Source organism: Tyto alba, unplaced genomic scaffold, assembly GCF_018691265.1.
Source record: "Tyto alba isolate M040663 unplaced genomic scaffold, T.alba_DEE_v4.0 Super-Scaffold_10, whole genome shotgun sequence".
NCBI lineage: Eukaryota > Metazoa > Chordata > Aves > Strigiformes > Tytonidae > Tyto > Tyto alba.
Window position 1 is genome coordinate 22,238,654 of NW_024881262.1, and position 53,749 is coordinate 22,292,402.

At 39.0% G+C, this 53,749-nt stretch overlaps 1 protein-coding gene across 1 annotated transcript; it reads left to right on the forward strand.

Moving 5' to 3' along the window:
* Positions 1–16,927: 16,927 nt before the first annotated feature.
* Positions 16,928–52,811, forward strand: SLC25A36 (solute carrier family 25 member 36). The gene is made up of 7 exons (XM_042796305.1): positions 16,928–17,112; positions 27,208–27,378; positions 31,914–31,991; positions 34,784–34,884; positions 42,366–42,432; positions 44,910–45,199; positions 45,917–52,811. Exons 1-7 carry the CDS (start codon positions 17,072–17,074, stop codon positions 46,108–46,110), a joined length of 942 nt encoding a protein of 313 aa, XP_042652239.1. The 5' UTR covers positions 16,928–17,071; the 3' UTR covers positions 46,111–52,811.
* Positions 52,812–53,749: the final 938 nt, after the last annotated feature.

A 53,749-nucleotide genomic window follows, 5' to 3' on the forward strand; every position in this document is an offset into this window, starting at 1 on the left:
TTCATTTGGGTACTCCGCAGGAAAGAGTTCCATCTTCTGCTATAATATGTTAATATAAATGGATGTATCAGACGTTAAACATAATCTGCGCACTTGCCATAGGCAGTTCCACTCGCAGGGCTCTAACAGAAATGCTATTACAATGGGACTCCATTTGCTCCAAACCTTGCCTCCATCACTGACCAGACACAGGAACAAGAAGCCTTCTTGCTTTGCATACTTGTGAGTTTGGTGGAACAGACAGGCAGGAAGAGAAGAAACATCAGTGCAGAGACAGGAAGGCTTTTATTGGCCTAGCACTTACAAAAATGCAGCCTGTCTCTGCTCCTGTCAGGAAGCTGGAAGAAGAGCTTCTGCCAATCTCTGAACAATCAGTACGTTTCCACTCTCTAGCAGCATGAATGTGCATTTTTTCCTCCAGGAAGAATGTGAGAGCATTATGTGAATAGGAGTGGTACAGAGTCCAAAGGGCTCCAGCAGACAAAGATATTTATGATAGCAACATACCTTGGTAAGTTGAAAACATCAATGAAAGGAAAAGGATTTTGCTTATCAATACAAATACAAGAAAGGGAACTGTTGTCAATTATAACTGCTCCACCTCCAGGTCATGAAAGAACTCAGCACTGAACCACTTTCTTGATTCTAGCTGGTTTTATCTGAGAGTAAATGCCAAGGAAGGAGGACAGACAGTGTGTCAGGCCTCAGCTTAGCTGTCCCACCTCTCCCTGAATATTCTGTAAATTTAGAACCTCCTAAAAGCTGTCCCTCTCCTCCTATATAAGATTTAGTAACTTCTTTGCTCTTCTGTATGGCAAAACTGGAAGTTAACTGGTTAAATCCCTGCATAAAGTCTAATTCTCAGTACCATGTTCTCATTTTTTTTACGTTACAAAAACCAAAATTATATGAAATGGTTATGGCTGCCACTGTATTCTGTCTTGTACCAGCTATAGCTTTTTAATTTCCTACACTGCGTTTCCTGTTACACTAATGCTGTAACTAACTTGACTGTGGTGAATGTCATTGCACTTGACTGATGACACTCCTGCTTTTAAAGACCACAGGGTTAAGCTGCTGAGCAAGACTTTTGTGGCAATGCCAAAAGTTTCATGTAGGTCCCTCTAACTGAATATAGATGGGTTAGCATCTCACCAGCACGTTAGGACAGGCAGAAAAGTAGCTAAGGTTCAGCTCAGTTGAGATGGAGGCACATTATTTGGTATAATGAAAGCTCTAGCAAGCATCAAAAGGGTGTTCCCTCAGCTACTAGAGTTTACTAACTATCCACAGTGCCTCTTTCCCTCCATATATAACATGAGGGCTGCAAAGGTCTGTTTCTGTTCTAGGCCTTGCACTAGTTATCTGTGATTAAAAAATGAAGAGCTACCTCACACTTTATGTGGGATGATAGTGTATATATTAGAAGCTGGGGGTGGCAACAAACTAAGCCGCCAGTCTATGGAGAGGTGTTATGCAGGAGCATGCTACACTGGTGTGGTCTGCTGTCAGCATCTGCACACTCACAAAAGGACAGAGTAATATCCAGAGTAAAGATATAGTTTCTCCCGCTGCCCCTTACTTGGCCTTCAGAGTATAGTTCTGTCAAACATGTTTCTGTTGAAGCATTCCAAGAGTACCGCAGATGCCATAACTGCTGACTGCAAATCTCCAACTTGCTTGAATTCAACTACATCCTTAAGCACAATTAAAAACGCCCATGACATTGTGGCTAATCTATTGCAATACATTTAGGATGAAATATATTGCTCGGTACTTTTCTTACTCTGCATCTAGTAGCTCTAGTTGCTCTGCCTTTCCCATCCTTCTGGGCAGGCTCCAAGCAGGGGGACTTGCTGCTGGTGCAGCAGCTACTCACCTCGGCTACCGGGAAGGCCAATTGGGAACAAATGTGACAGCTCTTCTAGCTCCTACTGTTACCACAGGACCACAGCAGTAACGAAAAGGCAGCCAAAAGTGTAGAAAGCAAGAATAGAGATAGGTGCCAAAATATCAGGTGTTTAGCCCCCTATTTTTCTGTTACAGGCTGGAGTAAAGGAAATTGTATCTTTCGGGTAAGTACCTTTCTGCCCAGCTCTTCCTGAAGCGTAGGCAGAACTTCACGTATCTAGAGAACCTGTAGTAGAGTATCTATCTAATATTAGGTAATTTAAACAGTGCTTGACACATCCAGATTAGCAATCAAGTGAGTGAAACTACCACAGGGGTACTGCAGCATTGTATCTGTTATCTTATTCTCAGAAGTATGTAATAAATCATGTTACACGATTCAGTGAAAAAAACACAATCTGGCTGGCTTTTTCTCTAGGACAACACTGGAAAAGAAGGAAAGACCCCTAGACTTCCCAAATCATCTAACGCACCCAGTGTGTTGCATAGAAGAATCTGTATTCTCGTATTTGTTCATTGGTTGTTTTTTCTAGTAGGGTTGTGGCTGGAAGGAATTACACAGCTAAACTGGGACACCAGTACCTAGTTGGTCTTCCTGAGTTGTCCCTCCACTTTCAACAGCAGCTCACTAATAAGCTAGGTATATTAATATTTACAGCACACCTTAAATAATTTTTGACCTCTTATCTGGCCAGTAAGTTTTCCAAAGATGTTCTACAATACAAGCAGAAACCCTCAGCCTGCAGGATCCCTACTTTCAAGAATTACTTTTGTTGATAGCATTAATATCTACCCCTTGCAGAGTAGTCTTAGCCAAGATATTATGGCCTGCTTTTTAGCAGTGCCAGTTATCCGCAGCTCCTCTATTTCAGCTTAAATTGAAGATATGTTTCGTATTTCTAAAGACTAACATCTCTTCAAGGAAATGCATGTAATACATAATAGAGAAATAAAAATAAACTATAGATCATAATGCATGTGACTTGTTCTAGGATGAATTAGAAAAGATATAAAACATCTGTCCTCAAATGTTATATTACTTTTAAAAGTCACTTTGGAAATGACTGAATAGCCTAGGAATGGAAGATTCACAATTATGACTACTGACAACATTTGGCTTTGTAAACTTCACTGTCTTCTCCCCCATCTGAAATTCTCTGTGCTTGCTTTAATCCCAGCAGTGATTTTTCTTACTTACTAAAGAAAGAAATAGTAGTCCGGTACCTTAGACTGACTGTAACAGGGGCGGGAGTTTTGTTAGGAAGATCCAGATATTTATCTGCAAATTATCTTTAGTGCATTCACTCAGCCCTCAACAGTCCCTAGCTGTATGCACTCTGGGAGCTCAGTTCTCCACAGCACTGTTCTAATTTTATGTCGGCTTAAGAGACTTTTAATAAGGCTGAAACATGGACAAATATTTTTAGTCCCACTGTCTCCAAAAAGGCAAAAGATTAAATGAGGAAGTTAGAGAATAAGAATCTGAACATTTAGTCTACTTTAACTCTCACTGAAGACAGCAATCCTTTTACACACATTGGCAATGAGACGGCATGTACGCTAGCTGCCCTGGGGAATACTGGCACTCTCTCATCTCCCTGCTTACAGCCCTGACCAGCACCCAAGGGCACTGCTGACTGGAATCAGAGCACAGCTGAATAAAATTTCTTCCCTCTACCTGAGGCTACAGCAAGCAAGCAGGAGCCTGGCTGGTGACTGTTCTCTGTTTTCCTACCTCTGCGAATCTTCTGTGCTCTGACTGATCTAAGAGAGAAAAGGAGGCCCCACAAATTAACAATGAATTCATCCCCACATTCAGATGATCCTGAAAACTCTGCACAGCAGCATCTCTAATCTAATTTTGCAGAGATTTTCAGTGCTGCAGCAAATGAGAGAGGAAAAGAGTGTGGCATCTCTTTTCACAATAGACTTTTCTAGGTGGTGGTGGTGGTGGCAAGGTGCCATTGGTTTTGGGGAGAAGGAGGAAGGTGGCACAGCAACCCCAGTTTGGGAAAGAGACCACATGAACAAGTCATACAATATTCTTGAATTCAGACTGCTGACTGGAAAAAACTCCAAGTACTTCTTCATTATTTACTACTTTATAGACTTCAGTGCAAGAAAAAAATATCTTTTATAGTCAGAAAGTTAACACAAAACAACCAATCACCCATATAATCCAAGTGAATTTATCTACAAATCCAGACATCTCTGTATGAACAACCTTTGGTATCATTCACTCTGCCTTATTCCTGACTGTAGCTCTGTACACAAACCTCCCTCTTGGGTGTAGAGACATATGTGGCTCCATCTGTTTCACAGCTGGCCATGCCTTCCTGCATAATAATTGTGCAGTATCAAAAACAATGTAAGAATCACCATTAACTACCACAGAGTGTTGCATTTTGGCTCACTTTTCTGAGATTTCTGTCAATTTTCTGAGCTACAGCCAAGTGACCGCATCTGTTGTAGAGCAGAACACAACCCCATAAAGCCCCTCATGTACTTCTCTGTTCTCGGCAAGCCCAAGACTACAGGCCCTTAGAATTAGAACAGCCAACCTACTTTCTAGATCTGAGGACAAACTCACTGCCAAACCACTTCTCAGTGGACGTTCTGATTCAGCATGTATTTTACCTGTTAAACAACAGCAACAGTGATGGCACCTCTGATTACTGGAGGCATCATTGTTTGAGGCCTATAAAAAAAGTCTGAATCAAATATCCACCTTGCCCTGAAAAAAAGATACACACAACAAAACCACATCTGAGGAAGATGAAAGCATGGTATTTACCGAGTCTATTGGATTACAAGGCAGTAGAGGAAAAAAGGATATTTACATGAAACAGCCTGAATAGTAAAGGTCAGTGGATAAATATTGTCTTTTCACCCCACAGAAGAAATTATCATTGTTGATAAAGACACTTAGGAGACAGCAGGCTTAGGTTCCATTTAGAGCCTGAAGAAGTGGCACGTGGTTTGAGATTTGCTCAGTTTTTTCCAAATTGAAGTATTTCCTTCACACAACCAATTTCATTCTGAACGTTGAAGTCATGCTGATATCATTGGAACAAACACTGGAAAGTGAATGAGGTTGAAAAAACACTGCTTTCTGTAAAGCAGGTTTAAACATTGATTATTTTCACTCAAAATCTATACTCTGCTTTCTATAAAACAAGTTTGAACAACGAAGTTTTCACTGGCCATGACTGTGGTATATTGGATATAAACATAACTAATGATTTGGCAGCTTGCTCTAAAGCTAAATTCACACTCCTTTTTAAGAAAGGAAGAGGTTATTGCACTGGAAGAAGCCTGATGTTTATCCTGCTTTTAATTGATGTCTCCATTATTTGAACTCTCAAAAAGACTACAAAAGCAAACATCACAGTACATGTTTCTGACTTGCCTAATCTCTCCCTGTCCAGGCTGATTTATTGATTTTTGTTGAAGATTAGCCAACACTGAACTGTAACTGATTACATGCAGTGTGAATTAGGTTTCATATAGAGTCTGAGGAACTGGAAGGGTCACGTCATTTGAGGATTGCTCAATTTTATTCAAACTGAAGGATTTCCTTCATACACGCGCATCACCTCCAATGCAGTGTGAGAAGTCATTTGGCATAGCCAAAATCTGTGGTGTTTAATACCTGCCCAAAGATCATTGAAGTCAGTGAAGTCAAGTCTCTATTGAGATTGCAAGCCAAATGCCAACTATTGAAGTTCTCAGAAACTGTAGTCAAAACAGCGGATATGCTTATCTGAATCGGTGAAACATAAGCCTGTCTTCTGATCACCTAACAGCTTTTTTTACAGACTGCTGTCTAACTTCATATTGTTGACATCATGGTACATGGTCTTTGCAGCATTATACACCAATGTTGTTTAAAGACATGAGCAATTATTGCTTAAGCAACATTTTTGTTTCTTCTAAGCAGTGATAAAAATGAGGAAAAAATTTGATCTATATTTCTAAGTAATTCTTCTATCTATTTCTTTCCAGAACTAGGCTGAGATTGAAAACTGATTTCCATGACAATCTCTTCTGAAATCACAAGCAAAACTGAGTATGTTCCTGAAATGACACCAGCAGCTGGCAATGCTGGAAAAGTCTCTGTATATAAAGGTTTCAGGATATATTTGTCATCTGATTTTGCAAACACATTTCCTCCTTTTAGAAAATCTCACCAATAAGTACAAGCAAGAGAAGTAAAAAAGTGCAGAAAAGAACAGTTTTCAATAAGTATATGTTAATATTGGTGATGATGTATCAGCAACCCTTTGTTATTTCTTCTATATGCTGCCTTCTAAAAGAAACAGAATAAGTCACATCTATTATCTTCCTTTACTGGCAATCCAACAGTTTTCTTTATTTATTTTCTATAGTTTTTCATTATGTTTATAGAATAAAGTTACACATGCATAGCACAATTTATTTGCTGTTCTATGAAATTCTTACAGGAAAAGTATCAGCATATCCTTGAATCTCCAGGCCTTTCTAATATGTGACTCCCAGGAAGAAGAAAAAAAAAAAAAAGTGTCTTGGACTCACTCTAGGATGGAATTCTTAAAGGCAACTCACAGAATTTGAAAACAAAAATCCCATCTGTTCACACTAAATATAAGTTAGATGAAATTGAAAGTCTCATTTTAACATTTAACATATGTTCAGATGTCAGGATTCCCACCCTCCACACCCCCAAACAATTTAAATATATCACTGTAATTAGTTTCAGTAACTGTCTTGCATAATATGGAATGACTGTTTTCTATAAATGATACATACCTTTTTTCATCTAATGCTTACTAATATATTTTGTTCTGCTTTTCACACGTATTTCAAAGGTTGTTTGGACATGCTCTTTATGAGGGTTACATCAATAGCTCTTCTATAGGGTCTCAGTCTGATAATCATAGAGGAGCTGGATTATAACCTAGAGGGTTTGTTTTGTTGGCTTTTTTTAAACAACAGGCAATTAGTGTTCTTACAGGGATAAATCCTTGTTACTTGCCAAGCTCTGAGAATAACACATTCCTAAATTAAGTGTATGTTTACCTTAGGGAAGCAGCAGATATCATAATCTTAGATCAAACTCACCATTAGCTTACTGTTCTGGAAATAATGGTTGCAGAACAGACAATAACTTTTCCCCTAAACACTATGAACACAGTTTTGTAAGAAGAAAGCCAACTACTTAGGTACTGTCATTCAGTGCTTGTTCCTTAAAAAAAAAATAACTAGAACATAAAGCCATTCAAAAGAGACCTTTACACACTGCTAAAATACATCCTGTCATTTTATTAACATTTATCTCAAAACAAAGTCAAAATGAGAATCCACTGTTAATATCTCCAAGATCCAAAAGAATCAGGGTCTACATATAAACCTGACAGTTACTCGAACAAAGTTGTATGCTTCCCCCCTCCATTCTCTACACATCAGAATAGACCATAATCAGTTCTGAGGATGATCCTAACATCTAGAATGATGACTTTCATTATTTCAGTATTATTATTCGCACCTTAAAAAAACGTAAAAGACTGTGAAGGACAACAGGATGGAGCAGTAAGAGCTGGGCTGCTTCCTAAGGGAAGGCTAGGGGGAGCTGAGGATGGTCACAACACTGGCTGGGCAGCAAGCTCACCCACAGGGCACAGTCCCACAGCACCCAAGGTGGGTGATGACAACAGGTCCTGTCAGTGGTCCAGTGATCGTCAGGCAAAAGCAAGGTAACAAGTCAGGTCCAAGGTTAAACTGGGAAATACAAACAATAATTCATGAATGTGACTGGGAACAGGTACAACATCTGTGATATAGCTCAGGCCAGGGTTGAAGGCCCAAGTCTAAGCTTAGATAAGTCTTTTGGACCTATGGGTAGGTGGTGGGTATACTCTATAGCTGGATCCATGCAATCTTTCCTAGGACCTGCTACTGGAAACTCCAACTTGTACTGGCTTATCCACACTTCAGCCTTTTCTTTCTGACATTTTTTTCCCACCTCTAAAGGAGGGTCCTCTCACCCACTCTCTTCATTAAGCCTGTGCCAATATTACCGTGGGGCTGCCTCTTCCTTTCTTTGTCATGACAGGTGGTGGTTAGTTGCTAGAGCTTTATAGTAACTGTTAGTAACTTATAAAAAAAATATTTTAAAACATCTACTCTAATGGAAGGAAGACATAAGGCTCAAGTTACACAGCAAACTTCCCATCAGACTCCACTTCATGTAAAAACGTGGCAAAATCTCTCAGAACTTCAACCTTGTGCTCTAGTCTGGATAAAACACAGTAACAGACAAGGAATAAAACTTCTTCTGATCTGTACTCAAACTTGAAGGGCAAGAAGAAACAAAGTCAGTAATGTACTACACAGCTGAATTTAGGAACTTTTGAATTCTGTTTGGAGATACTCGAAACACATGTGTATTACATAATGATTCACAGACTTGGCTTTGTGAACACATAATAGACTGCTGCTTTGCTCAAATGGAAAACTAAGATTAGATAAGATTCAAATACAACTAGAAGAAGAGTATACTATTAGCCAGAAATTCTTGTCTTTTGAGAGATGGAAATTGAAAAGATTCTTTTTAAAAAGAGAGATAGAAAATTTCATAGTGTGGTTAAAAACAAGGGGTTTGAAATGCAGGTCACCAGTCGTGCTGTGTTATACAGAATTTCTATTTAATTTATGGGGAGAAATACATCTTGTTATACATAAGTTTTATCACGAAATCAAGATAATCAATGATGTTTTCTCATCACTTTATGTCATAGATAAAATTAAATATAGTTCTTCCCACCACAATTACCAACAACCTAACTCCAAATCCAGTCAAGATTTGAAAGATTAATTTGTCAATACTATCTCCATCAGATCTCACTGGTATCATATCACAAAAACCACTGATGTTTCCACAAGGCTGATAAGACCAAATTCTTCCAAGCTGAAATTTCACCAAGGCTAAGGGACATACCGCATAATATGAATGCAACTACTTGAGGTTCATTGTGTCTAAGCTTACAAAAAATGTGCAAAAGATTTTCCAGAGTATTTTCAAAGAACTAGGAGAAGATAACACATTTGATTGGATTGTGTTTGATTAGAGAGCAGGTTAAAAAAAAATTAGTCTGTGCTCCACAGGAGAGGAAATCACTGCTCTGTGAAAGGAAGAGTTATTGGGGCTTTGTATCTGGGCTTTGTAGCTGTGATGTATCCTCAGAACTTACATGATCTTGTGTGTGCTATATAATCTCCAGAACAAGTGAATATTTCAGCTGTTTGACCTGATGCCCTGTCACAGAGTTACCATTAATTGATCATCATAATCTTATTAAGATGTTCTCACAGGTCAATTAAATCAGTATTCCATAAAGCTTTCAATAAAATAGATCGAGTTTTAAGATTCTTTTTTTTTGCACTGTTAAACATCTTTTAAACTGGCATTGCTTACATTGTACGTAGGTTCTCTCCATTTCTTGTAAGTGCCTCTTCTAGGTAAAGGAATCACTCCCACGGGTTGTTCAGGGACAGAAAAGCAACTACAATCTAACAACCTATCAACATTTTTAAAAACAAACAAACAAACAAACTTTGCTCCCCTCCCATTTCTGGAAGTAAATGAACAGACTGTCAGAATAATCTAGAACATGACAAGCCATTTGCATAGCCTACTGAAAATAATGAAGACTTCACATATTGAAAATAAAATTTGAAACAATATTTGCCTCATTAGGATAAACAACCTATTAACAATGCTCAACACATCCTCCATTTGTAGAATCAGCTAAACTAACAGTTTTCATTTTAGTTATGCTTGCTACACTTCAAAATTGAGGCTCTGAGCTTCATGTCATATGCATAACATCCAGGGTACAACCCAGAAAACACAAACTATACTGCACAGCTACGTACCAAAACTTCAAATGCATTATCTCTTGAAAAAAGCAGAGCCTCCTTACAATAGTTCTCTAATTGGTTCATTAGCAATAATGAAGCTTAGCTCCCTAATGTACACCTGAGTCAGCAAATTCCTTGTCCAGGCTTAGACAAGCTAGAGAAGTAACATCTCCTCCAGATGGAAATTAATTATTAAGCCACATCTATCAAGTGAGAGCAGCAAGGTGGCTGACTCCCTAGACAACTGCTAGTGGCCTGAAAACACTTGTATAGCCTTTCCGCACATCTAAGGTTGTTGGATTTGCTCAGTTGTTCAAATCAGGCTGCTTACATTAAACGCTAAAGGCCATCACACCACAGAGACCAACCTGTGCTGCTGTGATCCTCCTCTCCGCTCACACCAAGACTCTTCCAATAAACACAACAGTGAGGTGCAGTTACTGACTACATTAATACTAAGCTACCTGGTTCTGTTTAATCTAGCTGTGCAAAACCTGTGCAGTCACACATTCACCTTTTCTAAATGAGTTACTCTTCCTCCTACCTTTCGATTAAAAACTGCAGAGGTTCTGCTTCATTCTATTTAGGAGTGAGTAAATTTCTAAAATCTTTGTAAATTTTCACATCAGGAGGCTCATTTCCAATCTACGGGACATTGTTTACTCACCACTCTCGGATTAAGCTAAGGACAGAAGTCCATGCTTTAGAGATGGGCTGAAACAGAATTGCATGATGGATTCACATCTTTCAAAAGAGGGATGCCTTAACAGGCAACCCTATCCATCTTCTCCCAGTTTGAGACTCATCTGAGCACAGGGTGAATACAATACTTTAAATCTTCCATTTTAGACTCCAGGTGCTGTAGAAAACCACACCACAGACTCTCACTTGTTTTTCTCAGTCTGAATTTATTCATGACCTCTGGTAACCTTGCTAATATTGTCTTCTACTTATGTAGTATTTTACTTTTCTGGTCCCTGTAGTTTATACCTTTGACGTATTTATAGGCAGCAATCATATCTTGTCTTAGCCTTTATTTACCCAGTCTAAACAAACCAACTCTTTTAAGTGTTCTCTGATATGATAAGCCATCCATTTTCCAGATAACCTGAATGGCTCTTCTGTACACACACCTGATTCAGCCTGAATACACCTGTCTTGAAAACTGACAGCTTAAGTCATGCAAAGTGTTCCCCACAGCTCTCACAAGGGCCAAGTATAATAGAATTAACTACTTCTTTGTCTCTCCAGTAAGTATCTGTATAGTCCCAACTCTAAAATCCAATTTTCAACACATGGGGCTTATACCCTCCCTAACAAGTACCTCCAGGTATTGATATGACCTATCCTGTCTTCACTCTTTGTTTGCAAATCATCCTGCCTTTTGTTTTTTCTCAGTCTTACATATACTACTCTCGCAGTCCTCATTTTCACGCTATCCCCACCCCTTTTTTAAAAGATCAGCTGCTCCTCTCTTCTTCTTTCCCTACTTGTTATCCTTTTTCTCTGTTTTCTTCTGCTTTATCTTCTGGATATTTCCAAAGAGATTCTGTAAGCTACAAACTTCAGATAAACAAGCCACAGAGCAATAGACATACAAATGTATGTGTCTTGAAGGCACAAAGGCTGCTCCAGTCACAAGAAAAAGAAGGTCTAGACAAAGGATAGAGCAAGTTGTTCACCACAGTCTCCCTGCTGGCCTTCTTGCTCAAAAGGTTATTTCTAAATCCACTGGTGATCTGTCCAATGGTTTTAGTTAAACATCTGACTTGTCTCATTCTGCTTCATTATTTGCAAAATAGAGTTAAAAATAGATTAATACACAGATTGATAGAATATTATTAATGAAATCACAGTGGTCAGCTTTTGCTAGGATGGATTAGATGTCCTCCAACTATAGCACTTTACACCATTACACAAATTCACATCTACCATTTCAAAAGAGAAATACAAACACTCATTTTATTCACTTTCGGAATCAGTACACTCCATGAGCTAAAAACCACTCCTTCTAATGTCTTGAAATAATTCCAAATTCACAACTTAAAATATGCCCAACTCCTGACAGCAAAGCAACTAATCTTGACATTTATGCTGATGGTATCTATCACTCCGGTCTGAGTTGCACAAATCAGAAAACGAGTTATTTGTAGGGGTTTTTAAATAATTATTTTTGGGCAATGGGTTTATTTATTTATTTATGTTGGATTTTATATGTCTAGTTCTTTTCCCTTCATTGAAAACTCTAAACACATTAGTAGAGAGAAAAAGAACACTGTATGTGAAAGCACAACCATCATCTCCCCCCCATTTTCAACAGTTTATGTAAGCAAACTGTATAAAACATGAGGAAAAATGTATTTAAAAGAAAAAAAGCAAACTCTGGATCTTATATACCACATGATAAAGAAACCCATCCAGTTTCTTCCCAGAGGCTTACTTTACATCTAAATTTAACACTTTTGCCAGATCTTCATTAGCAGTAATGAAGCAGTTCAATTTCTTAGTGTCATTAATAAACACTAGGTCAAGACTCATTTCTCAGCCAGACATATAGGGAAATTAATGCTGGCTGTTTAATGAGCTGTACTTCATTCACAAATGTTGAATCAAATGACTTTTAAAAACACGCTTCATCATAGAACACAGTAAAGGATATGAAAACAGGAAGCCTTAGTTGCCCACTACTCCTTTTCCAAAGCACAAAAGTTGTAATCTAAAGTCTCATTTCGTGAGAGCAGCTCACTGTTCTCCCCCTTGGAGTAACACCCCACTCACACTTTGCTGCTGCCAAGCCCCTGGGCTTTATCTCACTTAGTGTACTTGTAGCAAAGTCTCATCTAAGGTGCAGCTAACCCTCCAGTAGCAGCTACCTTTAGCCATTCCCACTCTTGTTTCCTCATTAGCCCATATCACCAGTTTCCTCATTAGCCTCTTAGATAACTTCTGATGTTTTGCATTTTACCACACAGAACCATTTACAGTCTCTGATACCTTACTTGCTAAACTGTCTCCTGCATCTCCCTCTTCTCTTAGAACTAGGAGTCTTGCACTCTAAGCCTCCAAGTTTACACTTAGCTTAGGGTGAACCCTTCCTCCACAAAGGAACTACTCAGTATTTAAGTTCTGATATAAAACTGATAATCCTTTGTAGAAGTTGATGAAAACATGCCTACTGCTCAAAAAAAAACCTCAGCAGAAAACTCTTGAACACAATTTTGTCTTTCATCTTGTAATTAATCTAGCTTGCAATCCTTACCCTGTGGTTTGCAATTCTTCACTTCACAGCTGACTACTATTCACTGTAAATGAGTTCACACTAAAGCAGAAAGGTAGCTGCTAAACATGAAGGAACCCCGTCTGCTCAAGGGACCACTGGAAACTGTCTGGATAGAAAAATCTGTTCTTAACTTTCACAAAGGTTGTGCAAGATGACAAGTTCTCTGTTATTTTCACCAACAGGGCAGTGAAAATAGATTTGAATGTATAATAAACCTTCAAGTCCACCTTAGTTCTCACAGATACATACTCTCATCCTACAAGATCCTACAATCAGCTTTGCCCAGCTGATTTAAAGAGTAATTTGAGAAGGCAAGTAGGTAAGAAAGGTGCTGCGGAATACCTTCTGGACATGCCTGCTCTGTGCTACATATGTTATAGTGAAAGGAAGAGTAGCAACTCTGGGCCCAGAAATGCCATACATGACTGACTGAAATGAAAATGTTGAATTCAGAGGAATAACGAATACATCCGAAATAATATTCCTAATATTACTGCTGAAAGCAGTGGAAATCTCAGTCACAGCCTTCTTCTGTAACGACATACATGAGAAGGGAAAATTACAGAAGTTCAAATGCGAGGATTCCCTAACGGGAAGTTGGTTTCTTCCATCTCACTACTCAGCACCTCAAGGTCAGCAAGTTGATAACATACATTGTGCTTTGTGAGACCTTGAAAGTATGGCTGGCCTCTGCTCTGGCCCGTGGTAGCACCCCAGCCCATACACAGCATGCTTTATTCACATGGTACTCCCTGAGCCAGGGTCCTAGTTGAGCTCTATGTCCCTGTCTTCTGTTCCTCAACTTTAGTTCTCCATTCACCAACATGAAAGCTGGTTTTGCCTTTTTTTTTTTTTTTCATTCACACCAACTTGAGGAATTTGTCAGAGACTGAAGGATCCTACCTACTTTTGAATCCCCTGGGGATACAAGTTTCCCTCTCTCCACATCAGCATGTCATATATACATCCATTAAAGCATAATATCAATAAATAATCTTTTCCCACATCAGGAGAATTTCATAGAAAGAAGTGGATTAAAATGGTTCAGAATCAAAATTCTGAACTGAGTAAACCTTGTTTTCACATTTCTTGAAGGGAGAAAATATATTTCTGTGAGCTTGGTCAGAAAATGGAGTAATGTATCACTTAAATAGGCAGAGCATCTAAGAATGTTAAATATTTTAAAATAGGTTCCTTAGGACAAATATGCTTTCACATGGCAATTGTTTTCTATTGTTTTATGAGGGTTAACCTTGGCACTGACAAAAGATAGCAAATACTTCTTTAAAGAACACTAAAGTGTAAACAAAGCCATGGCTACACTAAATCTGTGTTCCACATGTGGAGTTATGATCTCATTGCCTGTACACTTTACATTTGTGAAATGTGGTCATATAAATATTAGAAAAATAGAGGGTCATAATAGCCATAATAAGAACAAAAATCCAACACAATAGTTCTGAATAGAAAGACAAATGCAATTTTTAGAAACCTAATTGAAAAACAGCAGCAGAAATTCAGAGCTAGAAAACACAGAAACAAGGGCTTAGTTTTTTGTCACACATTTTTCTCCTTACTGCAACCTTGTTGAGTCCTGTTACACACCTTAGTTACACTGAGCAGACAGGAAAAGTAAGTTCAAAACCCAACAAAACATTTTTTTAAATTTTAATTTCTAAAGAATCAACAGGTAAAAATGTCAGAGTATTCAGTAGAAGAGTTACTCAGGTTTTGCAATAAAACTTTGGAAAAAAAATAATCTTACAAAGACTTGGATAAGATCTTTTGAAAATGGGACCTCATAAAATTTGGATACTTTTATGTTCTGGGCTGTCAAGTGTGATCCCACGTGACATTTTCTCTCACGCTTACCTCTCACTGATGGATGAAAGGGGAAATGCACTGTAAGAATCCATATCCATCAGACATTACAGGGTAAGGAGTCCAGCCAGAAAGTCCAGCCTAGTAAGAAGAATAGAAGAAAAAGTAGCATTAGAGACAGCTCTCAAGAAATGCTGTAAAATCATTTTGAACCAGAGTGAATCAGACTCCTATTAAAAATTGAAAATATTTCAGATCAGGCCTTTAAAATGTTTGAACGGAACATCTAGACTTTGTATAAAAAGATTTTTTTTTATTTTAAATTACAAAGCATTTAACAATGTAAATAAAATGTTTCAATAGTTCTACTCATTCTTACTATTCAATAAATGCTCATAAAAATCATCACATTACAGTTTTTCATTTGTCCCACTGCAACCCATAAATGCCAGTTAATAGATCCCAGATTAGGAGTTCACCTATACAGAGACAGAATAAAGCAGAGTCTTTGTCTGGTATTTAATCTTCTTTTGAGTTTACTGGGACATGTGCTCACTGGATGGCATCACATGGCCTGCAGAAAACCCATCTTCTGTTCTCTCGTAAGCTACTGAGGGAATTTGAAAAAATTTGGACTCATGACTTCAAACTAAGTATCTGGCATATGATCCTTCATCTTTCATGCAGCATTTAATAAAATCACTGGTAGAGTTTTCCACTACTCCCAAAATAATTTGTCTATTTTAATTAACCTGAATATATTTACTTTTTCCTGTGTGACATCTTGTGCCAAGCTGCACGATTCTTTCTCACCTTCTGAATGTTAACATGTCTCATGTATATATACTACAGGCTTCTGAAAGTCTTGCCTGCCTTTCTCTTTTGGAACACTGCTCGCTCATTTGTTCACTGGTTTCAACTATGTGCTGCGGGGAACAGCAATGCAGAATACCAACTGCAAAATCCTTGCCCTACTTTCACTTGTCTCAGTTCAATGTAACTACTTTTTCCCCCAATCCTTCTCCCACCTAAACTCCTCCTCAACTCCCACCACTCTTGCAAAATTTCACATTTCCAGCTTGTGTCTTCCTCATCAGCTCACGTTCTCAGCGGAGGATATTTTTAAGAAATGGCTACTTCAGAATATATGCTTGTTTTAGTCATACTGAGATTAAAATTTGCTGTGCTATTATTAAATAGCTCCTCATGTTTTGGAAGAATTTTATAACTATGATGAGGACATTCATGAAGAGTTTAGTTAGTTATTTACTTGCTTTGAGGTGCTTGGATTTTCAAAATGTGGACTTTGACAACAATTTTACACATAACTTTATGAGTTCTCCTGTGTAGCATTATTTATAGTTCCTTACCCATATATTTTTGAAGAAAACCATGACAAAAGTCATCCCATGAGCCGCGATAATCACTTCAGAAATGCTCCTAAAGAACCAGCGTAGGGGCACCTTTGGGGTGGTGCGTTGCCTCAGGAGCAGAGGATATCTCCTATAATGCAAAACCAAGGCCACCACATGCCCTGCCAACACCCCTGCTCGGGGATGCTGAGAGCACAGGGCCCATTTCTCATGTCGCTCTTCCCCATGTTTTCTGTGGCTGCTGCGGGTGACCTTCCCTCAGGGCCAGCACGCGCCTCAGAAGGGCAGCCACAGCCCTCAGCGACCTGCGCGTCAAGCCCGCAAGGAGAGAGGGAAAAGAGACTCTTAAAAGCGGCACGGAGGGCCGGCAGCCCGCGGGGATGGGGGGGGGGGCCCGCGGGGATGGGAGCTCGCGGGGACCGGGACGGGTGGGGGAGCCCACAGGGAGCCTTTAACACAGCGCCGCGTCCCACCCCGTAAAACGGCTGGTACAGGCCTCCCCGCCTACCCTAGGAGGCGGAGCGTGGCGATGACGTCGCACCACCCCAACCAATAGCAGCCTCTATTTAACCCCGAGGGGGCTCGTTGTATATTCATGAGAGAGGCTCCGCGCTGACTGCAGCGGCGGCGGGGGGGGCGGAGCTTTCTCGCCACCGCCCCTCCCGCCGCAGGAAGCCGCACGGCCGCGGTGCGTATTTATGCGGAGCGCCGGCAGCAGCGGCCCGGCTGAGCGCGGGGCGGCGGCGCCCGGCACCGCTCCCTCCCGCCCGGGCGTCAGGCGGCGAGAATGAGCCAGAGAGACACCCTGGTGCATCTCTTCGCCGGCGGGTAGGTGAAGCCGCCGCCCGGGTTCCGATTCCGGCCCTTCCCTGCGGGCTGTCAGGCGGGGCCGCCCGCCCTCCTTCTTTCCTTCCTTCCTTCCTTCCCCCCACGTTCCGCCGCCCCGGCGGAGTGGCACGCGCGGGGGGAGTCGCCCTGTCGTTGTAACCCCGGAAATGGCTCCTGCGAGGTTTTCCCGTGTTCTGTCGTCCCTTTATTTCCACCGCCCCCCCCCCCACACACACACCCCCCACACACTCCCCCTCCATGGCGGCTGTGGGGGTGCTGCCCCGTCACTGAGCGCGCCCGCCGCGGCCTGGCCCGCCGCGGGAGGCGGTGGCCGCGGCCTGGAGGGGCCGCCCGGGGCGGGCGGGCCCCACGGCCGCTCCCGCACCGCTGCGAGCCGCCCAACCCCGCTTCCCTGTGCCCGAGGGGGTCCCCACAGCGGAGCGGGGGACGGTGCTGGGGCGCTCCCGGCGCGCCACTTCCCACCCACTGCCCTGAGGGCCCTTCCGGGCCTGGCCCGGGCGGGTTGTGCGCGCTTGGGCCCGGCCCGGGGCGGAGGCTCCCGCCGTGGGAGCCCGGGCACGCCGCGGGCGGGTGGTGGCGGCCAGGCCCGGCCCCGGGTGTTGCGTTTTGTTACGGGCAACCCGGGTGGTACGTGAGGCCTTGGGGAAGCGGGGTGAAAGTTTCCCGTGAAAATCGCTCTCATCGTCATTCCAGGAGTTTGTCCCTTATCTGGCGTTTCCGTGGAGAAACACAGGCAGCCCTCTGTTCATGGGCTCCCCCACCGCTCCGGAGAGGCTGCCCAAGCATGCCTGTCAGCTCGGCAGTCTAGAAATGAGTAACTGGTAACGCCAGTGTCAAAGGGCCACTGTATCACTTGAACGCATTTCAACACTCTGGTGTGTACTGCTTTTAGGTGTAGGGCTTGATCATGGTCGTGCAGTTTTTCACCTATGAACATAGAAGAAATTGGAGGGAAGAACGTAGCTAGAAGTACCGATGTGGCCCTTGTAGTCTTGGTTAGGTTTGAGGTAACTCCTGTACTTTTGCAGTTAATATCTCTTCATCTTTTTAAACTTTGTAATGCTTGGGATATATGTGGTTACACAGCTTGTGGTGTCTCAAGGGATAGAATGGGAAGAGCACCTAGCTTAAAAGAGGAAACTGGGAATCCTGTTTGCCTTAACTATAAATGTGTATTTGGGTAGTGAAAATGGCAGTGCAGAAGGGGAAGTGACAGGCTGATAACATACTTGCCCTCCCGTGAGGGATCTTCAGGCTTGGACTTCTGTTTGTGCTTCTCCTTGACAAAATGAACTCAGTGCCTCTGGACTGGGGTGTTTGGGGTGGAAGAGCAATGTAGTGTTTACTCTGAGCAAGTCTGGGTGAGTTGAGTGCACAAGAGCACTCTCTTCGCTTCTGGTATGCTTTGCAGGTTCCCAGTGTTATGCACTTGATTCAGTGCTTATGTGGGTTGTTTTTCACCCCCCTAGTTTCTGGAACTCTGTTTAAGAGGAGAAAGCTTATGCAGCAGGAGACCCAAGATGTAGTAGCACGTACTTAGGTGGGTTTTTTTAGGACTTAACATCCTTGTAAATATTGAGAAAAGCAGTAGGACTACAGCCTAATTGTAGCATTTTACCTTCATAGGTCTGCACAAGGGTGATTACTAGGCAGAATCGTGCATAATGATAGAAACAGGTTTATAAACCTGGAACTGAAGACTGGATGAAGATTGCTCAGGTCAACTTGTTCGTTCCTGTTTTTTTGCTGAGAAGTCTGGTCTGTGGGTAGCTTCTGGCCAGTTGGGTCAAGGGTTATACTGTGAGGAAAAGGCTAAATGCCCGTTCCTCATGTGCCAACCACATGTTTCCTATAACCTTAGTTCAGCAAAGCTAACTGTATATTTGGTCACATTTAGCAGTGGAAAAGTTATTCAGGGCCACCTCATGATTTCTTTGTGAGCTTAGTGGACTACAGATCACCTGAGAATTATCTAAATCACCTGGCCTGTTTTTTGTTTTTCTTTTTTTTTTTTTTTTATAATGTTTAAGTTCAGTCTTCAATTCCTGCTTTTGGTAATGAAACTGTAACTGATGACATTGCTGTTTTAGTACTGTAGGTGGGGCCATCCTGGGATTTTTCTGTAACTGACTGTTTCATGACCAATTCAAATAACTATCAAAGCCGCAGTATTTATGGGCCATTACAGAATGTTTATGTTGGGAGTTAGTTTCATATTTATAATAATTCTATTCCCGTCATGCCTTTTTTCCTATCTCTGTGTCCTTACCCTTCCCAGCAGATTTGCTAGGCTCTTTCAGCAGTGCAGGCCACTGAGACAGGGATGGTGAGGGAATTACTCAGCAATTACTACTTGCTTTGTTTTTCTAAAGTAGTTCGTACTCACGTAGTTTCATTTTTAAGAATCCCATCTCTGTTTCATAACTGCATGTTAATTGTAAATACAACCAATGTTTTGTGATAGAAATATTAAGTCTAAAAATAAATAATTTCAGAATGGCTTTAATGTATTTTTCTAGCACCATCATTGAAGTGGTACATTTTTTTTTCCTAGAAAAGGAAAATCTAAATGATGTTGCTGAACTAGTTCATGCATTAGCTGATACGTCAATAAAGTATTACTTGATTTACATACAATCCTCCCATATGTATTACTTAGACCTTCTTGACTTTTTTTAAAATAGGATATTCTCTGTTACATAAAAATAGCAGCAGTCACAATTAGAAGTAGAAAATACATAGCATAAGAGTATCACACTCACAGGAAATAATATAAGGTAGGAAAAAAAAAAGAATTCTTTTTTTAATAAAAAAGTTATTCAATTTTAAGAACACATTCCTTAAACGCAGTTTTAACTGATAGAATTTGTAAGCAATTGGTTGCATGCACTAACTCTGCTGTCACCTAAAGACACTTACGCGTGATTTTCTAGGCTATATTTCAAACTGCCATTGTCTACTCTATACTGAAGAGTAATTGCAGGGAACACGCCTGAATGGATCAATAGTATACCTAGAGTTCAGTTTCATGCTGTGACACATTTGAAATCGCTTAGCTCATGTTTTGTCATGATGCCCCAATTTGTCAGGTTCTGTTTCTGCGAACCATGTAGTTTCCACAGCTCCATTTCTTGCCCTTGTGGGAGCAGGAACTAGCTGGACACCTGTAGTGTTGGATGGAGATAGAAAATTGTACTTCAGAAGAAACTTAGTGTTTTTGTTTGTTTTTTTTTTTTCTTCTGATCTACTCAGTTGCATTGCTCAGAACTCTTAAGTTTCAGGAATCAAACTGTAGATTTTTTTTTTTTGCATACCTTCTATTTTTTCCATATCTTAGTCAAGCAGCAATTGTTGTTACTGGAGACAGCATGTTGACAGCATAAACTCAGGTGTTTTTATTCCAAACCAAGACAAAAATCAATTGAACATTCTGCATCTTTAAATTACAGTGTCTTGTGATGGAATGTAGTCTTTAGATGAACATTCAAGTATGTAAGCTACATAGCTACATGCTTTTTCTAGTTATTAGGGTACTTAAACAACAATAAAAGTAGTAGAAAGACCTTAATCTTTTGCTTTATAGGGAAGATTAGTATGTTTTGGATGTACCTGCTTGCAATCGTAATTGGTACATAGAATGAAAATTCAGGGATTGGCTACAAAAATAAATCCCAGGTTTTAATGATTTAAGCTTTCTGGAAATGAAGAATATGACAGTAATTCAGTATCCTACAAACTTCTGTCAGGGCATGGGAACTTGCCTGGGCTTTGTATCCTCAGCAAAAGGAGGGACTGGCTTGGGTTCAGAGGTGGACAACTGTTTTTCTGAGTTCAGGGTTGGACCATCTCAGGTCGACTTGTTAATTCTTTCTTTACTCCTTGGGTTTCTTGTGGAAAGTTGTCTGGTTTATAATTCAATATGTGAGGGACAATAGGGAGGAGTCTGTTTATTTGTCCTGATTAGAGAACTGACTCAAATTGATCTGTAATTTAAAACGCTTATTGTCTGACAGAGGTTCTTAGTAAAACCCTGCAGTGGCTGAAATAGTGCAGACTCTGAAAATATATTTAAGAGGAATGTTTGAAATCTTCAGGAAGGTGAGACACTGTTGAAATGTATGAAATGAAGCTGAAAGACCCTTGGTGGTTTTTGATATAAGATGATGTTAGTTAGTGTAGCAGGTAGTGTGAGGGTAGGGGCTTTTCTACTCCCTTTCAGAAAATAGCCACTTGAGCCATAAATGAGCTGCCAGGCACTTGGGCTCCCCTCTACACTAAAATACATTCCTGGCATAACCCTTGATGTCTTTCAGAATGAGTTCTTCCTGTTGCAAGGCATAGGAAAAGGTTAGTACCTTCCTGTCCAAACCTCAGGTTATTCTGGGGTTCAGATACTCCTCTGTGGGGTTTAAGAGAGTGCGTTTTTTAAAGCACTGAGTAGCTTGGGGTTTGTTCTGTGAGGTTACCACATGGCATGAAAATTGCTGTCAGTACTTGAGAAACTGTGAAGCTGGTGTGTTTCTCATATTGCCTTCTAGGTGACTCATTTTTAGCTGTTTTTACTGAATACGAATGTTATTGTAAATATTTATTTATGCTGGTTCCTACTAGAAGCTACACTGTACATGTTGATGTTTGTTTTGGGTAATGGAACCCAGTGATGCTTGTTCCCCTTGTGGTGTTTACCCTGCTTTCACTTGTAGGCTTCTATATGTCATTATATCAGGGGAATGTTATTTTTATGCTGGTAATTAGAAGTAGCAAGTTTGATTAGTATTTTTACTGTAAGGATGTTAGCTTAATTTACACTTTCGAAGTGACAGCAAAGAAACATTATAGGTGAATAAGAGATTTAAGAGCTTCTGTCTACCAGTACTCCCTAGTTGTCATATTAATGCTAAAGATGGAAAGGTGTGTAATATACAAGTTTAGGAGTATAATAACAAGAAAACCTTGAAAGTTCAGGATTAATAAGATAAATTCTTGCTGTTTCTGAAAGTTGTACTTCCTACAACTAAAAGCCTGTAAATACCCTCAAAACAGGGATACTGTTAACTTAATAGCCAAACCTGCAACTTGATCTGTTGATGTAAAGTTAATTGTGTTGAAAGATAGCTCTATGAAATCGCTGATAGATTTAGGACCTGAATTTGCGGTAAGTGGTGAAGAGATTAGAAGGAGTTCTGTTTGCAAGTGGCTTGGGTTTTTTTTCTTTTGAGTTTAGATCTCAATTTTCTTGCTGTTTCTTTTGGCACCTGGTATTTGCGTGGAGCTTTCATTTTTATACAGGAAAGAGAAACAGCTGGTAAAATACATGAATGAATGTAGACCTAAGATAACAGGGTCAAGCGTTATCTTTGAGTCTTTGAGGCTGTGGTTACAACTACTGTGAAAGGTGAATCTGAGACTAGCACTATGCAGCCTTGTGTTTTATTTTTATAAAGTAGATAATTGTCTGAAGGAATAAAAAAATGTTTGCACTGTCAGCTTCAATTCTAGGTCAGCTGACACTGGCATTGGGAATATTAATCTGCTTTGGAGCATTCATAGACAATCCAATAGCTGAAGCTGAGACCCTCATCCATGCTGGAGCTGTCTTTGCTTTTACTTGCAGAGGCATAAGGTAACAGTAGAAGATACTCAACTCATCTGGACAAAGACATTGATTCCTTAGCACATCCCTGCAATTTGAAATTATAAAAGAAGGTTTTCTTGTGCAGCTATCTCTGGAAATGGAACCTGGGATTTGAATGCCAAACAGGATTAGGTTTTTGAAGCATGTGCATATTTTTTTCTTGCAGTCTCACAAATAATACAGGTTTATCTGGGGGAAGGTAGTTGTCAATACTGTGTAAGTGTTGAATTCCCAGCAGAGTTTAAAGCCCAGATAGTTCCAGGTTTGCTTCTGATAATCTGGTGAGGTGGTGGACTTCTAAGAGCACATTAGGGATCAAATTATTTTTTCTTTTTATCCGTGCTCTCTGGAATAAGCCTCAGTCTAGGAAAGCATTGACTTCTTAGATCCTTCTATTCAAGAGATGTCAAGTTAACAGCTCTTCTTGCACAGTTTAAGCTGCAGATTTAATTCTCTAACTTGACTGTGTTAATAGTAGTGGGATTTTCATCTTCTTTACCTCTGTGTTTGTTTTTGTGGATTTAACCACTGATCTTTGCTCTTCTGCCATTCAAATTACTTGAGACCTACAGGTGGAATCTTATGCCCCTGTGGGATTAGGTGCATCTGAAAGTCAGCTTTGCAAGTTTTGCTTCTACTCACTTGGCAAAGCTGAAATAGGCTTGCAGTAAACATTGATTAGAGGCAAATGTCAAAAGTTGGATAGGTAAGATGAGCAAGTGGTCTTCTGAACAGCATTCCCTATAAACCACTGTAAACATTCAGACACAGGAGTGTTGCAAGTTTTGCTCTTCTTCACTTCGAGTTTATACTGTCAGTAGGAGTTTATTTGCTTACCTACTCACTCTACCAGGTGAAACTCATGGAGTCCTGGAGAAAAAGTTAAACCTTGTGTTCTCACAAGTCAAGATGGTTGAGGCCTAGTGTATGACTGAAGATACTGAAGTGCACAGTGGTTTCAGGTAGTAGAAATTTCCTAAGTAGTTTACAAAATCCCACATGTATTATTGAGAAGAAGAAATCTAATAATTGTCTAACTCTTAAAAAATATTTTTCCAAACTGGCATACACCCTAAATTGTGTTAAGCCACAAACTAAAAAAACGCCCCTTATTCTGAGCTAGTGAGGAGGGTAGCAGGAATGGTGGTATCAGTTGGCCACCAATTTATAGAACACTTTTGCTGCACAGGAGCTGGTGATGGGCTGTTTATGGCCTGCTGGGACTTGGAGCACAAAGAAGTGGCTGTCACTTTCACAATATTTCTAGTAGTGAGTTAAATAAACAAGGGTGGAAATAGATTTCTGAATAAAATACACTGTCATTGCTGGTGACAGAACAGCTGGCATGCTTCTTATAAGTTGCTTATTTGTACAGGGTGCACAGTTATTGAATTGATTCTCTTTGTTTACCTACGAGCACTGTTTACAGACAGTTTTTCATAAACAGATTATTGTCAAGCCTTGCAGCGCTTATCCTAAAGTTCAAGTGAACTAGATAAATCCGTGTAGTTCCTGGATTATGCTTTCATTTAGTGGTTCTGTTCAAACTCAGTGAATCTTGTGACAACAGAGCAAGGTCTGGTTCCTCAACATTTGGGGACTCTTTATTTCACTCCTTGAATTCCAAATGCTTTCTCTATTATATGGAATTTTTTGAGGGCTGGGAGAGTGAGGTGTTGCATTTTGACAGAAGTAGAAATTGGTGATTTTGCAGACTTGTTTGTGAGAAATACAGAACCATGTTGCACTATAAAACTTCTCTGCCTTCTTATGATGTATGCAAAAACAGTGCTGGCTGCTGTTATATCAGCTAATTATCACTGAACAACACTTGTTGTAGGCAGACTTAAAAAGAAAAAGCATTGAGTAGCTGTGTCTGCTCTCTTCCCTCATAATCCACAGCTGAATGAAGTATTTCTAACACATCCACAGTGAATATCTGACAGAATTGCTGTTGCAGCCAGGCATCCCTTGTGGTGATTTAGGTGTGGTGCAGGGGAGCATGCATGATAAAAGCACCAGGTCAGTGTTAATCTTCAACTTTGGAAAACTTTTCCAGTGGGATGTAGCTGTGGAGCCAGTAGCATTAAAGGCTCCACATTCCAAGCCCCGTTGAAGAATGCAGGCCAAGCTTTTTCCTCCTCCTTTCTTCCCCCTTCCATAGTATTTATCTCATTAATATAAACCATACCACGTGCTTTCTTTTGCTATTACTGTTGCTTGATAACAAGTTCTTACATAACCTGTCCAAAATCAAATGCAGAAAGATCCTGAAGAGAGTAGGCTCGAGGGTATCAGAAACAGAGGGGTTGCAAGACAGGAAATAAACTCAAAAGCCAACTTCCTACATTGCCTGCCCATGTTTCAGTGTCAGCTGTTGATCTGCTGGCAATGCAGTAACTTGCTGTCTGTTTTGAAGAGGCTCAAACTCTAAAGCTCCATGTCAAGTTGTTTTCAGGTGTGGCCTACCTATGGTTCCCATGTGGTATTCATGTCATGAACCTTAACATGTTACAGGCTCCTACTGCTTCCAAGGCTGGTTAAAATAAATATTACCATATTTAGTCTGTCTCTTCCTACAACTCTTATTTTAAAAAGCCTATTTGTAGTTTACCATTAGAAGATTAAGCAAGGGAATTGCTTGTTCAGAGATGTTTGACTCGGATTTTACAGTAATATGTTTAAATCGGTTACCATGTGTGTACAGCACACAGTGGAAGATGGTCTTCCATCTTAATGTGAGAACACTTTTTTCCAAACTGACAAAGAAACCCGATTTCTTTCCTCAATTATAACTTGGACTAGAGTGGACTCGAGTCTAATGTTGGAGTTAGGGGTGGGACAAGATGCCTTTAGGCTTAGTAATGGGATGCCTCTAGGGCAATAGATTTAAATGGAGCATTAAGTGAACATCATCAAACATTATCCTACTTTGCAGCTGTTGGGTATTGTCAGTGCAGTTCATACAAACAGGTGAGTTTAGGGTGCGATGCTGTGGTAACAGTTACCATTATTTCTGGTATTCTCTGCCGTAGAAGAGTCAACAGACTAAAAGCTACCTAAAAGCTATTACTCCTTATTTGTACTGAACTCTCCTTTGCATTTTGAAAGGCACTATTTTAAAAATACTGTTGAACAAGTCTTGCAGCTTTTTAAAGGTTTTAGGGGTGTTTGAGCCTCTCCTGTTACAACAAAATAGCTGATAACTATTTTGTCAGAATCGAAACACCCACTCCAGTTACTCTATCAGAGGAGTGAATGCTGGGCCCTTTGAGTTTAGCACAAATTGTATTTGTATGTTAGTGGGTTTCAGACTGAGTTGTTAGTAGCATTAATTACTACCTTGATTTAAATCTGGGTTTGTTTTTTTTTCTTTTTTTGTTTTGTTGGGTTGCTTTGTTTTTTTAAAAAAGGGGTGCAGATAGTGTACTGGTCATTGTTTTCAGAAGGGTATTTTGTGAAGTTAAAAATACTGATCTCAAAGATTCAAGATAAGAACTTTTTCTTTTTTAAATGGTAATGCCAAGGGATTTGGGGTTGTCTTCAGAATCAGAATTTGTGGATTTGATATTCTTCCCTCAGAGGCTGTATGTTATCACAGTCAAACAGATACAAATGTAGATATTAATAAATCTGTTATGAAAAGCACCAGAAGAATCCTCTGAGCAGAGCTGCTAAAAGGCAGTATGTTCTTGGCTGTGTTCTTTCTGCTCTAGCAGAATGGGAGTAACTCCGTTGTCAGCACAAGTCATGCACGGCTTCCTTGGCATGCTCACAGAAACGAGTGGCAGACTGAAGGAAAACCTGCAAGTCTATACCTGGTTAGCCACTTAGAGCCCTTCTGTCTTGGCAGGTCCTGCCCTACAATATCTAGTCTGTTTTGCTGTAATGGACAGAACTCGGGAGACACTGAGAGAATTGTTGCTTTCACGGTACAATGCCCAAAATAAGAATGGAGTTTTGAAGATGTCTTCATAAGTATTTTTAATTGCTGCACCACAGGTTTTATCTGTAGCCCCGTGTGCATAGTGCATGAATCTTTTCTACCTTTAAGGATTTTTGGTACCTTGTTCGTTGTCAGGAGCGCACTAAACATTCAAAAAAAAGTTAAAATTTACCATAAGAAGTTAAACATTTCAGATACTGAGCCACTTTCCAGAACTGATATGAACAGCATGTACTGAAGACTGCATCTTCACTACTTCGGGAAACTTTATTTTTGTCTGTTTAACTTTTGACTCCAAGGTGTGGGGTTAACAAACTGACTTAACAGTTTGCTTGCCTTCAAGGGCAAATAACTGCAGCATTGTTATGTGTGTTCTAGTCACTTCTTCACCTTTTACAATATGACTGTATAGAGTATAATGTTAATTATGTGTGAATGTGTTCTTTAGGTTTTTTTGCAGTTAAGAATGTGATGATCCTATTTCTTTGTGCAGATGTGGAGGTACTGTTGGTGCAATTCTGACATGTCCACTGGAAGTTGTGAAAACACGATTGCAATCCTCCTCTGTAACTCTCTACATCTCTGAAGTCCATCTCAACACTGTGAATGGTGCTAGCGTCAATCGAGTAACTAGAGTTTCTCCTGGACCTCTCCATTGTTTGAAGTGAGTGTACATGTTACTAGTTTTGGCATTGTTTTGGGGAGCGGGGAGGAGAGTTGTGTTGAACAAATCCATATGAAAGAATCACTCATGTCTGTCATGATGCTACCATGAGATGACTTTCCATATTTTGCCTTTTAACTGTAATTGTTTCACATTCCACTTTCCTGAATGCCCTTCATGCTTGAGTTTGTACCTTGAATTAGTCAGAGCATATGTACCTTGTATAATTCACAGCTCCAAACTATGTCACCAAAAGTCACTGGGAACACGGTAACACTTGAGTGCCAGACTCTATTTTCATCCTAAAAAAGTGTTAGTATAAGAGTTTTTAAACTGTTTTGGGTCCGAAACATAGATGTTGTTGAATAGGGACTCTATGGAAATTAGCTTAATTTTCTAGTCTCTCTGGACTTTCATTACTCTGTACCCTTCCTGCCTTTTAGTATCTTCTGGTGGATGTGTAGTTAATAAAACTTTTAGAATTAGTAAGAGGTAGGTAAGGCCAAATTTTGCCATGCTCTGGGACATTTTGCTTGCATAGCACCTCTCTGAATGGACACTGTGTTTCCTCGCCTTATCACCAGTGCTAATGATGTTCCGTAGCCAGCAGGAAAGTTGTATGGCCCCAGTTAAACTGCTAGAATAGACCACAGGCAGAGTTCACTTCACTGTGGGAGAGTCAAGCTAGCCAGTTATGAGGAGGTACCTTCAGTATTTGGCAATGAGGAGAGCCTTCCTCCAGAAAGGACCTGCTACTGCTTCTTGCATTAGAAAGAATTTGATAAGAATCAGACCAGTTGCCTTCTATCCCCAATTAATCAGAGAGAAGTAGTTTGTAGAGAGCCCCTTTTGGCAATTGCAGCATAGGATTCAGGCTTAATCTAGTCAGAGGACAGGATTTGCTTAAATGGGGATTGTACCCAAATAGGTCCTTGAATGGAAGGTAGTTGTCATCAGGGAAGTTTTGATTCAGAACCTGATTATGTGTACAAGTCTGAGTGAACATGCTGGGAACAGGCATGTGGGAAGGGCTCAGGTTGTGACAAGGAAGAAGAGCCCCATCCAAAACACTCGCCTTATTGGCTTGTCTTGATAAAAGTTGAGCCCTTCAGCTTCTTCCCTGAATGCTTGGTTATGAATTCATCTTCTGTTTAGAAACGTGTCTGAATAGCAGGATGAAGAGATGTTTGTTTCATGTGCCCCTCTGCTAGAAGCCTGCTATGCTTTAAACTGATCACTAAAACCTAAAATAACTTGGTCTTCCCAGGAAACAAATTCAGACTGAGGTAGAGGTAGTTCATGATGAACTTCATTGGTAAGGCTTGTTTGTTTTGTTTATTTTTTTTAAATAGGCTTCTTTGACATATGGTTTGTTTATCTGTGATACAGGAATGTGTATTTTCTGCTGCTGCTGTTCTTTGCTTAGTTGTGTTTTCTTCCAGGTCGGTGTTGAAGAACAAGTAACTTTTCTGGGTTTCAAATTAAATACAGTAAATATGGAAAAAATCCCAAATGTCATGGCAATGGACTGTGATGAGAAAAATACATAGGTGCAGGACATAATTATTCTTGGTTAAGAGACTAGGGCTGTTTAGTGTGAAAATCACACTGGATCCTTCTGTTACTCTCATGCCTTTAGTGTCACTTGATAATTTTCTGACTTGGTGTCAGGGTTTGATTGTCTCTTCTCATAGGAAAATCAGTTAAGTGCTCCAAGGGTCATGATACTCAGTCTAAAAGCAGGGTGAATCAGGCAGATGACATCAGCTGTGGAATCACTTCTGCATCTTAAGTGTCAACAGAGGTGACTTCAAAGGCATCTCTATCAGGAAACAAACTCAGAAGAACTGGTACAGGTGACTGCATTCTCTGGCAACAGAAGTGAATTTCCTTATTCTTAAATATCTGTGCTGTATATCATATTGCCAATGCCTCTCATAACTAACCTTGCTGTGTTTAAACCTGAAGTCTTGATAGTGGAAAACTGACCAGCCTCCCAATGCAGGCTTCCCCATGTGATGTAAGCAGGTCCGCTGAGGCCATATGGAGCATTTATGGTACTCTTCCAACCATGGATTTACCATTTACTGCTTTCAATAAACAGTGCAAGCTTTAGGATCTGCTCTTTAATGCAAAAAGCTTGTGTCTTATTTTCAGGGTAGGGTCTGGAACCCCTCCAGCTAGTGTCTGTGAATGCAGAAGAGCACCAATAACCACGGTCACTATAACCCTGTCTACTGCAACCTCTGTAACTCTCTGTTGCTCTGTCAAGTGTTGGGACACTGTAGATCCAGAAGAAACAAGTAGACTGGTACACTTCACTCTTAAGTTTCTCTTAAGACCCTGAGGTTCCTGCTGCTTTGTATATGTGCATATATACATATGTATAACCTATGATGTGGTGATGGTAGTGATTTTCTTAGTGTTTTAAGTGGACAGAGATCATTCTTCCTGTAAGTGTTAGAAATGCTTTCAGAATGACAGATGTGTCTAATTTTCATTTCCATAGTGCTTTTGCATATGTGTTCAGTGGTCCCAAGTATTGCTGTGAAGCAATGCTACCCACATAGTGAAACCGTATCTAATTGTTATGGACATGAATCTAAGATGTTGCAAGATGCATTAAATGCCAGCATTTCTAAATAGTGATGACAACTGCAGAACCACCATTTTCTTCTTGCTTACTGAAAGCACATGTAAACTTTCAGCTTGATTTAGGAGCAGAACTGTGGTAAACCAGCTGCTGGGAATCAGAATAGGTTTGGAATCTCCTTCAGTGCTATAGATGGCTTTCACCTGTTTGTTCTGATAGTAAATTTCAAACAAAATAGCCATTTATACAATGGTAGTTTGCTTTATAGAGTAATTGACTTGTCATTAACCTGTGTGTCTCTTTGAAGAAGAAATACACAGGAGAACTATTTGTGTGTGTTGGCCAGTGTTTGTAAATCAATAAGCACAGAGTTCTGTTTTGTAACATCTAGTGAAGTAGTTAAGAATTAACTTTAAATCTGGTTCTAAAGCAATTGCTAGAGAAATTTGCAGTAATGGGATGCAGATAGACCTTGTTTCTCCTTGCATGTCCTACCATACTTTTTAAAAATACCATATATGATTAGCATCTAGATTGTTGGACAGATAGATTTCATTAAAAGTGAATATCATAAAAGCATATCCTCTTACTACATCAGTGTACATTGCTGCGTAATGGTTTTCAACTCTTTCTAAAAACCACAGTTACATCGGGTAGATATTCCAAACACTTAAGTACTGGTAATGCCTCATTTGAGGTCTCAATTCACTGTTTCTATCCCTATGTTTCTCTGTAAATCTGACAAAGATGGAAGGTGACACCCCCCTGCCACCGAAGCAGTCTTTCCAGAGCTGTATTTATTGTGGACCTGGTACCACAAGATGATAGGGCTGTACTGTGGCTATGTCTGTTTGCATGGATTACAGTCCTTTTCACATTAATCTGAAATGTGAGTTACATTTCATGAAGATGTAAGGTTTGATTTTTCTGGAATGAGTTGAAAAGGAAAAAAACACTGGCTCTGTATCCCAGTAGCAGTGCTTGGGTAGGAGGACATAGGCAGCAGTTCAGAACTGATAGGAGGGAATCCCTGCCAGCCTCAAGAAAGGGCCACTTCTCATGTTGGACATTTCCATTTTTTTTACTGTAGTCAAAATAATCACCATAACTTACAGAAAGAATAAAGCTAAGAATGGGTACCTAGTTGAATGCTTAGTGGATTTAAACCTTTTATGGGTATGGGGCTGGCAGGACTTTATCTGAAAGGCTGCTTTCCTCTAACTTCTGATATGTAACTTAGGGTACTGTTAGGAGTCTTGTAGAATCAAAGCAAGGTAGCACATGCAAAGCCATGTTAAGGTTTTGGTCTTTTTGAGGAGGATATATCATCAATTGCAAAAGATGTCCCTGGCTCAGCGTGATAATCAATAGAGCTAACATATTACTGAGGTGCTCTCAGAACGTATATGACTTGCTGTAAATGAACCTTCATAAGCTCTCTCTTCTCTCCTCCTCTCTTGCCCTTCAGCCCCTGTCCCTCCCACCCAAGAAAGTTCCCAGACATTGGGAGCTAAAGGGTGATGAAAGCAATGTAGAATAAAAGGAAATATTTTTCTCTTCTGAACAATCTACAACCCACAGGAATGTGAATATTTCCATGCTTAGTATTTTTCTCCCTGATAAAAGGACACTTTTTTTTACTGCCTAATGACAGATAAATCCATGTATGTATGTGTTCCTACCTTTGAGGTAAATCTGCACTGACATCATAAAGTTTCACTTCTGCATTTAGTTACTAGATTTCTATGGCATGTCAAGCAATAATGAATGTTATTTTATGCAGTTCCTAGGAAGGGATTGATTTTTATGCAATCAGCACTGCATTGGCAGTTATTATGAAAGGTTTACACGGGGTAAAGCGGAAATTATGTAGTTATAGTCATCAATTCATTCCTTAATTTTGATATGAATGTTAAAGTAATGTTACTTTTTTGTTTTCTAGGATGATCTTGCAAAAGGAAGGTCCTCGTTCTCTGTTTAGAGGGCTGGGTCCTAATTTAGTAGGCGTTGCTCCTTCCAGGTAAATATAAATGTTTACAGTAAATGAAATAATTTTGAGGAAACTTTGGTTGCTGTACATAATTAAAGGGATTTAAGGTTTATTTGAAGTGAGTTTTGCGTCTGCATTTGTAAACACTTAATAGTAAATAACCTTTGGTTCCTGGGGTAATTTTGTTGTCTGAGAAATTGAGCCACTTGTGGGACTGGAGCTGTGGAGTACATCCCAGCACCAACTGTCTCAGCATTTACTATCCTATATGCTACTGTAATAGTATTTACTGTTGTGTACTATCCCTTATGCAGAGTTTTGTCCAGTTAAGAAAGAAAATGCTTAAGGAGCTGCACATATAAACAGGAAGTTGTACCTTTGAAAGTACAAAGGTAGATTTACCTTTCAGTTAATCCATAGTCTTCAGGAAGCAGTTGTGTGGCTGTAGCCTCAAAGTGCTGGGTCTTTCTTCCCGAATTCTGGTGACACAGACTGCTGTCCCCCTGCATTAGGAAGCCAGTTCTGAAACTTCAGGAAAGGCAAGACTGGGTAGGATGACACACTTACAGCTGTTCCAGGAAAGCAGATCCAGCAGTGGGCCAGACTCCAGAGGGTACTGGGGCAGTGTCAGTGCAGCAGAGGAGGATGTAAATCTGATGTAATCGGCAGTGGTATTGCTGCTGTCAGTTGCTCTGCATCAGCACAAATACTCCTGTTCCTTGGCTGGTGCTGGCAGTCAGAGCAAGGAGCAGATAATGCCAGAGTTTGAACTGGTCCTTACATGCAAGTCTTAGCCTAAGTTCAGTCCAAAAATAGAATACCTTAGGAAGAGTATGGAAACAAGCTGTGTAAAACTAAAATAACTACTTAATCCTGGATGAGGCTGTAGTTGTTTTCTGGCCCGTTTTTATTCCCTTGTATTCTGTTTAACAGAAGAGTGTTTATGCAGAGGAAATATGTTCCACAGAGGTTTTAATCTTCCCTTAACTTAGTGCCCTGCTTTCAGGGTGGATGCTTCTTGCTTGGTTGCTTTTTTTTTTTTTTTTATTTGGTCTGAAGAGAAGACATTCCTGTCTCCTATTCTCATCTTAACTTTTCTTAACTTTCCTAGTTTAAGGTATTTAGATGCTTCTGGAAAATTTTATTCAACTGGATTTTCCATTCTGCATTGATCTGTGTTCTGCTTAGATCTGGCAGATGAGATGGTGTTCTAGAGATCCTCTGCATGAATAAGAGAAACATAATTCGGAAATTGTAGTACTTTTCTTTTAGCAGATTTTAAGGCATTAGGAATACCTGAGGTATTTTCTGGTCACTAATTTAGCATTGCTCTTTGAAGAAGCTGAAGTATTTCCAGTAGCTTTCTTTGTTCCTGGCATCTGTGGGGAATCAGCACTTCTTCATCTGAAGAGCCTGTATTTGTGGTAGTTCAGTCTTGTCTGAATGTTCAACATAGATATTACGTTTTTAACAGAAATTTTTATATAGTAGCGGATTCCATTTCATAAGTGACTATCCTCAATGAAAAATATCCAAAATTGCAAATATTGTAATTCTTTTCAGTAAAGTTTGTTATATCTTCCAATTCTCTTTCCTTCCTCTCCCAGGTGAAGTACTTAGCTTGTTCTCTGCCCCTTCCCCTCCACAAAAAATGTCAAATTGATAGAATGTGAGAAGTCTAACAAATAAGCACATCCTCATTTCCCTCTGGCTGATAGTTTTCATCCAGTACTTCATTTCAATTAAGCATTAGCTAAGTGGATTTAACAGCAGGTTTTTGTTTAAATAAGCTGTAGAGAAGCGTGTTTCATAACACATCTAGTATACTTAACCGAGTTCAGGTTCCATTTTAGACACTACACCCATGAAGCAAGCAATTTATCTTTTTTATAATAAAGAAAAACATGTTTGCACAGCTAATGAGGTTAATGTTCTGTTCATCAAAACTTACATGGTCATTTTTTGTCTTGTATAGGGGTAGCTGAGCTTAAAAAAAACTGAGTTATAACCTTAAATGTGAGTTTTAGATGAGCTTAAAATATGCTTTTTAGCTTTGAGTGAAAACAAGCATTTTTCGTAGTGTATTGCATTAATATGCTGACTTCCATGTCCAGCTTTGTTTTGACACCAGCTCACAGACTTCAATGTAGTACAAGCTTATGAATTTTTTGGTAGGAAAAAAAAATCTGTGTCTATTCTAAACATACAACTAAGGAAACAACATGTGGATCCCAGCTTCACAGCTGTTCCAGCATTTAAAGTATAAATATGTATAACTACAAGTTACAAGGCATAACCAGAAGCTATCAATATTTATATCTTAAATGCCATAATAATATTGAGTGTGCTGTTTGGTTAAAAAAAAGAAAAGCTACATACTTGCTAATTCTCCTGAAATTGCAATGCTTTTGAAATGAATTTAGTTCTGTTAGAAGAAATTTGATCTGGTATTAAAGAAATACAGAATACTAGAACCTCAGTTCGCAGTTCAGCAGTGTTTTGCCTCCCTGGCTAAACTTCCCAGTGTCACAGAAACCAAGGTCGTATTTCTAATTATCTATCTTTCCCCTCACTAATTGTTAAATGGAGCTGCTGTGAAAGAGAAAGTTGTAAAGTATGATTTTTTTTTTTATTATTATTATTTTCCATTCCTAGAATGGTCCCACTACTTTGCAATAGTTAGTCCTCGAGTAATTGTTTTTTTTTACTGAGGAAGTAAGACTTGAACCAAGATTGTCTTGAGTTAGTGGAGTCAATGTCACTGCTTGTAAGCGTATCAACACATAAAACATAATGTAACTTGGATTTTCTTCTAATTTTAGAGCGATATATTTTGCTGCTTACTCGAACTGCAAGGAGAAGTTGAACAATATTTTCAATCCAGATTCTACCCAGGTACACATGATTTCAGCCGGTGTGGCAGGTAAGGATCTGTAACTTTTTAGCTTCATTCTAGAGTCATATCTACAAATGAGAGGTGGCAATAAATGTGGAAAAAAACCAAACCAGAAAATGTTTAGTGATTGAATTCTCATTTTATAGTGGTTACCTTCTTTGGCCTGTCATTCAACAAGCTATTTGGAGAATATGTGCATGAAGCTTTGTACTCAGAGTTAATGGAGATCTGTAATTCTCTGTGTGAATAGTTTTTTCTAGGAAAACATGCATGCCTGCTTTTTCAATTACAAATCTGTGACATGTAAGATGAAAACTTTCAAAGCAGTAACTTTTTGCTCTGCAAGATACAAACAACATGGTCTGCACTGAATTCTGGTTTAAAGTTTCTTAATCTGTTTTTTTTTTGCCATCACTTTGTTACAGCTTTATATATCTGATTTATTTTTGTCTTTCTGAAATATGCCTGCAGATACTTGTATAAATTATATGCAACATTCCCTCCTCCTTTGTTTGAATACCAGTCTCTGTGAAGTTTGCTCTACCACTAAAGCAACATAGAAGAGCAGATTTCTGTAGTTTTCCATCTCTGGAAATTCCTATTTTTTACCTGCGGTGTAACTTTGGTAAATTTTAGCAACTACCAGTATTTGTTGCTTGATGTGTATATTGTGCTTTCAGATCATTAATGAGGGGAATTAAAGGCAACTGAGCTGAGTTATGGTCATGGACTTGTGCTGGGGAAATCAAAACTTGGGCTGGCAACACTTTATCTGTTGTTGCCTGTGTCCTACACAAAGTTTCAAAAGCTGGTTTTTTGTTTTTGTTTTTTTTTCATATGTGGGCTATAGACTCTTCACAGATGAATTGTGACAATTTTATGGTAGCCTGGAAGTTTCTAATTCCTGTCAAACTGTACAACCAATGTATGTAAAGTGAGTACTATCAATCTGGAATGGACTGCCCAAGGTGATGTCAGAATAATGAATAGGATTAGTTTTTCTGTTTAAAACTTGCTAATAATGTGATACAAAGAAATTGTTTGATATCATAGAAAGTTTAAGTGACTTTGGCTTTATACTTAAATAATTCATTTGTAACCTGTGAGAAATGCACCGGCAGTTTTAATCTTAGAGATGTAAGGAGAGCTGTTTTATATTGTGGCCAAAATAAGGTGCTTACATGATGCAGTATTTTTTATCATCTGGAAATGTGTCTTTTTGTTTGTAGGTGAACAGCAGGGGGAAATGGGATGGAAGGGGATTTCATGAAAGGTTCATCCTGATCAGTTAATTGCTTCAAGAAAAATGAATTGTGTTCAGCTCTTTGTCAAGGGGATAAAACATGTTTTTAAATTCAGGGCAGGAAGAAGTATGGGTAATAGAAACAAGTCTGTGCTCAGTTGAAGATGGCTTGTGTAACTCATGCAGTACTGCAGACAAATGAGTGTTCAGTGTGTTCCTTATCTTTGGAAGTTACTGCCCTCATGCTGTAATGAAAAGAACGTTCGTGGAGATTTGCTGTAGTGACTTCTCCCAAGTGCTTGCAGACACAGGCGGTAGTTTGTCAAGGAGTTCTGTGTCTGCTTGTTAACTTGCTTCCCTTCCAGAAGGTTGGTATTACGTCTTTGTGCCTAAGACTGCAGGAGACTGGGGTAAATGTGTTTGAGCCTTACTTGCTGGTCACCTTTTTTACATTTATATACAAGTTTTAATATTGAGCAACTTTTGTAGTTGTTACCTTTCTCACACTTACCTAGTGCTGGGATTGTATTTCTAAACTGTGTAGCCAATGAAACTGATTGCCCAGTGGGGGTTCACCCTACAGGTCACAACTTTCTCTCTTGAAATGTCTTGGCACTGTATACTGCAGATGTTCTCTGGAAGACCTTCAGAAGAAGGTCCTTTGACAAAGTTTCTCAATACTCCATACTGGCAGTATTCTGATTATGAAAAGGACTGTAGTTAAAATTAACAGTGCTTTCTTGGGAACATGCTAACCTTGTTTTTGTAATTCTAATATATTTCAGAAAATGCACTTAACCCAGCTATTAACAGTTTTACCTGCAAGGTTTGTATTGCTATATGATGCAAATCAATTTAAGGAACTGGGAAAACAGGGACAAGGTTGAATGTGAGCTCTTAATTGGTTGTCTTAAGCAGGTTAACACAGAAGATCAAAGTAACATTTGCTTTGGAACTTAAGATTTCAAAATTGGCAAGGTAGATAAACACTTCTAACAATTAGCAAAAAATAATCAGTATTGGTTTTTTCTTTTGCAGCTGCCATTGGTTTCAGTAAGGAATTGAGTAACTCAGTCTTAAACGAGGGGGGTTTTTTGTTTGGATATGACCTCTCTGTTACATAAAGGCTTCTAATACCTAATAAGCATGAGGTGGTGTTTGCACTTCCAAAGCTTTTCCTGTAGGTTGCAAAATACAGTAATGATGCAAAAATACCATTTAAAAGAAATCTGCAACTTACTGTTTTATGAAAGTACTTTATGTAGTGAACTTTGGTCAAATTTAAATAATGTTTACTTGTATCATATATTAATACATAAATATCTCAGGCTAGACTGATGTCATTGTTGTAAAAGGTTTATTTTATATAAATAAGAAGCTGAGGTATGGTGTTTTAAGCATTTTTGGTTTTAGGCCTGATTCTTCCTTCGCAAGATAAAACACATTTTTGGTTTTATTAAGGTTCTTTTAAGTTTGTTTTATCCCAAGGAGGATGAATTATGCTACATATTAGTAACTGATGCCTTATGCAATTAGAAATTAATGTTTTGCTCTCACTGTGTGCTAGCTTCCAGCATATAATTCACATCACCTTCATACCTAAAATACTAGTATATTGACATGAAGAAGTACTCGGCAATCTTTTTTGCTTGCTACTTGGCATATCACACAGTTTTCTTTTTGCAGACTTGAACAGTGAATATATCTGAAGCATACTATGAGAATGAGAGTGTTTGCTTGTGTGAAGATAGTTAATCTCTGTACATTTCACAGTTAGGCTAAATTCTCAGATTCACTATCAACTCTGCCTTCTCATTATACTTACTCAGCCTCTTTTGCCACAGAGACTAAAGACTGTAGAGAACTGAATGAGATACTTGAATCCTGTATGGCTTTCTGATTTGCCTTTTTAATAATTCATAGCCTCATTCAGACAACATGGTTGCAAATCTGCTGCAAAACTACTTTGCCTGATGTTATTGCTATTTTTTCTAGAACTCTATTGGCAAACCAACCCAAATGTAGATTTTTTTTTTATTGTAAAAAAATTGGGACTACTTTATTACTTAGACCATACTTTTCTAATATTTTAGTAGTATGTACGCAGTTACTTAATACCAATTAAAATGCATATTTAGATCATTGATTACTGATATTAGAAAGTTTGATTTCATAAGGCATCTATCTTGCTTTTTTGGTCCTAAGACAAGGCTAGATTTTTTTTTTTTATGTTTCTTGGGAAGGAGGAGGTATATAGGTAAGTATTTGGAGATACAAAATTGAACTGCTGCAAATGAGCAGAAATTTCAGTACTCAGTGCATTTTACACAACTATTTTAATATCTGTGGCCTGTTCTGATTATTTTTCTTTCTTCTTTTCCCTAAACTTTTACCTGAAAACAGTTAGATCTCACAATAACTAATTCACAAATCCTTCCAATGGGATTCGATTTGTACACATGTGTCTGATGAGGTCACTGCTTGTTGTTATGATACAGAAAAGCCTGTGTCTATTTTAGGCATTTACTGTACATTTCTCCCGTGAAAAGAGTGAGATCGTGTCATCTCATGCTCCCCATCCGCAGGTCACTTCCTGCAGAAATATGGACTAACTTAAACCTCGTGAGTACTGAACTGAGCGTCTCTTGCAGCCTCTAGTGTAAGAACCACACATTGGGTTTGTAATATCTATTCAATAAACAAAATAAGGGGAAATTAACTTTCATTATCTTGAACTCAGATGATGTGCATTGTGCAAAGACGTCACTTCTTAACTCTGTTAAGAGTTATTTTTTTATGTGCAGGTCAGGGAAAGGTGGAACATACCTTTCACTGACAGCTGCTACTTTATTTAGCTCTAGCTAATTGGAAGTCCCTACTGGGTTAAACAAGGCTTTTTGGGTTTTTTCAGTGTCCCAGAGCTGCCTTTAAAATGCTGCAGCTGATACTCTGTGTTGTCACATTATTTCAAAGACCTCTTTTCTTTATCTTTTTTAATATGTATATAATCTCCTTTCTGTCTCTTTGTTTTCTCTTTTGGTTTGTTTTTATTTTACTACTTTGGATTTTTAATTCAGCATTCCATATTCACATGCGTCTGTATCAATTGCATTGGCTTATAGATTAAAAAAAAAAAACCCTAACCTTTCAAATATGATGCATAATAGGAATACCTGGGATCTTACCTGTCAGTAGCTGGTAGAGCTGAAAAAGTAGATTGAGATAATTCTTTGTCTGAAACTGGGATACAATTTCATAGAAGAAAATAAAACAGAAAAGTACAGGAGTTTCTGGTATTGCCAAATTGATCTACACTTTTAAACAATCTGGAATCTTTTTTGAGGATCCAACACATTTGATAAGCATTGTAAGGCATAATAAAATTCCCCGAGGCTTCTAAAAAGAAAAGGAAACAATGGATAGAGCTTCATAATAGTTGAGAGTGCCCCCACTTCATTTTTAACAAGTACTTTTGCTACAGATTTTCTGTATTTAAAAAGAAAAGCTTATCTTATCAAAGATCCCAAATGGTATATTTCATGCTTTGGAGTGCTTTCCTTGGTGTCAGCATCACTTAACTCTTAATTTATATTTTTTTCTTCCAGTAACTTTATTTACCCCATTACCTGTAAGAATTGAGCTGTAGTCATTTCATCTTGAAACCTGATTTATTGAAGGCTTTATTTGAAAGCTTTGGCTTGAAATGTTGTGCAATTTAGGCTTAGACAGCCTCAGGGAAAAAAACCTGGCTGTGTTGCTAAGTGTCTGATCCTACTGTTAGGGGTGCTATACTTAAATAATGTTTAGAGTGCAAGTTCAGACAGAATAGGCTGTGTCCCACGCCAACTGCTCTTTACTGGCAATTTCCAGTACACGCTTCCCAGCCTGCAGAAGTACCAGGCTGCTGCTGTGGGTCAATACAGTCACTACTGCCACTCAGACATTGCCTCTGATCTCACTTATGTGTTCCCTCTTCCAGATTTAGGATCTACAGAGATTGTTTTCTGGGGTTGAGTAGGAAGAAGAAAGGGTTGAGTAGGAAGGTGAAAGGGCTGAGCAGAGAATGCTGTAACATACAGTCTAGCAGTTATAAAATTCTGAAACATGCAACTTAAGTAGGAGTGCAAAAGATTTTTTGGTCTTGTTCACTTGTAATTAAGAACCATGAGAGTCATAAGAACTGCATTTTTTTTTTAAGAGAAGCCTTTCCTGGAAAATACATTGGTAGGGGAAGTTAGTAATTTTTTCCCACTTAATTTCAAAGCCTGTGTTGCAGTCCTGTGCGTTCCTAGTGCCCTTCAGTGCACTGTAGATATGGAAAGGTTCTGATTTGAAGCAAAAGAGAAGTTAAAGCTTTCTTAGGGCTTGTATAAAGAAAAAAAAAAAATGCAAGAGCAGTGTTTCAGTTTAGTTCAACCCAGGGTCAAGTGCTGTTGGAATCAGTGATGTTTCTATGGCATTAAGTGACAGGTCAGAGGGCTCTGGCCAGTTGAACTACAGAACCTTTTTTGCAGGTGCAGTATGTTTTAAAAGCATCCCATGTCTGGTTATAGCAGAGTAGTTCCTTCATGCTTTGAGTTTTGATATAATTTACCTACCTGAAATGTACATGTAAACTACTTCTGGCTTGCTAGAATTTCACTCCATCATATGAAGGGCTATGTATGTACCTAGACATAGAAAAAAAAAAAATGAGTAGTGTATCAAAAAAAAGCCAACCCCAAACCTTGATCTACAACATGAAATCTAGTTAACAGGTTTGAGTTGGTTTAAAAATCTATTTAATCAAAAGATTAAACTGAAGTGTCTGGTGTGGTTTTGCTACTTTGGTACAGGAATGTAGCTAAATCTTACTAGCTGCTACTTTGTCTTTAGAACTAACTGAAAATCATAATCAACTATTTAAGATTGGAGGGTGGGGGTAGAACAAGCCTTAAAACAGTTAAGATCCCCTGGCATTTCTCTGAGTATTGCAGTCATCTGTGTGCAATGTAAACCTAGATTATGATTGAACAGAAGTAACATGTATGCAAGCAGTTCTGCTAAATATATGTAAGCTGTTAATGATCTCCATAAACAAGCTTATCAATAGCCTGTTTGTTGTACAAGTACTGTGCACCAGATATGCACTGAGCAAGGTAACTCTTTGTTGCTTTCCCACAACCCCAGTCCATTCCCTTGCAGGAGGGCAGCATGTCTATGTAGTGATATACAAGTGATGTGTGTCACTTAGAAAGCAAGTGTCTAAATTCATCATCTCTTGCCTGGCCATGTTCCAGCTCTTCCCTTTTCCTCTTCTCTCCTGCAGACATGACACCTCATTAATGGTGCATGTGTGGTATTACAACTCTAGATGGTTTTTTATTTTACTTTTTTTTTCAGAGTTGCCTTTCACTCTGCTCTTTTTCTCTCCACAGTTGTGCAGAAGTAAGAGTGATTCTTACTTCTTTTTTTTTTTCTTTTTTTTTTTTTTTCTTTTTAAATTTGTTTCCTTTTCTCTTTTTCTTCCTTTTCTTTCTCTTTAGCGGACTGAAAATCAAAACTCTAACCCTCAACCATTATGCAAGTCTGAATAGCTGCTGTCTGTCTGGATAGTTAGAAGTCATACTATTTACTTTAACAATTTAAACACCCATATGCTTGTAAAAGTATTCCTAGGCCAACCAACAATCTCTGCTCTGGATACTAAATAAAACATTAGCACTCAAATTTAACTGCTCTTTATAGTTCAGTATTAAAAGGTCTCTTAACTTCCAGTAATACATGCCTTTTAACTGCACCGAAAATAGTATTTACTCAGTCTGCATGCTTTCAAACTCGGATTGTATTTCAGTAGCAAATTAAATTGACACAATGTTTTATACCTTCTCAAATTGCTATAGCTGTATCTGCAATGCATTCTTATTGACATGTTTGCCAAATTGGCTAATATTAGTCTAGCTAGCTTCGCTGTTCTATGGTGTCAAAACAGGGTTGATATGATTAGATAGGCAGAGAAATTTATACAATTGGGCTTACTTTATATGGGGCGTTTCTTGCTAAGAATCAAACCTACTCAATGCTAATGTAAAATTTAAAAATAAGCTAAATGTTTATTGGCTGTATGGATTCATAAAGTATCAGTAAAGGGCTACAATGGGTACTTTCTAAAAATCAGTATAGTCCGAGTTTTCGCATCCACTGTACCTTACTGTGTGCATTTCAAACTTAGATGCAGTTGCTCTTGTGATACTATCACATCTAACTTTTTTTTTAAATATTTTAGGTTTTACTGCGATCACAACAACTAATCCCATTTGGCTAGTAAAGACACGATTACAGCTTGATGCAAGGTATAGTGACAATGGGAAATCTCACTGCTGTGATAAGATTTTGCTTACATGTTGTGAATCTGTTCTGCATCCTAAAATGGAATGAGTCTTTAAGTATTCAAGATTTCGAATTAGAAAGCTGATGCTGATCTATCTACAAGTTACACTATAATTTTTATCTACTTTAATCTGTGTGTTCTGAGGCATGCCTGAGGCACTATAGTAGACTCTCCAGCAAATGTGGAATGAGTTACAAGGTTAACGGTCTCATTAAAATAATATTTTACCAACCACATGCTTACAGTTTCCTTCAGTAATACATTCTCTTTGTTTTTAGCTGTCGAGCTAAACATTCCTGAAGTAAGTTTTTAAACATTTTAGCAAAAGTTTAAAAAAATGCCTGAAACATTTTGGCTTTAATTTTTTACATACAATGAGCTCTAGCCTATACAAAGAGGAAGACTGCTTTCATGAATCAAAACACAGGAATTGTCCTTATGTGGGATAGTAAGTAGTTGTTTGGACTTAGTACAGAAATGATTACAGAAACTGTTCATTATTACAAAACCTGTAATGAAGTATAATTTTACGCAAATAGGGAGGAAGGCGACCCTTTATTCTCATGTATTTAAAACTGCAGGGAGAGACTGATATGTTGCAAATGTCTCAGCATTTGTGTGATCAGTGTCTTGATCATTTTATAGACTTTCTTACTGGTAACTTAGCATGCAATAGAAAAATCTGTCTTCAGCCATCCTAATACATTGGTGAGCCACGTATTCCTATTTTGGATATCTGTTGGACTTTTAAGTTAAGTGTATATTAACATTTTTCCTCTTAGCAGGCATGTTGTCAGCTGCAAGGTGACCATAGTAAATATATCCCAAAGCCAGTTTTACTGTGAGATTTTTTTTTTTTGTGATGCCATTGTATGATTGGGGTGATAATTCCATGACTAATTTCAAGGGGGTTTTGGTGCTGTGTATAACCTGATTGCATCTGGTGCCTCTGCTTGTTTTTCACTTAAACTGTAGGGCTGTAAGGACATTAGGGGAAATTATGGATTTTTTGTGCATGTTATTTCTGTGTAATATAACAAGCACATTGTTCATGTGGGAGACCTGAAGAAGGATCTTCTAACTTTGCATAAGACACTGCGATTACGTGGGATAGTCTAGCACATACACATTCTCATCTCTTCCAATTCAGTTATTAGAGGCATAAAAACGCTTGGCCTGTGGGATTATCCTGTTGAAGTTTTTCTCGAAAATCTTTCTGATCCTATTAAGAGCTGGAGGAGGCATGTGTTCTGTTTTCAAAGTGAAATTGCTTGGCCTTCAGGACAGTGGTGTGCATCTTGCACATCCAAAGAGCCAACTCTTGCAGCAGTGTGTGTCAGTGCACCTGCCCAGATGTGCCAGGGGTAGACAGGGTCTGAGGTGCCCCTGGGGCTGCAGTTGAAGGTCCAGCTGCTTTTCTCACCAGTTCTTTGACTCTCTTCTCTTACCTGTCAGGAAATCAGTGCCAGCCCCCCAGTTCTCTGCAGTATCTGCCACCTAGCTTAAGATCTGATATGCAACTGTGTGCCCACTCTCTCTCTCTCGTGGTTGGTGCCTTGTTTCATTGTTGTCTGACACTGCAGGTTGAAACCATCACAACTTAAATTCTGCCATCGAGTGACGCCTCATACTACTTGCATAATAGCTGCTGCCGCTGCCTGTCTTGCTTTGATGGCATCCATATGAGTTACCACAACTTCTTACAAGGATATTTGCTGTTTTATTCTGTGATTTGCTCACTCAGGAGACCTCTGCTGGCAGAATCCATATGCTTCAACGGTCTGCACTTGCTGCTGCAATGAAGCATATTTTATGCAGTGTTGTAGTGGTTTTGCATAGCTGTGTATACTGTGCTAAGTACTTCAATATTCACAACTGAATTCAGTAAGCAAGCTAAAAATGGGACTAAGATTTTATTTAGCAAATATTGCTTGATACAGTGATGTCTAGTGGGCATGTTCTTTGACATCAGCAGTGGCTTACTTGGGCTGCAATGATCGGTGTGTTAGTTGTTTGCTGATAGCTATGATGCTGTGAGGCCTGCTGTTTGAACTCTTAGCAGCTGGAAAATGGATATTTTTTTTTTCATGACTCACTGGCACAGTTCATTTGGGAGTGTTTTCAAGCAATTTAGTCCTTTACTCCATAACGTGTGGGGAGACGTAGAGCTGTTCAGCTTGCCTACATGATACTTTTTCTTTAGTCACCGTATGAAGTTTGGCTTGGGCTCAGTGTAAAGCTTTACCAGTGTTTAGTGCCAGAAGCCTTTGAGACGTGCACCCCAAGTTCTGTGCGTTCTTAAATGTAACTGAGTTGGAACCCCTCAGCATCAGTGCGAGATGCTTCCTAAGTCTTCTTGTCACTCAAGCAAAACTGGTTAATTATTTTCCAGTTTCAAGTTGCACCAGCTTGATATCTGTCTTGTTTTCTCCTTTTTAGGAATCGTGGAGAAAAGCGAATGAGTGCTTTTGAATGTGTCCAAAAAGTTTACCGATCAGATGGTATCAAAGGATTTTACAGAGGAATGTCAGCATCCTACGCAGGCATATCTGAAACTGTTATTCATTTTGTTATTTATGAGAGTATTAAGAGGAAACTGCTGGAGTATAAGACTGCTTCTGCCATGGACAATGAGGATGAATCGGCAAAAGAAGCTTCGGACTTTGTTGGAATGATGATGGCTGCTGCCACTTCCAAAACTTGTGCAACATCAATAGCATATCCCCATGGTAAGTGGGGCACGCGCAGCTGAGAGCCTCGATCAGATTGATCAAAGGGAGTCTTTTCAGTGATATTTGTAGGAGACTTGAGCTTGCTTGTGCAGGAACTCTGTCTAAAGATTTTCATGTCAGATTCTGCAAGTCAACAGGAATACAGTATTTGGAAATGGAACTATTTTTAAATGCCCGTGTAGCATGGCTGCTTCTTAAGTAATGTTTATTTTGCCAAAGGATTTGCTAGTGTATGGCCCAAAATACTTTTAAGTCCTTTTTCACTTGGAATTTCTCTATAGAGACTATTTCAGCAGTTTCACATGATTTGCCAGCAAATTCTTGTCCCCCTTCTAGAAGAACAGGCTGTCTAGTTTTGTTTTCAGTTGCGCTTAATTTTCATGCAAAGTAGTTGTGTATACACTGATTGTTAATGGATTGAGTACTTCATAAGTGGCAACTTCTGAGCTAAAATGTAAGCCCAAACAACAGTCCTCTTTTGAATTTTAATTAAGCAAATTAACTTTCTTGCTTAGATATCTAATATTGCCAAAAATTTAAATTGTTTTCTTCCTAAACATACTTTGTCATCTTCCTCTGTTTTTAAGGAGTTGTTTAGAGATTGAGAACTTGGGGAGGGGAAAAGGTTGAATTTTAATGTAAAATCACTAATTGGTTTCTAGGAAAGATAATGAAAAGTAGTGAATGTAACTACATGTGGTTTTCTTTCTACAGAGGTTGTACGAACAAGACTAAGAGAAGAGGGAACAAAATACAGATCTTTCTTCCAGACATTATCTTTGCTTGTGCGAGAAGAAGGGTATGGATCCCTCTACCGAGGTTTAACTACACATCTGATCAGACAAATTCCAAACACGGCTATCATGATGTCAACCTATGAAGTGGTAGTCTACTTGCTTGATGGATAGCAGCGTGACAGGGCTTCCTAGGAGAAGGTGGAAGATGAAAAGACTGGAGTGGACCACTGAATGTCTATGCCAATGTGGTGGGCAAAAAAAAAAGTAAAGTTCTATCAGGATCATGCAGCTGTGGACAAAACAGAAGGTTGATTGTGGGCAACTAATGAATAATTTTGCTGCCTTATTGTATGGTCTCTTGGCAATGTGACAAATGGGAAGTGCCCCTTAGGGAATGCCTTTATACATCTCTTAAAGTTGTTGCTTTCTTTTTCATCTGTTAATCTAGATGAGGCTTTTCAGTCAGCTTCAGAGATGTGATGGGTGAGGGAGCAGGCATAAAATACATTCTTGGGCAGCCTTATTCACTTATCGTAGTGATTGCTCTCAACTACATACTTCTTGTTCTGTTTTACTGCACAGTAACCTGTTGGAAGAATGGGGAGGACAGTACTTCCATACCTTTCCATACCCAAAACTTCCATTCAGTCACTCTGAAGATTCATAGAGACTGAGGTAGTAATTAGTGTGTAAAAGTTTTCTATATTGCTACCTCAAAACAAAATATGACACAGGGACCCAGAACAGAGTTATTTCTTCACTACAAAGAGTGATACTTTGTTTTTTTGTTTCGGTTTTTGTTTAGGTTTTTTTGTTTGCTTGATTTTGGTTTTGTTTTGTTTTTTTTTTTTAAGTTTGAGCAGTGTTGTAGGTTAGTGAGACAGGATCTGTATTTTGAGCTCTTCAGGTTATCAATCTGTTAATATTGGTGTATGTGGATTTCTAGTTATGCTGCATCATCGGTTTTCTTTTCTGGAACTTTCCGTAAGTAAGAGACCTATGAAGTGTTCTGCTATATCATCAGTTTTCCTTGCCAAACTGTCAGGTCACTCACACATAGCCCTTTTAAGGATTCTTTATGTGATGAGAAATCTCAACTAGTCCAGCCCACAATTTCTGAAGACAAGATTCACTCCAATAGCTTTATGCTTACTAAGAACAAGCTGTATTACCCTTAAATGTCTGGCAAATCCTTACTTGAATTACCAGTATCTATGGGGGGGAGGGCGTGCAGGAGGAAAACATATCACCACAGCTAAGGTGACCAGAAAGCAGCAAACAGGTGAAGTTGTGATAGATCTTTTCACTGCAGAGAGCCTCTGTGCAGAACAATGGAGAAAACTAATTGAGATTTTCTTGTAAGCATTCCCCTTAACTGCTGTATCACTTGTTCCAACTTGAGCCTGTGTACTGAACTGCAGCTGACAGTATAACCTTGTCCTCTAAATTGTGTGAATACTTAGGCATTGTTTTTGTTGTTCTACAAGCCCATTGGAAAACAAGGTGTTGCATTCACTAGTGAGGCTTAGCTAGTTTATTCTGTCATAATTTACAGGGTTTTCCAAAACCATACAGCTGGAGTGTCAAAATCAGAAGCTTAATCTTACAAGAAAGTGTACAACTTTCCAAACAGGTATATTTCATCTGCACCTTGAGTACTTCTCTGTCTGCATCCATGATCCTTATGAGGAAGATGATCAGTATAAATTGGGGGCAGTAACTTTCTACATAAAAACGCTGCTACACTCGTGTGGGCAGAACTGTGCTATCAATTCTTCTGGTGTGGTACTTCAGTACACTTAAACTGTGCGTTGTGTGCAATGGCTTTATTTTATGAATGACGACTCATGCACTTTGTGGCCTTCTTAGGGCTTAAGACTTTTCTTCCTCTTGCTGTTTTTCTGTAGTCAAACTGTGTTCAAAACATGCAGTTTTACTTTAAACAAAGCATGTGGTTTGATTTCTGTGTAAACTGTGCTGGTTAAAACATTTTATGCTGTAGATCCATAGCATCTCTGATGCAGTAGTTCTGTAGGCTGTACATAAAAGCTGGAAGCTTACAGAATAATCACTCTGGATTTTTCTCATTAGCTTTCCTTTATTTTGACGCTTGTCATGTTCTCCACACAGTGTCAAAGTATTTGAGTATTTCATGTAGCTTTCTGTATTAATTGCTCATCCATGTAAAAGCCACCTATAGTATGTACAGCAAAGTTGCAGTGGAGGCTTGGCTGTACTGACTTCCTTTTCCTTGGAAAATGTTACCTTACCTTTTTAAAGACAGACAGATAGCATGGCCTGTGATGTGACCAAAGGTGAACTTGTTTTAAAGAAGTGAGGGGAGTGCTTAAATGTGTGTTTTAGAGTGGGCTTTTTCTAGTGGTCTCTCTGGGAAAAGTCTGGAGTATTCATGACTGACCCAAGTCGTCTTGTGATGACATTGTTCAGATAACTAAGTGCAGGGATAGCTACTTAACTGTAGTTTTTGTTCCTTAAAAAGTGGATTACTCTCCAGGTTATCCAGATTATTTAGTCATAGCCAAAATTTAAATTGGCAAAAACAGTATTCAGCTTTGGAATTCATGAATACAATTAACACTTGGATTAGTTCAGGCTTCATGAGAGTTACTCTCCTCTGTTTATTGGATACGTTCTCCCTTGGTTACATGTTCATCTCCCATTAATTCACTGGGTACCTTGTGTGTGCCTTGTCTGGGTGATAACAGACCCCCTGGAGTTAAGTAGAAAATGTTAGCAATGGTAATTGAGTATGGGAGACAACAGCTAAAAATAGACAATCAGCTTATTATTCTACCTTTTTAGTGGGGGTTTAAGCAATGTTTTAAACTTCAGGGGTGATCATCTTTTTGGGTTGCTTTACATAATAAAACATAAACCCGAAGTTTCTTGGGATTTTTGTTTTTCTTAAACTATCAGTACAAAGTTACCTCTGAAATATTTCCCAAAGATCTTTAAATTATTTATATAGTTTTCTTTATATTTATTATAAAACCTCAAAGGAAATAAGAAGATGCTACATTCAGTAATATCTTCAACTCCAGAACTGAAAGGAGTGCATTTAAATTTCTTGTAACTTGAAATGGTCATCTTGACTTCTATTTGAATGTAGTGTAATTGTCACACTTGTCTGTGCTAGAGGCAGAGGTCTTGGGTGTCTGAAGAACTCTCAGTAACCAATTAGTTCCCTTGCCTAGGTGAAACGGAAATGTTACTGCAAGCTGTGACTTGGCGACCAGTTAAATTCGGGAAAGGCTGTGCGCCTGCGGTGTCCTGCGCCAGTCAGAAGATGGCACTGGAGCATGGATTCTCGGGCGGGAAAGGGGCTGCCCGGGCCCGGCCGGCCCGCCCGGCCTGCGGCGGTGCGCGGGTGGTCACCGACTGTCTGGGGCATATCGGGGGGGGGCGTGGCAAGGGGGCCCGAGTTTGGAAAGCCATAAAAACACAAATTTCCGTCAATGCAGTCACAGTTCTCAGCCCTTCTAGTATCTGTTTGGTTCCTGTAGAGCTGTGTGAAAAGGAACAGGTGAGTTGTGGTGTCTTGTAGAGGGTTCAGCCCAGCCTTTAAATTGACTGGTAGATCTGCAGTTTCTGTCAGAATTGCTGATCTGCTAGCCTATGTTGTCTTAAGTAGGTTTTCACTAGGGCTTTATGGAGGTTTTTGGTTATTGTAACTGAAACAACCTGTCCACTTGTATATTGACATTGCACCTATCTAGTATTCTGTTTACATAATGCACTCCATGTATTTCCTTTCTGATTGAGATGTTTGCTCATGACAGTTTCTCCTATTCTGTTTTTGTTCTTATAATGACACTTGTAACATTCCTCAGACTGTATCATTTAAAAGAATGCTTCCAGAGACAAATGATTGGAGAGCCTTTATGAATGTCACTTCCTGTTTAAACTGTTTAAATTCAGAAAACAAACTGAATACTGAAGTGTGCCTAGGTAAATGTACTACTGTTTTCAACTTCCTGTCTGTTAAGACTATTCTGTAAGTTTTCAGCTCTATTTAAGAGAATCTGCCTACCCTGCATATGTGAACATATTTACACCCTCGGAGTGGTAGCTAAACACTCACAAATGACAGTCTGAGAATACTTAAATTCTCATGTGAGGTTTGCTATTACTCTTGCGTACATGTAGTTGGCTGTAAACTGTGTGCATTTACTCTGTATTTATATAGTTAACTTTTTTGTTTGGATTGCGTTAAGCTTCAAATTAAAATGGTGTGCTTTATTCAAATGTTGCCTTCTGTGCTAAACTGTACATCATTTTTAACCTTTTACTTTTTCTATTATTGTTATATACCAGTGCCTAGAGAGTTGTGATTAAAAATGAGCAATTCATTAGGAGATTCCAGTGAATCATTTTATCTTGTGCCATTTTATAGTAGCTGAAAATAATATATCTGTATTGTACCTATAATATACTATTTTTGGAGGAGTTCATGGGTGACTTAAACTAGTTGGATGTGTTCTTGCAGTTGGATTTGAATACTATTACCTCTGCAGAACTAAGTGTTACTGTCTGTCAACTGAGATACAGTAACCTAGTGATCAGAAAGCTCACTGAAAGTGCCAGCTAGCACAAACCACTGCTGATGAAAATGAAGGGCAGTAATTCCTTACAATTTTCAGACTTAATTGCATGTGCAGTTATAACCAAGTCCTTGTATCTGAAACAATATTACATTTTTTTTTTCTTAACAGCAGGCATTTGATCTGAAATCTGTCCTCAGAACTTCTTCAGAAATCATTCATGCAAATGTATATCTAGGTTTTGGTGACTGTGTGCTATGTTTTTTCCCCTAGGTGTGTGTTCTGGAACTGAATTCTTTGCAGCTTTTAATATGGAGCTAGGCTTGATGTCTCTGATGTGATTCTTTCAGCAATTCAGTACTATTTTGAAACTTGCATGAAAACAGCACATCTGTGATCACTTTTTCTTTCAGTAGTTGTTAATGTGAATTGACCTACCTTGCTCTGCCTCTGAGACTTTCTACCTTCCAGGTCAACCAGGCTTAGAGGTGATGGGTCTTCTGGAATCAGCACAGGCAACCAGTGTGCTTATCCCTGACACTTCTGAAGTTATGCCTCTAACTGTCAGAATTATAATTGTCTGTAGTTGATCTTTCAGTCTGACTCTCCAAAAGTGGCATACTGGCAGGGCAGAAATCAAGTGTTTGGGGATGTTTTGACATTTGTGCTGCTGAAAAAACCCCTACTGCTGGAGGAATTGTATTAAGCTTTCCCTGGGCAAAAAGTAGGTATATAAAATGAAGGTATATTTAAAGTTCTATTGAAGTTACAGTTGGTCATTGATACAGGAGTGTAGTCTGACATAGATGCAACCTATAAACATGTGAGGTTTAACAATGATGTCTTTCACAGAAGAAAGCCCTTGAAATTGATAATGCACTTAACACTAAAATAAGAAGGTACCTCGAAAGACAAATCCTTATCTTCTATGCACTGTTGCCAGCCAATGTACTTTGTGCTGACTTCCAACATTGTTTTCATCTTGCACAGTTTCTGTCAAAGGCAGGAAATGCCAGGGATGGGACTCTCATTCTCATGAGCAAATTGATGCAAACAATATGGTGTATTGAACTGTGGAAGATGGAGAGGAGAGGAGGGGCTTTTTTTGTAGATGGAATATTTCAAGGGTTGCTCTTAAGACTGGTTTCACAACTACAGAGATACTTGTTAATGATAGAATTGTGTGAAGTTAATGAGAAGCTTTCAAAGACAGATGGTGAAACTTACTGCTAATTCTGGGTAGATTACTACCCAAGGAGTGTTTCCTCCCTTAACTGAGGCTGTTTAGAAGTCAGTAGCTTTTCCTAATCCTGATCCTGCAGCAGACAATTGGGATGGGACTGAGGGTGTAAATGCTGAAATTGTCTGGAGTGTGAACAAAATTCAAAGCAGTCTATTCTGAGACTTAAATCATCCATCTGAAATTTTGAAAGCAGGTGTTCATTGTGCAAGTGTGGCAGAAAATATTTTAAAGATTCTGTTAATTTAGGATAGTCACTATATAATTAGAGACTAAATAATGTAGAACCAGTATTTAAAAGGGAAAACAATTAAATGAGGAAAGTACACATTCATGTGTCTGTAGCAAGCAGAGCTCTAAGTTCATTCTGCTTCTGCAAAGTGTGTTTGTTTACTTTGCAGACATAAAGGTAACTGTATATGAAGCAAGAATTGATAATGTTAAAATAAGCTGATGATTACTTGTGATCATCTGTATTTTAGATGAAGTAAATGCAGGAGACCCAATTGGTCCTGGTTTTTTTTTTTTTCTGTGGAACGATGTGATGTGGAGCAACAAAGGAAGTCTCTAGATAATTCCAACATGAGTAAGATTTTAGCTAAAGAGAAAGTGTTTTGTAATGGGAACCATTGTATTGATGGTGGATACTACAAGTTCTTGATAACCTCTGAAGAAGACTTTTGCAAGAACTGGTCTCAGTGTTGTACTTGGTATGTCTGTTAATGGTTTTGATATAAAGACTTGGGCTACATTAGAGTGATTTGGGGATGATTAATCTGAAACAATTGGCAGTACATGGAGTTTTGAATATGATTTTTTTAAAAAAAGATTGCTTTGACCAGCAAAGTAAGATCAAATAACAGTGCAAAATGCATATTCAATCAGTTACTAATGAGAACTTTTGCTATAGGCCAAGAGTGTCACTACTTCTTCAGTTGAAAAGGAGAGAAGAAAATTACTCCAGGTAGTCTGTTCAACAACAAGCACTGTTACTTACCTATTAAAGAAAAAAAAAAAAAAAAAAAAATTAAAAAAAAAAAACCCTAGAGCTCCAGTATGCTAAAAGGAAGCATAAACAGCACTTCACATACAAATCTTGGGCTGAGTTAACCTGGGATGCGTGCACAGCTCTGGTTCATCAGATAAGTAAAAGAAAAGGGTATAAAAAATGATCACAGAAAGAAGTGTTTCTTGTCAGAGCATAAAACTGTAGCTGAACCTGATAAAATCTGAAAAGGGGTGTGGTAATTTTACATAGGAAAAAATTCAGAAGGGTATGTGCTATGGTTGAAAGTATTGTTACAAGATCTGCTGCTACAAATTGAAGAACTACTTGCTGGTTATTGTTACATCTAGTCTGAATGTAAGAAAGCTTTTAAGGATCAATGCAAAACAGTCTTAAATAGTAGTGAGAGCAGGAAGGAAGATGGTACCTCAGTGCCTGAGCAGCATGTGAAAGGAATGTCATGATCTGGTGACCAGCAATAGCAGCACAGACCTAAATGATCTATTCCGTGTGTTTAGTAGTGACTAGGCTCTCTGTTTATGAGTGTCTTAATCACCCTGTGCTTGTGGAGTGCATGTGGCTTGTTTCAGGAAGATTTACAGAAAAGATGAATGTGGTCTCATCTTACATTCCCCCCCTTCTCCCTTAGAATCAACCAATCCCAGGAACTTGTCTTTCCAGCGTTCCCTTTGATACATTTATGTTTAAGCAGTTTATCACTTTAACTGAACAAAATAATGTATTTTGTTGCTGATGTGAATTTTTCCTCTCTTATGTCACACGGTGATTTTCTGCAAGTGTTACATTCTTGTCAGTGTCTGAGGAATGACACTGTTGTATGCTAATATGCTAGAAAAGAATACATTGCTTTCTCAGGGAGCATGCAAGAAGTCAAGGCGATTCCTGATATAAGTCTACCTCAGTTGATCTAAACTGGGACTAAAATTTGCCAGTTCTTGTACTAATGTGAAATTACATCCTTGTTTGTTACTTTGTTCTGGC

Bases quoted from the DNA above. Each gene is read 5' to 3' on its own strand.
- SLC25A36 (XM_042796305.1), top strand. From the start codon at position 17,072: ATGAGCCAGAGAGACACCCTGGTGCATCTCTTCGCCGGCGG. The intron at 31,992-34,783 runs GTAAATATAAAT...TTCTAATTTTAG, and splicing joins GTAGGCGTTGCTCCTTCCAG to AGCGATATATTTTGCTGCTT. The intron at 34,885-42,365 runs GTAAGGATCTGT...TAAATATTTTAG, and splicing joins GATTTCAGCCGGTGTGGCAG to GTTTTACTGCGATCACAACA.